Here is a 72,089-nt window from a genome sequence, read left to right as displayed (position 1 = left end):
TCATGCTGCTTCTTCTGCTTCCACAGTCTGGATAATTACATCCCAGAAGTGAATAATATGCATGCACACATGCACTCACACATGCAGACATACATGTTTGCTCACATGCTTTCACAGACAAAAGCATTTTCTCTCCTTTTTTATTTTTGTAAATTTGCATGACTTGTCTTCTTGTATCATGTTTTCCCAAAGAGCAAATGGAGAATTAGGAAAGTTAAACAGATGTTATGAAAGTCATCAGTTGCTTGTCATCAGAGATCTCTGATTGGGTGCTGCCAGCTGTCAATTAGCATTTCTGTGCTTTGTTGATAAAGAGGTATTTACTTTTGTGGACTGCCATTGGCTGAGATGTTTAGTGTAATGAATGCTAAACTGAGCCTTGATCATTCTTTAAATCATAGCTTGGGGCTTAACAGCCCTTTAAATGAATTGTATAAACAAGATAGTAGTTAATTCTCAATCAATGTGCCATTAATCATCAAGTAGCATTTAAAAAGGAACTGTCTTTTAAAAACTCAATAAGCCCTATTGAAGTTACTAAATTATCCTTCCAATGGGGCATTTTTCATCCTGAGACTATCATGATTTTAACAGAACTATAATTTGAAGACACATATTCCTTTGTCTAGCATGCATATGTATGTATACGTACATGCCTTCATAAATTAATGTGGCCTCCAGAGATTAGTAACTATGATGGCCTTAAATTGAGTCACTAGTAAGACTGGAAGTTGTATCCTGAAGCGAGTCCTATGCTACTTTAACAGAGCTCTACTCTTTTCTATTTTATATATTTTTACAACAACAGAGCTCACTAGCAAGCACGGCATTCCGATGAGATGGGTCACATTCAGGAATGGCAAAAACTGCAAAGTGTGTGCACATATTCCTCACCCCTTAGGGAATGCTCTTAAATTTGTCTCCTATTTTTTAGCATCAATACTTGGGGGACAATCAACTGAATTTGGCTAACCATCTCTTCTATGGGACTGACTATGCTTCTCTTGCTCAGGGAATGCTAACAACCTGTATGGAGTCTCGTACAGGGTAAGTGTTCAGTTTATAATGAATAAACACAAGGGGAAGAAGTGACGCTTATTACTCTTCCTTTCCCTTCAATATTGCCTTACGTTTCATAGTCATATGATCCTAACAACAACCTTTTCATGAAGGTAGTGTTATTCTCCTGCTATTCGGTTTAATATGTAGTTCTACGTAAACATACATACAGGCATTTATTTAATGCAATATAGTTCTGAGCATACGCCCACTGATTTGATGATATTCTAATATTTAATTAATAAGTTAATTGACATAATACGTTTTATTTAATCATTTTTGAAATACCGTGGTCATAGTTTTAAAAATAAAATACAGGCTGGTAAGATTTCTCAGTGAGGAAATGCTCTTAGTACCATGGCTGGTGACCTGAGTCATCATAGTCCACACGGTGGAGGGGGTGACCTGAGTCATCATAGTCCACACAGTGGAGGGGGTGAACCAACTCCTACAACTTGTCCTCTGATTTTCATAAGCGTGTTGCGTCGTCACGCCTTGTTACTTGCATGCCTGCATTTTTCACGTGTGTGCATACAAACAGCTAAATGAATAAATGAATAATATAAAAAATAAAATAATGATGTAACACTTAAAATGGGAGTATTTGCTTCTCCCTGATCTAGGGATATTATGATATTAGGATGCTATACAAAAAAAAATGAGTGGCACTTTTTGTCACGCAGATTCAGGAGGAAGATAATAGTATAGGTGCATAGAAGAACAGATAAGGTTTATCTTAGTACAAGGAACCTGAGAGCAGCTGGGGACAGGAGCCTTCCTGCCTCAATTTGTGCCCTAGAGCTAAGGCTGTCCCATACCGCTCCACACCCAAATTCTGCCCAGAGAGAGCTGGTCTCCCAGGAGAGCTGTCACTCCTAAGCTCACAGGTGAGAACACCACTTTCGCTCCAATAACTGGCCAGAGGGACTTACCAGGAGTGCACAGAGCACAAGAACCATGAAACAGCCAAGTACAGGATCCTTCCAGTTTCCATCACTGCCATGGAGCTAACACTGTAACATACCTTTCTACCCCTAAATCCCACCCAGAGAGAGCTGGTCTTCCAGGAGTGCTGACACACATAAGATTACAGGCTCACGGGCCCATAGGAGGAGCAAGCTCCAGTCAGAGACAGCAAGACCAATTAACACCAGAGATAACCAGATGGCAAAAGACAAGCTCAAGAACCTAAGAAACAGAAACCAAGGCTAGTTAGTATCATCAGAACCCAGTTATCCCATTATAGCAAGCCCTGCATACCCCAAGACACACACAGAAAGCAAGATTTGGATTCAAAATCACATCTCATGATGATGATAGAGAACTTTAAGAAAGAAAGAAATAACTTCCTTAAAGAAATACAGGACAACACAGGTGAACAGGTAAAAACCCCTAAAAAGGAAACACAAAAATCCATTAAAGAATTACAGGAAAACACAACCAAACAGGCAAAGAAATTGAAGAAAACCATCCAGGATCTAAAAGTGGAAATAGAAAGAATAAAGAAATCACAAAGGGAGACAACCCTGGAGATAGAAAACCTAGGAAAGAGATCAGGAGTCATAGATGAAAGCATCACCAGCAGAATACAAGAGATAGAAGAGAGAATCTCAGGAGCAGAAGACACCATAGAAAACATTGACACAACAGAAAATGCAAAAAACTCCAAAGCCAAATGTCAAGGAAATCTAGGACACAATGAGAAGACCAAACCTAAGGGGAATAGGTAAAGAAAAGAGTGAAGATTCCCCGATTAAAGGGCAGTAAATACCTTCAACACAATTATAGAAGAATATTTCCCTAACCTAAAGACAGAGATGCCCATGAACATACATGAAGCCTTAAAGAACTCCAAATAACTGGACCAGAAAAGAAATTTCTCCTCTCACATAATAATAAAAACACCAAATGGACACACACACAAAAAGAATCTTAAAAGCAGTATGAGAAAAAGGTCAAGTAACATATAAAAGAAGACATATCAGAATCACACCAGACTTTTTAACAGATATGATGAAAGCCAGAAGCCAAACAGACCCTAAGAGAACACAATTGCCAGCCCAGGCTACTATACCCAGCAAAACCCTCAACTACCATAGATGGAGAAACCAAGATATTCCATGACAAAATCAAATTTACACAATATCTTTCCACAAATCCAGCCCAAAGTGTAGAAGTTTCTGATAGGCTGAAAGCACAGAGCCCGTGTGTGCTGAGTAGATGAAAGGCTTTGGACAAAAAGGCTGAAAGATAATCTTGGACATTTCCAATTTCAAAATGATTTTAAATGCAGTTCTGAGGACTCTGGTCGCATATGTGGGGAGATGAGAAAGAGCTGAGTAAAGTCAAAGCAAGCATTTTAGGAAAATGGAGGAAGGTGGAGGTGGGATTGGGGAAAGGCAATCAGTTAAACCCACTGCTTAGAAGGATGCGTCATGATCTATTATTATTGTGTTGACATATCCAAGGGTCAGTGTGGTAATCGGTCCTCCACTTTGTGGATCGGGTCTGATTTAGCTTAGTGCAATTATTGAAATCAGTTATGTTGTTTAGCATTGATGTAGACCATGAATGTGACACAGTCTGGATTGATGGGATTAAAGGAAAGCATTGCTGAAATCTTGCAAAAAATTACATTGTTCTAGGCATATTCTGTCTCCTATTGGAAGTCTTCTCACTTAGGTGCAATGGTTTTGAGTGTGAAAAGGTCTCTGAACACATAAGTGTGCAAAAAGATGAAACTGACTTTAATCACATTATACAAATTACCTTATTGTACTGAGGACCTCTTTGACTTTGGAGAAAGGGGCTCAGACAGAGTTGGGTTGTAGCTGGCCTGTGTTAGCCAGACCCACAGCAATCCTCCTGTTTCAGCTTCCAAAGTTCTGCAAGTATACATATAAATTGCTATGCCTTTCCCCATTGTACAAGACACGTTTCCTTTATCTGCCTCCTCCTTTTGTCCTTTGTTACTGCCAACCCCCATCACCTGCCTTGTGTTCAAGGAATATACCATGCACTGTTTGCCTATCATCCTCTGAAAGACCTCCCCAAAGCAGATTCCGTGCATTCCTGTCTTACTGCGATAGAGCAAAGTTCAGCAAGGTTAAGTCATTTCTGAAGGTCACACAGCTGTTGGAGGGTCAAACTATTTGGAATTTAAATCCATGCTTATATTTAGGCTTCTAAATTTTAACTCCAAGGAGAAGGGGGCAGGACAGAATCTTCAATAAAGTATAAGGCATATTTGCTTCTTGCTACGTGACTGCTAATGCACATTAGATAACTCCCTGTAGCGTGATTTTTGTTAGCCAACGGCCATTGTGGTAATAGGTTGTAGGTACTGTCATGGTGCCTTTTGACTAACTTATTTACCTTTCATTTTCGTTGAATCTGTTTGGACTTTTAATAGAAATGAGATTTCTGTTGAATTGTTTTATGCCATAGTCTCCTAAAGTTGTTATTGATGCAAAAAAAATGTTTAGGAAGTGAATGGAGAGGAGGTGGCTCAATAGGTAATGTTTGCTTCAGAAGTCGGAGTATCTGGGTGACGTGCATCCATGATTCCAGTGCTGGGGAGCAGAGAGAAGGGGACCCTGGGGCTTTTTGGTATAGTCAATCAGTGAGTAAATAAGATAGAATGCAATTGGGAAGACAGTTGACATCCATCTGTGACTTCCACACATTCACGCACAAGCTTGTAACACACACACACACATACAGAGAGAGAGAGACAGAGAGAGAGAGACAGAGAGAGAGACAGAGAGAGAGACAGAGAGACAGAGACAGAGAGGAGGTATATACAAAGTGATATCAGTAAGTTCAGTGTAACAGACACATACCAAAAATAATTGTGAACATTAGATGAAGTGATACTGGCAAATAGATTATGTAAGAAGGCAAAGAGTGATAATTAGAAAGGCGGTGTAGTTGAGTTCGGAACCCTTAAAAGAGGAAGGTTCTAGCATGTTTGGTAGGTGATTGGTAATATTTCATCAAGGTTTTTGTTTGTTGTTGCCCTGTCTATAGTGGGTACGCATTAGTCGCTTGAATAGTAAAGCCAATTAATACATGTACCACCTATGAGTGTGCATACAAGCATTTTCTTTCCCACTTCAAATTTCCATCCTCTCATTCAGATGGATATGCAATCACATGTTAACATAAAAAGGAAATAAAGGTTATAAAATACGTCTTCTGGGGCAGGCTTAGACTTATGCATGTGTAGGCAATGAACGTCAATTTATTTTCAAAACACTCACTAGTTATAATGTTTACCTGCACATTTTTCAAATATGTATTCAAAGTCAAACGCGAATCATAAATATTTTCATTCCTTTCCAGGTATTTGCGGTTATCCAACTAACAATTAGATCATCCCTCAAAGTAGCTTTTCAAGTGCTTTTAGCATCTTTCCCCTGAAAGCATTAACACTAGGGGTCAGCAGCCTTTGTGATGCTTGTGGAGCACAACCAAGTAACAAAACACATCGCATCGATTCGGCTCTTGCTATCAGCATGTTTTGGGGTACGCGTGGCAGAGATGTCAATGTGACAACTCAGCAGTGTGCTCCTTGCCAGTGGAGTGTTTTCCTCAAGTCCGCTAACTTTCTGTAGTAATTGAGTCAAATGGAGGGGCGGTAGATTGTCTTAAAAGTGGGACATTTACCCAAGCGATGACAGAGTCACCGGATGGGATAATCAAAACAATCCAGCCAGCTGACTGCTTTGTCTGCGCCCGTTTGTTGTTTTCCGAGTCTCCCTTTACTCTTGCCGCCTTTATTGACTCTTTCCGAAGTGCTAAACACTCTACCAGGGCGTGCACGGTTACCAAGCTAAAAACGCTGAAGATAACGGACTGCCTCTTTGTTGATTTTTCTACCCACACCACAGCAGAGGCTAAGCCGCTTTTCCGGCTTTGTTGAATTACAGGAGTAGAAGTAGGGAAGAGAAGGCTAGCAGAAACAAACGTGGTCCACAGACTTTTCACTTCTGGTCACCTTCTGAGCGCAGAACTTCCTCCTTCGTAAGCTCTGGCATATTCTCTGCTTTCATGGATTTACTCACAGTCAAATCTTGTAGCGGTGCAGAATGGAGATGACCACTGCCATGACTGAGATGCTTATACGGAAACTGGTTTGACTGAAACATAACTCCACAATTCTAGAGCCTTACTCTTAAGGGAGGATTTTTGAGACTTGTGGCTTTTAGGTATCCCCGTCACTAAAAACTTCTTGACTATATTACACGGCAGCGTTGAAGGCAGATTGTATTTGATTTTTTTTTAGCAGCTAACATACTAAAGAGACCAGGGCAAGGGAAGATTATCTCTATCTCTTTTCTATAATGTTATTTGATGATTTGGCAACAACAGAACAATTACTTTCTCCACACCATCTCCTTCATGCATCCTTTTACCTATAAATCGAAAGGAAAAAAAATTTATTTATGGCGCCCAAGATTGTGTCAAACAGACTACTTCAATTCTAGTCCACCCTACCCCATGTTTATAAGACATTTTTTAGTGGCTGAGTAGGACAGGCCTCTGCTTCAGGGGAGACACGTTACCCCAGAACTGTGGCAGGATACACTCAGGACTGTAAATTCACCAATGCAGAACACAAAAGAATGATAAAGAGCTTTGGCTCTTAGGGGAGGCTTTGGGAATCTCGTCCTTATTTCTCTGGAAGCTGTGGACAGTGTTTGGACCATTCCCCTCTTTATCTCACAGTGGTTTTGCCAGTTTTGAAATGTTCTAAATGAAATGGTCCTTTACCTTCATCTCACAATGATGGCTTCTGTCGAGGGGAGGGACTAGAGACTTAGTGGAAGTTGTCACCAAGTAAAATGAGCTAGGATGACCAAGAGTTTTCATAGTGGATTCTTTTATCCCTTCATTTACCACAATGCAGTCTACCTCCAAGCCTAACCACCCGAAATTCTCCCACACTTCTTGCCATGGTTGACCTACTGATTCCCAATGGGACTAGCCTGATGACCAGCAATCTCACTTAGAATGAGCCTTGCCTCTTTCTACCTTTCTGATCTTCTCCTCCTATTCTGCGTTTGCTGGCGCGGGTATCAGTTGCCACCTTACAGAATCCAGTATAACTTATCATCATCCTTCTTGATTTACATATTTTCTCATTTATACTTCATGGGACTACATGTGTGCTGAAGCTGGGAATCTATATGCAGTGCCTGAAATATCCTGCCTATTTCTTTCTTCATATACACTGATTTCTGCATATGTCTGATGCTGGCCATATGGTAGGCTCTGTCCCAACATTAATTCATTTAATTCTAGTACTGAACCAGAGATTTCTCTTATATGTAGCTTATAGGTGAGGAAAACAAGATATGAGACTGTTAAATGATTATATTAACTAGTAAATAGTGCAATCAGGAGACAGACATAATGAATCTGGCTTTTGATTCTCATGCCTCACTGTTAGTCAATCTGTGCATTCTTCCTTGACATGTTATAAAAATGAATAAAAGAATTATTTCAGATTGCCTCATACTTTAATTTTAATGTAAATTTATATTAATGTGTACATATAATCATTGAATTATACACATGTGTGGGTCCCATGTGATACCATGACACACGAATATATTGTATTGAATCAAAGTCAATGTAAGCATCTCTACCTGCAGGAACATCCATCATTTCTTTAGCAAACACATCCAAATAAATTTCTTTCATTTTAAAAGTATACAGTACATTAATGTGACCTATAGCCATGCTACTTGTGGAAACACAAGATACTTTTCAAAGCATGTATTCCTGTCCACGCATTATGTGTAACATTGCATTGCTCCTCTTATACATGGTGACCTTGTTAATGGGCTGCCTGGCCAGAGAACACACATGGCCATCCTGGGGGACACAGAATAGAAGCAGAAAAGGATTGATTCTAACAAAAGCTGTAGACACCATGGAATCAAGTATACTACAAAAAAAAATATTAGCTATTCGGAATGGTGGAAGTGTCGACTCCTGGTAGTTTTGAAGAAAAGGTGTCTCCTTCCTTCTTTGGTGATCTTTTAAAGATCACTCATAAAACAAATACGTTAGCATGTGGATATAACAAATAATGGGATTATTACTGATTAAAAAGACAAAAATGGAAAGCAAAAGTAAATTTCTCTAACTGTAGGCAACTTTAACCATCTTTTAACCATCTTTTTCTTTTTAAAAAAACTAACAATATTAATCTACACGCCCTGACACACTTACACATCTACACTTTGAAAAATAGTACTACCTAATCAAGAGATTCATTGCATCTACTCACTGTTCTCATCCCATGTCTCCCAGCATTAGACCCTGTGCTAAGCTCTTTGACAGGTAATGATGGCTGTGACATATCAATGATGGCTGTGACATATCCTCTGGAAGCCAGTAAGGAAGACAGAGATAATAGACAATCTTGTGGCTGTAGAAAATGAGTCATAATATCAATGGCAACAACAGTTGGGTTACTGTAATTAGAACAGACTTATGGGGCATTGTGGTAAAGAGATAGTATACGTTTTATCACTAATTTTCATAGTAATTCAGGAAAGATCCTATTCATGTTCCCATCTTGTAAAGGAAAAGACTAAGAGCTTAGCACAGCATTTGCAATGCACCTCATCAAACAGAAGCAGATACGGACCCCAGATCTGTTGGACAGGAGGGTGTGTATTCTGGAGATCTTATGAGAAGTCTGGGTCCTAGGAGATGAAGGAGGCTAGCTAGCTCATGCAGTGTGTCTCAAGCCTTGACAGAAACAGTGGCCAGTAAGAAGGTAGGAATGGTTGGAATGTATTATTATTGTTAACTTCTGTTTCATGGAAATGGCGTCCTTGAGACAGGGAACAAGGATTTCTTCTACCTTTCCCTGAATGACAAGAGACTCTGTTACAGTTGAGATGACTCTTAGATCCCTTTTGTCCTTCCCCCTAAAGCTTTCTTCTTTCCTTGCCATTGCTCTCCCATATGATGGACCGCACTTCCATACCAGATCAAAAGCATATGGGATTTTGAACTTATTGACACTGTTCTGTTAAAAATTACATTTAGAAGCATGTTGAAAGGTCACCTCTCTGGTTACTTATTTCTTGACACTTTGCTAGCATGAACTGTCGCCTTGGTTCATTAGTCAAGGCTATTAACAGCCAGGGTTTGGCTTCCTGAGGTCACGTGGTACACCCTGGGCCCACACATATTTCTAAGGCTTGTTAGAGCCTTTATTCTTTAAGAATTTCCCATTAATCTCTGCTCAAGAAGTGCAGTAATAGGTTAGTTAGTCATCAGACACGAATCAGAATAATTCCTACAAGTGCCTTTAATAGCATCTGTGCTTATGTTTTAAGGGGTATGACGATGAGGGAGCAAAGTGCTCCCCACTCCCATCGCAGAACCTCTCCACTCTTCCAAAGCATCTCATATCGGAAGAATTAAAATTAAGACACAGAGAATGTGCCTGATCAAAAGCAAAGGGGGAAAAAGAAAAGGCTTTTTCTGTGGAAATGAGGCCTTTCTTCCACAATCCTCTCCCCTCCTGTCATACAGAGGCATCTTCTTTGATCATTATCAAATTCTACACTTCCTCATTCCCTTCCAGTCCACAAGGTGAGAGGACCATGTAAATGGAGATGCAAACACATGGATTATAGAAAGCACCTGATATTAATAACAGCAATAAAAAAATGTTTACCTAACTTGGAGCGTGCTCTTAGGTAGAATGTGTGTGTGTGTGTGTGTGTGTGTGTGTGTGTGTGTGTGTGTGTGTGCCTAGACACATGCACTCTCTCATTTCACACAGAAAGGCAATATCAGAAGATCAGGAAATGCATTATGCGATTTTTGTATGCAATATCAGTCCACTTCTTGGCTGACACCCAAATCTATTGTGGTGAGAAAGTAATAGATGAACTAACTAGGGATTCAGACTTACTGGCTAGTGTCCAAGAAACATTAAAAAATTGAGCACTGAACATAACAAGTAGGATGGTACATGCAAATTTAGATGTCTTATTGAAAACAGCACACTTATTAATATATTAGACTTGTAGACGTGAGGGTGTTTTAATACCTACTCAGAAATTACTCATGGGTCGGCTTCACAGAAATGTCACTTGTGTAAGTGCGAGCTGACAGAAATGGTGCCAGGCGTGGATGGCTGTGGTTGGACTATGCTAAATAAAACTGGGCTGCCTACCCTTAACAAAAATGTTAATTGGACACTTAAAAATTTTTTAAGAGATTAAATCTCTTATGAAGCATTTTAAACAAAATAAGTAAAATGTTTTAAAAAGAAAACAAATTAGGCAAAGTAGCTATTGGCATTCTCAAGACATCCTCTATTGAGTGTCTAATGATGAGTCGGGCTTTACTCAAAGGTAGTGGGAATACAGATTATGTAGCAAGCTTATAAATGCTCTTCCATGGGTATTATATTTTTTTACATTTATTAAAATATAATTTGTATATAGGAGGATTTTCTATTTTAGAGCATATAGTATGACAGGATTGAATAAATGCAAGAGCATACACAGACACCATCATATTCAAGACACAAGACCTTTCCATCCTGCCCCAAAGCCCTGCCTGGAGCCAATGCCATTCTCAGCCTTCCAGACTCTCCCAAACACTGATCACATATCTCTTCCAGTGCTGCTGACTTTATAAATGGAAGGAGGGAGAGCAGGATGGAGGGAGGCTGGGAGGCAAGGAAGGAGAAAGGAAGGAGGGGAGAAAAAGAAGGAAAGAACCGTTTAATGGAATCACACAATGTGTCATCTTAGCTGATCCCTTCCAGATGTGTCCTTGTAGTTTAATGTATCACTAGTGCATACTTTTGACTCTCTGATGACTATTCTTTTGTGTATACATTAACTATGTGATAATATTCTTGTTTCAGTGGTGATGAATAAGAATACTAGAGATATTAATTTATATTAATTTATAATATATTAATAAAAAGAAATTTTGAGATTTTTTATTTTTGGGGGGCTGGCAAATATTCAGGAGTAGAATTCACAGCAAGCAAATTTTTGAATTTATAAGAAATTGCCAAAGCATTTTGATACAATTATGCCATTTTGCTTTTCCAGCAGGGTATATGGGATTTTGCATTGATACACACAGTTTAGCACTTGTGACCATCAAGGGTTTTGGTTGTCTCTATCATGGCTTCTGCTTAGCTGAGGATCTTCATATGTGCTCACCAGTCAGTGACCCATATCCATTCTTCTGTCCACTGAAAACAAGTCAAGTTTTTGTCTCATTGACTTGTCCTTTTAATCTGAGCAGTCCATACTCATTGTCTGTTAAATGAAGAGCACCTCTCTGCAAATCGTGAAAGTAAATGAAATTGTATATGCAAAACCATGTGAGTAGTGCCGATTGCAGGTGTTAGGTGAGCAATGCAATCGTACTGATCTTACTGAAATGCACGTCCGAATTGGGCGCTTATGATCCACTTAAAAGATAACCTTCTTTCAGCTAATGTCTCAGGACATTCTAGTCGCCCTCTTACCTGATCCTCAAGTAACTTAAAATAAAGATCTAGCAAGCACATGACAATAGATAATCCAATAATATCCAGAGATTTCTTTATAATTTAAAGACAGAAATGTCATCTATAGACCCTGGTGGGATGGTGGGAGGTGGATGAAGCCATGATGGATGGGTAGAGTCTGATTATTGTCAGAAGACAGTTGTTCCCAATTGTCTGACTTGAAATTCTAAGAGAGAGACCATGATTTTGAGATGCATGTTCTCACCAGGAGGCCTAAGGGCTTCTCTGGGGTTCTAGAAGACAGCCTTAGAGAACCTAGGCAAAGGAACTGTATTTTTCTGAACCTTAAAAGAATATAATCAAGACAAAAAAAAAGAGGGAAGAAAAAGAAGGAAGGAACCATTTAATGGAATCACTCAATATGTGATCTTGCCTGATCCATTCCAGATCCATTCTTGTAGTTTTATGCATCACTAGTTCATACTTTTGACTTGATTGTTTATTAAAGGTCAATAAACAGGTGAAGGGAAGGGAAGGGAAGTGTTCTGCTCCACTAGTGACTAGGGAATGCAAATTGCAACTAATGCAATACCGTTTTTACAGCTCTCTGAAATGCAAACCTGAAATTTGCTAAAAAGTGGTTTCAACAATATATGAAAGTAGAAATTCTTACACTTCCTTCATGGAGGTTTTCGATTATTAAATCCCATTTCAGAGAGAATTTGTGTCAAGCATCACAGTTGGAGAACCTTCCCCATTCAGTAAAGAGACATATTCAAGAGTGAGAATGGCAGCCTTGTGGAAGTGCTTGTCCTCCCAGTTAATATATCTATTGCTTCTACTTCCTAATTAATCCTATGGCTTTTGGTTTTTCTAGTTGTTTATTTCTCTATTATGAGTTACCACAACCCTACCTGGTGTAAACTGGCTTTCTCTGTGTTATGTTGGGTGTATTTGAATCATGCAATGATCTTTAGCACCTGTGTAAATTCAGTGTCATGCACGAGACAGTCTGAACTCTTTAAGCAAAGCAGAAAGAGAGCCTGCGAGAAGTCTTTAAGGAGCAGTTTGGGAAATTTAGATAATTTCTTGCTGAAGTGCTTAATATCTGGTAATATGAGTACTTGAAATATCTTTGAAATGACAGTTGGGGAAGAAAAAATTGCATTTTCTGAATTATAACCTCGATTCAGTAGAGCCCTCAAATAGAGAGTATGCGTCCTCTGCTTCCCGTTCAGCAAGAGGGAAATAATCACACCTTAAGTTCATATTAAGTAGTGTTTAAAAAAATCAACACACCTTCAGAAGCATCTTCCTCGCCTGGCCCACTTCCACACAGAGTATTAGAGAATGCCTATTGCCATTTAACATTCATCTTAAGACCTGGAAATCACCTTAGCAATTAAAAATATTTGGTTTGACTCCATATGTTGATTAAGGAGAATGAAAAAATTAAATAATGCGATCTGATAATATATATCTTGCATTCAGGGAAGTCCAATATAGGCTATCAAGAGCAGATATGAGTTGATACATCTCCATTTACCATAATTTCAAAAATATAGATAATAGACATCAGTAGCAAAGCCGTCAGAACCCGTATATTGTTAGAAGCAAAATGTTAAGGAATGGTATTGCCAAGATGGAAAAAGTTATGTATGTTCTTCGATTCAACACTGAGAAGCAGACTAGTGTGTCTTTTAAAGGTGCTCACTGCCAATAACACCGCAAAACAGAGCGCCATCAGGAAACAACAATGCATACAATGGAAACGAGTAAACTATTAACCACATCTAATTAGTTAAACATAGTGTACATGCTTAGTATGTGTATAGAAGATGATCTATTGGGTTGGGGATTTAGCTCAGTGGTAGAGCGCTTGCCTAGCAAGCGGAAGGCCCTGGGTTCGGTCCCCAGCTCCAAAAAGAAAAAGAAAAAAAAAAGAAGATGATCTATTAATAAAATGAAGGTCATGATATAGGTGTGAATGCAGTTTCTGTCCAATGCTTGAGATTATGCCAATTTATGGATCCCTGGGGACGGGAATTTGAGGGGAGGTGAAAACAGTGGTTCACTTTTGTGGGTGATTTGGGCTCATGAATAAAGTTATATTTCTTTTATTTTTGATACTATTATTTTTTTAATCTGTGCTATTTTAACAGACATTAAGTCCACCATTCGTTAATCAAGGATAACGATGTAAATAATGTCTCAATATCTCTCTACTGTACCTTTTCTGACGCTACTTAGTGCAAGAGAATTTCTTGTCAAAGCAGGAAACCTCTTTCTTTCTGCTAGCCTCCAGCAGGTGTGATCACTGATACAAGATCTATCTCTGCCCGACCTTACTCCCTCTGTTTCAGCTAAGCTTTCCGAGTTTGGATAATCGGAGCAACTTCAAAACCTAGATAAACAAAACTCTAAAAGACGGCCTTCTGAGCAGGACGAGTTTTCGTAATCTCCTGTGGCTCTAATTGTTACATGCAAATTGTTCAATAAATAACGTTGGCCATAAAAAGAAAAGATATTAATTAAGGGAAGGATTTAGGCTGACTCAGTCTCATACATGAGACAAAAGGTTAAGTAAATGCCAAGACCGCTGTGCCTCTTCAAACAATGAATATTAGTTTTAGAATCATTAATGTCTGCTTAGAAAACAGAGTCATACTGCAGGCTTGTACGCCAAAATAGCCAAGGCCAAAGCTCCTTCTTTTCAATCCAAAGTGAAGTCATTGTCCAATCAAGGGGTAAGTGTGTGTAGTCCGGAGTGTTAGAGAGCACGGGGACTGCCCCATTCACATGCAGACCATGCTTTTCCTTGAGTGTAGTAATGTGCAGAGCTAATATCTCTCAGCATTGCACAATCAACCTGGGTGAAGAAAGGCAGGGACAACTGACTGCAAGCAGCCACTGTCATCTCGGATGCAGTAAGAGCAGAACCCCAAGAGTAGGTTAGGGAGTGGCCATGGGGATGGGAGAGAGCTGTGCCTATGGATGGGAAGTGTCTGCCAAGCACATGACTCTGTGGACTCTGCTGTCTCTGATTCGTTGAGCCAATGTCACTCTCTGTACCAATCCTGGGAACTTTGCCAGCTGAACACCATTTCAGGAGAGTCGTTCATCACTGCTTTTCTGCCTCCTTGTCAGAGAACTGCCTTGCCGAAATGGAGAGGGGCCAGTAGTAGAGGGTTAGTGGCACTCATACTTGTGTGAAGTCTATAAATCTAACTTTTACAGGCTCTACGCTAACAACTATGTGTAATCCCAAGGCCTCCCCCATGCCAAAACAAAAACGATTAACACGAAAGTTTCTCCATCCCAGATATTAAGAGTTTTCATTTGCATAACAGCATAAATGAGCTATACATTCAAATTTGAACATTTACATAAATAATTTTGATAACTTTTATAACTCATATTAATCTGTGTAGAAAATATATTTCATATATTATTTTTAAACATCCTTAAGTCTTTGCCATGAAAAATAAGTGTGTTATTAAAAACTATAGGGAGGCTGGGAAAATGACCAGGTCAGTAAAGTACTTGCTGCACAAAACATGAGCTCCGGAGCTCTGATCTTTACCCACAGCAAACCTATGCTGGCCACAGCAGTCTGTAAGTCCAGTGCAAAGGCAAATCCCTGGGACCCATCCACCAGCTTCTCTTCCACCAGTCAATGAACTGCAGGTCAGTAAGAGATCCTGTCTCAAACACAGGTACTCACTGGGGAAGTACCCAATGTACATACAGCACATACAGATGTACAGCCACACAGAAACATGTACACACAGCTCACACTTAACAGAGGCACACATATACATATTCACACATACACACACACACATACATACATCCATACACACAAACACTCACATGCTTTCACACACCTACACCCACACATGCTCATGCACCACCCACACACACACACACTCACACATGCACATATACACCGACACATATATACACACATCCACATATGCACACACATACACTCACACACATAGTCACACATGCAAACACACGCATACACGCAAACACACACACACAGACAATAACCATTAGAATTCAGCAAATATTTCTTGCCTCAACTCCTATTTCACTGACTAAATGCTTGTGTTCATTTAAGACAAGTTAATGCATTGGATCTAATAATTTGACCTATGGTGTTGACTTCTGAAATCAGGTGCTTATTTAGCTAAATATAAAATAAATGAAGACCTTTAGTTGCAGCTTGAATATGTTCGAGTGAATCTGAACTTTTTCCTTCCTTTCTTTTAATTTGAAGGACTCCTAAGGTGGGCTACATATAAAGAATGACTGAGGAGAGATAAAGTAGGTACAGTTTAGGTGTCAGTTCCTTAGCGACCCGTGGGAGATCTCATTAGGTTCTGTCCCACTTTCCTACTTTGAAAATTAAATGACTCAACCTGCCTCCCTCCATCCCAGTGACAATAATCTGACTATGCAGGAGTATTTTGAGATTTTAAAAATGTGAAAAGAAAAAAGTCAACAAGAAAAGGAGTCAATTGATGGAAATAAAATAACTTATCATGTGATGATGTCAATGTTTTTAAAATATGGTGAATTTTCAACACATTTTAATTTTTGTCTATAAAATGTGTTGCCACTAATTGGATAGACACCATTTCTTTTCCTTCCTAAAAGGCCCTTATCAAATTTTCAGCTCAATTGCCATGATTTCAACTACTAAATGTATATGTAGGTATGTGTGCTATTTAAATAATGTACATTTATTATAATTGTATATTATGCACACATACATAAATACTACAGATATATAAAGCATGTATATTTCAGATGCGTTTCATTTGCATACGCATGATTCTCAGTATATGTCTATGCTTGTGTGTGTAAATATCTGCATGTGAACTCCAAACACATATGGATAGAGAATGATGTCCCACTTGTACATGTGTTCATATGTACATGTGTGTACACATTTCAGACAATATAAAACTGAAGAAAATAATTTTCCTCTGGAAAAATTTTCTGCGATAGCTGTCAGGCTATGAAACTGCACTATAGAGGACTGCTTCAAAATGATCTCTTTTGGTTAAAAACTTTTAGACTGAATCTAATACAAGTTGTTTCTATAATAACTTACTTCATATGAAGAAAACCTCAACAAAGATGTAGCTAGAAGCAGAGAGGCAACCATGAGAAGTTTGGATCTGACCAAAGGTAATGAGACTTTTAAAGGGACAAAGGGGTAAAACGGGAAGCCTCCCTTTTGTTTTCCTCTGTACTTGAAGAGGATGGGAACCTCAAAATAAACCAGAGAAATATGTTAGGATGAGTGGAAGAAGTGCATTATGGGAAACACTAGGCAGACTGAGAGAGGACTAATGAGGGTATCATGTGTATGCAGTGAAATAGAAGCAGAAAGCTTAGAAAATGATAGATGCAGAGGCAGAAAGGAACAAACAAACACAATCCCAGCAGGACCCTGTCCCAGAGACCCATGGAATAAAGGACAAAAATACAGAAGGGATTGGAACATTGCCAAAAGAAAAGAATAGGAAGCAGGGGTGGGAGAGGGTAACAGAGAAAGCAAGGAGCAAAAGGCGTGAGGTAAAGGTGACAGAGGGATGCACACTAACTGAGACAGCAAGGAGAGTGTGACCAGAAAGCATAATAATATGAGAAAAGAAAAAAAGGAAAGGAAAAAATGTAAAAAAAATACTAGAAGAGAAAAGAGAAGAAGTGAGAGAAACAAGAAATTCTACGTTCAAGGCATGTGCAAAAATCATTGTATAAATGTTCCCCTTCCTGGGGCTCGAGAGATGGCTGTTGAGTTAAGAGCACATACTGCTCTTGCAGAGGACCTGAGTTCAGTTCCCAGCACTACCTCCAGTGGCACACAACTGCCTATAACTCCATCTCCAGGGGATCTGAACTTCTCTGCCCTCAGTGGACACTAGCACTCATGTGTAAGGTGTAAGTACATGCGTGCACACACACACACACACACACACACACACACACACACACACACACAAATCTGCAATGGAGTAGGGGCAAGGGAAACAAAGAATGGAAGACTTCATCCTTCTTCTTGTGTCTTGATCACAAAGGCACCAGCCTGAGATGTAAGCACTGCCTACTGAGCACAGTAAGGACGACTCACTTCAGTGCTTGGCAGGGTTATTAATTCTACAAGCATGGATTAGAATGAAAGGGGAGGCTTGACAAGAGACAGCAATAATTTCTTGTTGCTGTTGTTGTTTTTGTTGTTGTTGCTATTATTATTATTATTATTATTATTATTATTATTATTATTATTATTATTATGAGGCTGTAATGTCTCTTCCTCCTCCTTCTATTTCTCTAGTTACTCTAGGGAAGTCCTCTCCAGAGCAATGCTGAGAAGGGAATTGAGCGGGAGAATGTGGCAGAGCTGACCTTACGATGTAAATCTTCCACCTTGACCCCTAGTACTCATGCACTGTTCTTCTTCACAGGGTCCTTACAATAGCTGTCACTATATCAGTGAATCCTTTCTTTGTGTGTCCTGTATTTAGAGTCACCATCAATGTCTACCATTTTTTCTAATAGTTTTCTGTCCCCAATCTTTTTCATCCCCAAATTATCCACCCTTCCTTCTAGGTCTAACCCAAACAACACCTCTAACTAAGTGAAATTAATTGGTTGTTACAGTTAAAATTTCTGGTAAGTTGTCAAGAATGGCTTACTGGACCTTCATTTCATTTTTCTACTCTTTGAAGAAAGTAAAAAATTATACCCCAGTTTCCTTTGTAGTTAAAGAGTGTTGTAAATTCAGTCACATCCATGTCTATAAGGTTAGAAGAAACCAGAAGGAGACATTTTCTTGTCTCTCTGCCTGTTTCCCTGGGAGTCAAGGCAGTAAAGTCCCTGGGTTTTTCTGGGATATAATTTTTGTGGTTTCTGTAATGCACTAGCAGCTGCTCGATGATTATATAAGCACCAGGTCCTTCTGTCCAGTCCCTTTTGGTGTCCTGGAAGCACAAGTGGGTGGCTCTGGGAAAACCCAAAGGTCACTATTAGCAATTCAGCCCAGAGTTCAGACTTCTGAATAGAATACCTAAGTGATTGACTCAGGCCCGGTTCAGAGTGCTCCTTCCTCCTGGCTGAAACCCAAGTGATATTCATTTTGCCATCATCATTTTTTTTCCTTTTCTTTTTCTTCGGAGCTGGGGACCGAACCCAGGGCCTTGCCCTTGCTAGGCAAGCGCTCTACCACTGAGCTAAATCTTCAACCTCGCCATCATCATTTTTTATCCTTTTATGCAGTAAGTTTCTCGTTACCCCAAACATGCAATGGTGGTCAGCGGGTAGGGAGGCCCAGATTCCACGACTACACTCAGTTTTCACCCTAGGACCCCCAGAGGCAAGAAATGACCCACACTAGTCTGGTGGACAGTTTGTTCTCCATTACTCAGCCAGTAATTTGAAAGCAGAAAATGTTTCTAAAATCTCTTCCTTTCCCAATATGTTCCCATTACCATGATTTACCATGGTAAGGATGGGGCAGGTGGTGCTCCAGGATGCTTGTTCTCAGCTTTCTCTGATAGCTTCAGATTTCCTGACCACAGGCACCTAGGATTTTATGTATAATTTTGCTAGGGCTGAATTATCAATGTTGATGAAGAACATCTATAGATGAACAAAAAGTCAGAGTTGAATTTTTCCTACAAAGTGAGTGTAAAAGAATTAAAACAAAACCAAAATTATTTTATTCCTCTTGGCCACTGCTGCAAGTCTCACAGTAATTTCTATAATTGTTATTTTTTATTTGTAGTTAAAACACAAACCAGAACTAATAAGAGAGCTCACGCATGAGTATTGTGAGCTATTCTCCCTCTACCTTGGGAATCTCATGATGTTTTAATTATTTTACGATGTGGTTATTATCCTCTTTAAGCTTCAACTCACAAATATTGAATTTATTTTTAACATAATTTGTAAATTATCCTGGTCTCAAGAATCATCAATTAGGAAAGAAAACAGTGCTTTTGTCATTATTTTCTTTCTACTACATTATAAAATCTCTAGTTGATTCTAAGTCCTTACTGAAGAAATTTAAAGAAAAAAGAAGAAGTGGTAAACAGTGAAAGTATACATGGTCTGTCTATGCTGCCACTGGAGACCATATTGAGAGCCATGGTCCATGCTCCCATCTAAAGCCTTGTGTGATGTTGATGTCCTATAGTGCTGTTAACGGCCATGATGGTCTCTATGCTCTGTGCTCCTATAGAAGGCCATGTGCATGTCCGTGTTTCATGCTGTTGTCACAAACCATGTGTAAGTCCATGGTCCATGCCTCTGCTGACTGAGCATGGCAAGGAGGCTTGCTTTGCAGTGGCATTGATAACCACAGACTCCTAGTTAAGAATGAAAGACATAGCAGGCCTCTGTGGTAGCTTCCCCCAACCATACTGCCCCAAAAGAAACAGCCTACACAGGAAGCCACTGAAGAGAATTGTAAAAATTGTGATGTTGATCCTAAAGTGTAACTCTTAACACTGGACAGTTTCTGATGGAGATATGGGTAGGGGAGGACTCAGTGTTCTTTAAGTGGATGGCCGCTAGGACTTTGACCATGCTCCAGTAAAAATATGGGCAGCATAAATTAGATGCTTTGTTTTCTTTGAGGAAGGTCACGAGAACGGGGAACATGGGCCTAGGAAGACTGATAAATTAATGTGATGGGGATACATTATGGAAACCTCCCAAGTAACCAATAAAAATATTGTGTTGGAAAAATAAAGTAGTAAGAGTGAAGAACAATCGCCACATTGCTGATTCATTGCTGAAAATAAGTACTAGACCTGTTGCTACCCTCATATCTCAATGGCTGCTCAGCCATCACTGGAGAAGCTTTCTCCTGAAGCAGGGGGAACAAACAATGCTGTCCACTACCAAGCATTACATAGAGAGTGACAGAGCTTCAAACCTGTAGCCCTAAATGGGAGGTCCCCGTCGAATCCCCCCTTCGTTGCAGAACAGGAGGCAGAGAAAGTGTAAGAGCCATGTGGGATGGAGGACGCCAGGAGAACAAGGCCCTCTAAGTTAACTGAGCAAAGTTCATATGAACTCACAGAGCCTGAGGACAACATGGGGCTGCATCAGGTCCGGAGCGCAGATGTTATGGCCGCAGTTCAGTGGTTTTATGGGATTTCTGAGCATGCAAATAAGTAGGCTTCTGTTTCTTCTGCCTTCTCCTGGGTTCCTTTCCTTCTGTCTGTCTTGTCCAATTCAGTGTGTTAGTCTTTCTTATCTTATTACACTTTATTTTATTATATCTTGCTTTCTTATTATCCTTTAGAAGCTTGTTTGTTTTCTAACAAGAGACAGGAAGGGTATGGATCCGGATGGGAAGTGAGGAGGAACCTGGATGAGGAGAGGGGGGAGAAACTGTAAGCCAGATCTACTTTTAATTAATAGAAAAAAAGTGAACAAAAATAAAAAGCATCACTAATCTAACAAAAAGAGGAATGAAGGAAGGAGAGAAGGAAGGAGGGGAGAAGGGAAGACAGGAAGGAAGGAAGGTAGGAAGGGAGGAAGGGAGGGAGGGAGGGAGGGAGGGAAGAAGGAAGGGGTTGCTATTTTGCTTTTTACTCTTGTTGCTGAGACGAAGTAGAGTCTTAGTCCTCAAGAGTTTATGGTTACTTGGCAGATGAAGGCACACTAATAAAAACTACCCTGATTAATGTGTGATGATTGTGCCTTCCAGAGCGCTGGGACAGAGCCAGTCATACCGGACAGTACCTGACTGAGTGTTCAGTGAGAAGATCTTTCTCCAACTGTGTGGCGGTGGTAATGGAGGACAAGTCGATGTCATTACATTCCTTTTAGAGCGTAAAAAAAAATTCAATGAAAGAAAATAGTAAAAGGAAGTAAGCTTTCTCCAGCCATCAGGCAAGGCTGAGATTAGAACTGTTGAAAAGACACAGTGATTCAGCCCAGTGAAACAGATGTGCTGTTCCAGCATCCCGTGGCTAAAAGGCCATTCTTCCATAGACAGAAAAGAAACTTCATTTACTCTATATTCAAATATGTTAGAGAATCCAGTCTGAATTCACTGAAACTATGTCCATCACTTCATGTTTGAGCTATAAGGGACAATTGGAAAACCGTAATTGAAGTAACACTTGCTGTGTGGTTACCATTGCGTTACAGAGCTCTCTCTCTCTCTCTCTCTCTCTCTCTCTCTCTCTCTCTCAATGTTTCTATCTATACTCAGATGGATACTATCTTTCTGCTATGCAAACAAAGAAAAACCAAGGGTTAGACCCATTTTATACCTCACTCCTGTTTGATTTGAGCCAAGGGTTACACATTCTTTCTGAATGACATGACATCACATGTCCACATCCTTCATTCCACTACTCCTGTCCTGGAACCCTGACAAGTTCTAGACTTGACCTCTGAGTCTCCTTGATCACCAACCCAGGAAAGCCAGTTGCCCATTCTTCCCCAAGGTAAGCTGGAGTTCCCATGTTTTCAGTTTTGGAGGGGTAACCATGTTTTGCAAGACTATTTTCCCTACATTTGGTTCTAGATAACACTTTAAACCAAGTTCTACAACAACTCTCAAAAAATCTTTCTTGATCACTAATATGAATCAAATCAAATTTCCCTTATAGTCTGTTCTCTCAAAGGCCGTATAAGCCATGCTCCAAATTTTGCCCTCTCTGAAATAGCAAGTCTGGGTCAGTTCTTGCCAAATGTCTATGTTAAGCTCTATACACCAAAAATTATGAGAAATTATTTTAGTTGTGTCACACTAATAAAGTCTCAAAGCAACCTCAAGTGCTCAAGGGCTAGTGTCCTTTTTTAGTGAGAAAACTGACCTACGGAGACGATAAAGCTGAAGAAGCTTAGCCCATGCAGTTGTGATCTGTCAGTGTGGACAAGGGTTTACCGTAAGTCGCATAGGAGATCCACACCCTTTCCACTGTGATATCCTGTAATGCCTTGACAAAAAAGAGTATGTCTTTTGACTCTATCGATTCTACCAGTGCCAACATGGTATGAATCCTCAATGTATAGATTTATTAATAGATTTGTTGCAACTTATATTTTATAACAAAGTTCTGCCAACTATAGAACCCAAGTACATTTAAATTCTTCGGAAAAAATAAACATTCTCAGACATGTAGGAAAATAGATTTGTCCGTGAGTGGAGAGAGAGGAGGAGGTCTCAGAGATGGCATGTGATCAAGGATGCTTCAGTATGCATGGTCACCTTTTCTCTCCTCACCACTGAGTTGGGGGTTAGGGTCTGACCACAGACTATATTTATACTCAAAGAAGGGAGCCACAGCAAGCCTGAAGACTCACATGGGTCTGCTCTTTGGGATTCAGTCCTCCACCAAAGCCTTCTGTCACTCTGCTCCAATATAATTAGCTGTTCCCAAGTGGCCCCTGGTGCCAAGCGGTGACCTGGTAGGCAACTGCTGTGCCAGAGGGAAGGGAAGGCAGATTCTGCTTCACACAGGCTTCTGTGGAGGTAGAAAAGTCTTCATTATAGGTTAGGAACAGGGGAATCGAGTGTCTGAGATTCCTCAGAACACTGAAGACAGTTATGGCTTGCTGTAAAGTTCAAGAAGTTCATATCTGCACAGCCAGTGATTAAGGGAAATTTTCATAAACCTCAGAGGGTCTGTGAAGATTCTGGCTACTAAGAATGTCAGTCTCCGTGATGAAAGATAACTGAAGTCAGGTTAAAGAATAATGTTTGCATCTTAACTGTGTGGGTTCAAGAAGCTGTACCCCACCAGAGTTAGCTAATATTATGCAAGCTTTGAAAAAGAGAGATGTTTTTGTGACTAGGATAACCTAGCAAGAATAAAAAGTCTGATTTGATGAAAAGCCTCTGGTAAAATTAGAACCTGCTTCTGTGCTTGTTCAAGGAAAATGGAAAGTAATGAAAGAGAAAAGAGTAGCAAAGGAATCTTGCAAAAACCCTGACGAGATGGCAATCTAGAATTCAATGGGGTTGATTTTGTCTTTCTCTGTGATTTCATCAGCTTTTTTCTCTTTCCTCCTACGTCTTTTTCTTTCTGTCTCTCTCAAATAAAGATGCTGCCTTCTTTCTCAGTAAATTCATGAGAGTCATTTTAGAGACTGTGCTTATAAGCATTCAAAGAAGAGACTCTGGCTTTGCACAATGGGGTTGCATCTGTGACCTGTCACCAAACAGGTATGTGGGGCACCTAATTCAAAAGGCAGGCTAAGCTGTGGAGAAGGATAGCTTCTGACTTTAGAGAGATTTCAAGAATCTAGACAGACAGATGGCATTGTCCTGGGATACCATGATTTTTTAACTGTTTATTAAATCGAGAATCGGGACTAAAACTCAGAAGGGGGATGATAGACACTGGCAAGTTTAAGGTAGAACAGAAAGGGGCTGCCAACCAAAGAAGACTGCTGAGATATACAAAGGACATAGGTGCTATCAAGGTCAACTAAGAGATAATGAAATTGAATTAGTACACCCATCCCCTTGTTCACTAACTCTAAGGTGTGCCCTGCCCTGCGATCTTCAGGCTTTGGAATATAAGTACAGGCAAAATGAGCTGAGGACCAAACAAGACTGTAAAGTCAGAACCGAGTACACAAGCATCAGAATCAAGATACTGTGACCTGTTGAGGTACGAAATATAGACGCTTAGAAGATAATGTTAGATTACCACTGAACCACCCAGGATTCACTACACTACAATCTGCCTACCTCCGAGGTTTCATGTCTGATCCCTATGTAAGTCTGGAATAAGCCAGGGATTCAAGAATTATGCTCAAAAGTCAACAGCCTTCTAGGTCTCTGAGGACCATTCTTCTTTCTGCTCGGGCATTTAAACCTTGGGAAAGGTGTAGACTATTGAAAGTTCCTCCATGGTACTTGTATGAGCTTGTGATAACTATAGGTCAGAAACATTGAACACAACACTTAGCCTTTAGTAGAGTGAAATTTCCATTTTGTAGGTACTAATCAAATGGCCTAGAATCAATCATAGCCCCTTGGAGTCTTGATTTCTGTGCATGTGAAAAGGGCATCACATCCCTAGGCACTAGATTCCCTGTGCTAGTCCCTCATTCATGCTCTCAGAGCCATTTCCTGCATGTTCCTTATCTTGTTCAACATTGCAGGGTCTCAGCCAGTTAACTGCTGACTCTGCTGTCTACCAGAGGAAATGCTGGTGTAAAAGTGGGAGACACGGGGTGAAATTTCTGCTCTAGTGCATTAGTCATTTTTCTGCTGCTGTGGTGAAATACCATGACCAAAGTGACTTATGAAAGGGTTTATTTTTGGCTTACAACTCCAGAGGAATGAGGGAACATTATGGCAGGAGAGTATGGCAGCAGGCAAGTATGGTGGCCAGGGGTAGAGGTCACAACTTACCACAAGCCTAGACTCTGGGAGACATATGCAGTTCTAACTACCACACTCACAGCAGTTTCCTTGGGTGCTGTTCTTAGAACTGACTAGACTTTCTCTTGTTCTGGTTCCCCCCGGGCTCTTGGAATCTACCCTATTACTTTTCCTGATGCCACGATGGTGTCTCATCACTGCCTGTTTATTTACCCAACTCTTGCCTTGCCAAGGTTAAGATTCCCTGTCCTCAGTGCTCTGATTCCTCAGATCCTCACTGTGAAGACTGGGGTTGCCCTTCCCTGCTTGGTTCCAAACCAACCTTAGAATTGTCATAGGGAAAAGTGATTGTCACATCAGATAGAACCCCAGACAAATGTGAATTTGACAAATGTATATGGATACAAAAGCAATAGCAGCCTTTCCTTAGATGCCCCAGTCCCAGCCCAGTTTATTGTTCACTTACTCTGCATGTGTGTGTGTGTGTGTGTGTGTGTGTGTGGGTGTGTGTGTTTGTGTGTGAATATATATTAAATAATGTTTTCAAAGTAATATTTATCTTTCTGATGTGCACAAATCTGCTGGGACAAGCTGGTCCTGACTAATGCTTATGGATGAACGAAAGCCTGATGTACCTTGTGTATGTGGAGGGTGGTTTGCAGAGCACCCTGCATCCAGGTCCCAGGGAGAGCATTCTATCCTTGTACCCTCTGGTGCTTCTTTCCACATCTCTGAGCCCATGGCAGCTATGACAGTTTCCAGCTAGGGTTTCTTGACCATAGTGCAAGCATCAAGCATCTACACGTTCACCTAGAGAGTTAAGAGCATTGTACTACCTACCCTGTTACTGTATGTGTGACTTTGTGTCCCCTTTAACTAGATGTACAGCTGACATACTCCTTGTTATTAGTGCTCATAGCCTCTCAACTATGCTTCATCCTCAGGATAGACATCCTTTTCTTCCTTCCCTTCCTCTCTTTCCCTCTCTTCTTCTTCCTCTTAATATTTTTTTTCAAATGGACTACTCCACTGTCATCCAGGCTAGCTAGAACTGCAACGATCCACCTGCCTCTGCTACCCAATTATTACAATTATAAGCATCCAAGGCTATACCCACTTATAGTACTCATCTTGAGAGAAGATCTGGCCTACTGCTGCAAATCTCCTTTGTGAAACCATTAGCATGATGTCCAGCCTTATTAGAGCATAGTGTCCCCATGTAAGAGCTCTTGTCAGCAGAAGAGGGCACATGCATTTAAGAGTGATGGGCAGCATGAGACAAACACTTCGACCATCCATACTTCCGGGCTAACCCGAACGATATAAGCAGCAGAGGGAGGACGAGGTTTGAGTCCACACAGGTCACCCAGAGCCTCTGGAGTATTCAAGGTACCCAAGTTACCCTTGTCCTGCTTCTGATGCCAGTCAAAACCCCGAGGCTTGCAAGATTTTAGCTTCCATGGAAACTATAGTTAGACTAAAGCGTACCTGTTACAGTTCATTTGAAAATGAAAAGGGATGACAATTTTTCTTTTGTCCTCTTTACCTGACTTAATGAAGGCCTCTGGCCTGGCCACGTTTGACCAGTTTTATACAGTGAGGCCTGAACATCAGTGATAGCAACTGTCACTGCTGCCACAGTGTAGAGAGTCGGTGGCACACTTAAATTTGACAGTCAAATCAAATCTGAAGCTAAGTGGGAACCGCCAAGCCAGAACACTTTAGTAGCTCTCACCCCTTAAGATACTGTTTCTGATTCTCCAGTAAGGGGGTTCGTAGGAAAGTGAAGACTTCACGCTTTTAGTAGTTAACTTTTCTAAATCTTTTATATTTTTCCTTTATGTTATTTTTCTTATGTATAGTCCTGATCTTCAAAGCTTGGTTAAAACATATGTAACTATATATGCTTATAATATATATATGTATATTATATATATGTATATTATATATGTGTATATTATATATGTATATATATATATTCCCCCCCTTGGTAAGTACAGTCAGTTATTTGTGGACCCAATACCTAGCATCCTCGTCTCCATCCTCTGACTCCCTCCTTCCTCAGTGGGAAAATAGTAAGCACTTGTACTAAAGTCAGTGGCCCAAACTTGGATATTCCTGTTGGCCTTCCCTGAAAAGATTTCAAAAATCTTACATCATACCTAACAGAAACCAAAGCCAGAGAGCTGGTGGGTGTTCAACCCAGAGTTCTGTATTTGCCCAGATGAACGAAACCTGAGAGCATCTGCAGACTCATCAGGCAGACTGCGCAGGAATGGGCCAGAGCAGGTGTGAGGGGGTGGAACTGTTTCCTTTCTCGGTTCAGCCCTGTTTTCTTATTTGATGATCTGTGGCATAACTTCCTACAGTCTTCTCTTCCCAACATACCATTTCTTTTCCTATTTCCTCTTCTCCCTTCTTCCTTTCTCTTAGGGTTGGTTGCTTCTGTTTGTGACATCTGTGATAATCACGGTGGTATTGTTGCTTTGGCAATTTTGGGAGTCAGAAGTGGGCTATAATTGAAGAGTTCATTACCAGGATCACTTGGTTCCCTGATTACAGGGGCAAGGTGAAATATTTATCCTCACCGAAAAGCTCCCGCACAACCATTTTCGAAGTTACCCACTTTCCACTCCTTTTTCATTCGAACCCCGATGAGCTTGTCAGCAAAATTAAAGGGATGTCACTCACATCCTGCCTGCATTGCAAAGACTATAAACCTGCCAACCTCTTTGATGAAATAAAAGGGTTTTATTTATGATTCATGTAGGAATATGAGGTTATTTTTATTCCGTCAGTACACTAATAATCAGACGAGGGCTCGGGAAATGAGGAGCCCACTGACAGGGAAGGCTCTGATAAAGGGGAACCCTCTGGGGTGTTTGCCCCTCTTTGTAATCTCTTTTCCTAGTGTGAGGTTATGAGCGTGGCAGAGAGTGAGCCAAGTCTAAGGCTTGGCTGCAGGAACAAAGACCGTTGCAATCCGGCAGCACTTGGGATGCCTTCCGACGAAGGGGGCTGGGGAGCAGTCCCTTCCTTCTACAGGAAAAAAAAAAGTTTTCGCTCGGCCTCAGGTTAGCAATTTGGAGTCTCCCAGCTTCCTGTGATGTCTTCAGTTCAAAGATACCCTATCCTCCAGCCTGCGCTCCTACTGGGCATTCCAGCCAAAGTTAAATAAAATAATAATAATGTAAAAAGGTAAGTAAAAGAAAAGAAAGAAAGAAAAGCCAATTGGCCAGGTTCCTTCCACAAGCATTAACCATTTGTTCCTCTCGCCCAGTGTCCTTGGTTAAGGTGATTTGACTAAAGGCAAACAAATGTGGCTGAGTACATTTCAAAGAACAACCTTGCCTTGTTATTTCAAATGCTCCCATAATTTGGGGGCTCCTTTCATCTTCGTTCCTGCTCTAGGAAGTACTTGGAAGTTATTTTAATTCAAGTTGGGGGTAAATTCTCATTCTTACCCATTACTCCCATTGAGATGACCTCAAGCGATTCTGAATACAAAGTCATCGCAGCGTGAACTGGGCAGCAGTAAGGCCTGTGATTTGTTCAGCGGTGACATCTTGGCAGAGAATCACAAAGCCAGACAATTTACTGAGGATGAAGGGCAGGGGAGTTCACTGGAGGAAGGAAAAATAATACTAATCCTTTATTCCGGAAGCACAGAGTAAAAGGAGGCGCTTTTTTCTCTCTCCCAAAGTAAGGAAGTGAGAAGTGCCTTCCTTGCAGCTCCACCAGTTCAGAAGGCCCGCTGGGGGAGGGGCTCTGGTGATAGAGGCCTTGCCACAGCCCAGTGGCTCACTGGGAAGTGCCCACGTGCACTTTCACTTGCTATCTCTACCTGGAGACAGGGCTGGCTGGAGAAGCAGATGTCCCTTCTGGTCCTTTAGAATTCAACCTTCAGTCCCCAGAACCTGCCTTTTTCACCCTACACAACTGTCTCCCTCTCCCCCTCCCCCTCCCCCTCCCCCTCCCCCTCCCTCTCTCCCTCCCTCTCTCCCTCCCCTCTCCCTCTCCCCCTCCCCCTCCCCCTCCCCCTCTCCCTCTCCCTCTCCCTCCCCCTCCCCCTCTCCCTCTCTCCCTCTCCCCCTCCCTCTCCCCCTCCCTCTCTCCCTCTCCCCCTCCCCCTCCCTCTCCCCATCTCCCTTTCCCTCTCCCTGTCTCCCTTTCCCTCTCCCTCTGCATGTGTGTGTTAAAGATTATTTTGCACCATGGACTGAATCCTGCTTTCAGTTGCATCAGAAGATTCTTACAGGTTAATCTAATCCCTGCAGAAGGGAAAACCCCAGCTGCACCCTAAAGAAGGGGCTAGGGCACCTTATCCTGAGAGGCACAAACATTGGCTTCACCTAGGAAAGGTCTGCTCAAGCATACAGTCCGATTTCCCCTTTCGCCATTTAGTACTGAAAAATATGAGAATAAAATATCTGCCTCTTTAACTAGCCAATCAAAATCATCCCTTTGGGAGTTCTCTCTCCCTCAAACCTCACCCACCCCTATTTTCAGTCCATAATCTGATAAGGTGGCCACTGGTTTGAAAGAAGTGATGTTTGGAAGTGCCCTTGACTGAAAGCCTGCATTTTAGCTCCTGTGAACAGCCACACTTAGCAGTGTTAGCTAAGCTTGCTAATAACCTAAAAAGGTAAGTAAAAGAAAAGAAAGAAAAGCCAAATGGCCAGGTTAGCAAGCAGCCTCCTCTCTGGAGGCCCCAGTATCATCTGTCTAGAATAAGACCTTGTGGCCCCTTGCTTGGCTGTTGCAGCTACAGGTGAGACCTACATTGTGAGTGTTTGAGAACGAACAAAGCTTGATGCTAGGCAAGCCCCTTTGAATGTGAAATTCTACGTTTGTAAACACTCTTTGTAGCAACATGTGCCAAACAGAGAACACGGTTCTAGAAAGGACTTTTTCATATTACCGAGAGTGGGGAGGTCAAACACCATCACCATGCTGTGCTTAGTGCCACAGCAGATGTCCAGCAACAAAATGCACGGCCAAGATGGCACTGTCAGTCAAAGCAAGAGAGGTAAGGCACAGCCATGTTCCAGAACGCTCAAGATAGGCCATGTGTCTTTTTAAAGTTCTTATGGCGTGCGTTTCCTTAGTCATGTGTTTAGTGTATGTGCATATGAATGGTGTGTGAGTGTGAAGTGTGCGACAGTGTGTAGGGAGGAGTAAGCTCTCTCCTTGTAGCACATGAGACCATTGGATGAAACTCAGGTTGTTAAACTCAGGGAGGGCCACCTTTACATGGTGGGTTTTTTCACTGAGTCACAGGGACCTATAACGAACTTACACAGCAAAGAAGAGTCTTTCTGTTAGTAGCTAAGAACTAAACAAACAAACAAGCAAACAAACAATAAACTCCAAATGTTTCTTTCACGGAGGCTGGAGCGATGAATCGGTTGTTGAGAGTTCTGGTGCTCTAACGCAGGGCCCAAAGTCAGTTCCCAGCACCCACATTTGTTGCATCACAACCACCTGAGCCTCCAGCTACAGGTCGATCTGGAGTATGGCCTCTGGGGCAGCTACCCTCACACACATATACATATCCACTGCACACAATCCACATAATTACAAGATAATAAGATTAGATCTTTGAAAAATTTGGGGGGGGGTGTAATTATTTGCTAAAGTAAGCATATGACCAGTTTCAAATAATGGTCTTCGCGTGCCCTCCTGCCGGGGCAAAGCCTGGGCTACAAAAAGTAACCCCGAACCTTCATTTCCTGCAGCTGCGGAGCACATCTCTCGCCACCGCCTCTGTGCCTGGAGATAGAGCGGGTAACTGCTCCTCCAGCCCAGATTTCCTTCTCATGGAGCGGCAAGGTTCATTATACCCTCTTTATCAGCAGTGAGGTTTACAGCTGGAGCCATAAGAGCGATCCGTGTGAAACATGAGCCAAGAGAGAGGTACTGAGTCTCGCCATTAATAAGCCCTCTTCAGGGATCCGGCATTAGCGAGATTCAGCGGATCATGGAGCACAGGGGGATCATTTTTACATGATTACTCTAAATTCTTAAACCAGAGGCTTAAGAGAGCGGCTTCTCACAAAGGCAGCGGTGGGAATTGTTGAATGATCGCTACAACACATGCAGTGGGTTTTAGCCACTCCAGGTAGCTCCAAGTGGGGTTCCCCAGCAGGTATTCAGCTACCTGCTTTCCAGCAGGGGAGGAAGGGCTATTCCGAGGAAGGGCTTCTCACTCTGTCAGCCTTGGGCACTCCTCATTAGCAGAGTTGCCAGCTCCTGTTCGCCCCTCCTTCCTCCACCGTGAGATTTGCTTGGCTTCTCACCAGTCTGGTGTTTTGCATTCTCTGCCTGTTGGACCTTAAGACCGCCACTTACCCTTAAAAAGGACTGAACTTACTGCGTGTGTTCTCCTGGACAGACAGTGGAGGAGGGCTTAAAATGACTTGCCAGATAAACAGGTTCCTGTTCCCAGCACTCATCTTTCCAGTTCCAGAAATAATGCTTACTTTTAGAGAGAGGAAAAAAATGCTGCTTCTATTTCCTGCCTTTCTTTGACCCAAACTTCTGAACCCTCTTGTGTTCTATTCAGAAGGGGGCTTTAGCATTTATCCATGATTTCCTCATCCAGTCAAGGAGGAGTCCAGTGGGTCTGAGCCGCAGCTGTCAGCGTTCATTCAGAAAAAGCCAACAGTAAAGCAAGGACCTTTGGTAGGGGAAACCAGATGTTTCCCCTTTTCTATCTTTCAATGTAGTAAAGACCTAGAAAATGGTCTCTGTATTCCTTCAATATCTGAACTTCAGAATGTTTCTCATCTGATTTTAAGTGTGAAGGGTATTAATGAAACTCGTGGTACAGTCCCTAATGCTACTGTTTGAATTAGTCACTTGTGTCATCCCCTCCCATTGAGAGACTGAGAAGTAGAATCTGGCTGCAATCATTTCTACTCCAACAGCCAGGACTCTGGGCACAGCCTGGGCTAAACTACACTACAGGACAAATGACTGCAAGGCAATTTGGACATTTTCAAATACTTCTGTTCTCACAGACATTTATTTGAAAAGTTTTCAAAGTGTTTGGATTATATTATATATAAATATTTAAACTGCCTTGTATAGAATCCTCTTCCACATCCACGGGTTGAAGAAGTAACTGCGAATATAGTCATATTAAAGAAGGTAAGGTAAAATGAGGTCAGAGGGTGGGGCCTGGTGTTCTTACACAAACGCAAGGAGACTAGAGTTCTTTTTCTCTGCACATTATCAAACAAAGGCCAAGAAAAGTGCATCACTAGAGACCATCTCAGCTTCTCAAACATGGACATCCTCCAGACTTGTGGGACATTACATTTGTTACCAGACTCTCTTCTATTGTAAAGGCAAATACCTAAAGGTTCTGTTAGATAAGTGTCAAAGCAGTGCCAGGGCCAGGAGTCAAATGCATATGTGCGCATGTGCGACTCCCTTTGCTGGTGTCCTGTGCGCATGTGCATCTCCTTGTGTTGTTGTCATGCTACAGTTTGGTGTATGGGAAATATTGGAGGAAAATTGTGAAGAACAAACAAAGCCTTGATGCTCAAAATTGTGTACCCTGCTGCTTGTAAATCTATCCAAGGTAAAATGTCCACGGGTAATGGGAAGAGAAGGGAAGCCAGTGGCTTCCTCTGGAAGATGCAAAAAATTAGAAAATCTCAAACCACAAGGGGAAGTCTTCTGTGGATCTATCCACATGAAGGGATGGTATGCTTTTTTTCCCCTCACACATCCTGTATATACGTATAGCATGAGAGCGATTCAGACCTATTCTTTCAAAAAACAAACAAACAAACAAAAAACCCAAGGGCAATGATAACTATTAAAATAGATTGGTGGTATGGAAAATAAAGATAACATTCTACATAAAAATTCAGATGAGGGTTGGGGATTTAGCTCAGCGGTAAAGCGCTTGCCTAGCGAGCACAAGGCCCTGGGTTCGGTCCCCAGCTCCGAAAAAAAGAAAAAAGAAAAAAAGAAAAAAAAATTCAGATGAATCTAAGATTTAAGTGTAAGAACAAACTATAAAACACTATAAGAAAACTTTAGTATCTATTCATATACGTTTGTAGTAGGTAAAATATTTTCAATGTGAACTTGAAATTGGTTTTTAATTTTTTTTTAATTTTCTTTTATGTGTGTGGTTGTTCTGCCTGTATGTATGTCTGCACTGCTTGTATGCCTGTTGCTGTCCAATGCTAGAAGAAGGCATTAGATCGCCTGAAACTGAAATTTCACATGGTTGTGAGCCGCCATGGTGGTACTAAGAATTGAACCTATATTCTCTAGAACAGTGTGTGTGTTCTTAACTGCTGAGGTATCTCCGATTTCGAAAACAAAAATTCTAAAATCTCATTTTGCTATATTGTATCTCCTTAAAAGTTAGTAATACCTTCATCATAATAAAATTAGGCCATTAAAATAACTATGATAGTTTTAATTGTCTGGAAACACATTGACAAGTTGGTAGTCAATAGAGTATCATTATTTAACATGTCTACTTACATTTCAAAGTATTAATATTTAATGTAGTCCACAAAATGCTAAGTATCGTGAAGAGTTCAGTTACTACAGAGAAATAAACGATGGTGTAATATAATGATAAAATGTGAATATGTAGCTGAAATCAGAATCTTAAGTGGAAAACATACAGTAAAAACAGAAGAAAGTTTCGTTCTTTCTACAAGTCAGATAACCACTCACAAAAACAATAAAAATAGTCTCCTAGATCAGAGCATATGGGAATAGGTTATTTTAAAATTAAAATATCCATATTGGCAGGGGTGTGTTTTCCTCACTTTTCTAAAGAGATGCTGAGAAGAGTACATGAAGAGTTATTCCTTGGACATATAGGACAACTTATCCGAACCTTAAAATGCATTACCTTGTGACTTTGGGATTTCACAGTGAAGAGTTTGTCCTTTGGAAATAATTGAGCACAGAGGCACAGGTACAGAAACATTCAAAAGTGTTAGAACCATTCGGGAGAAAAGAATCACACAACACAAGGTCATCAGTGGAATAGCCACACATCTGCTGAATTAGTCGTTAAGCCTAGCAGTGACAGTGATGTGTGTTAGCTAACAAAAAAAAGAAAAAAAAAAAAAGAAGACATTCGTGACATGTTGATAAGTTAAAAAAAGCTTATAGAGAATTCTGCATATATGTTTATATATTGTGTTCATATGCTTGTGGTGTGTGTGTGTGTGTGTGTGTGTGTGTGTGTGTGTGTGTAAATTATTGAAGCACATAACTCAAAATTTCAGGGTAATGTAGGTCATCCTGGATCCTGACGTTTAGTGTGAAATTTATCTGCATTTCTGAATTTTTGGACAACGATCTATTTGCCATGTAAAATAGCGACGACGAAGAGAGTCGGATGAAAGGACCGAGAACTTACCCGAGGAGATAATGTTGAAACTGGAGCAAGGACTGTGTGACTCAATCCATCCCTTGCTCAGGACACCATCTGCTCCGGACATCATCTGTAGCGCGTCTGTTTAGAGATTGTGTCACAAGCACAAATTCCAGAGAACTTCTCACAACCTTCAAATCGGAATCTGTGGGCCCCAGCCCAGAATTCACCCATTGATCATGTTCCTAGGTGCCTTTTCCTTGTTATGCTGGCAGACATTGTGTGGCTGTCAGTATAAATTGAACCCCCTCAATCCCAGTGAGGCTGAACGATGCCGGGTTGCAATGAGAGACAATTACAAAGTAAGTAGCTTCCTATCAATGCAGTGGATAGCAGGGACTCCCTAAGGTACCCTGTGGGATACAGCGCAGAACATCCGGTTCTCAAGAAGGAAAGCCCTTTATAACCTACCTTACCTTTTTCCCCTTCTACCACTTGTAGATTGTAGAATTTACCCTTAACTCCGAATCTTAAGTGAATGACCCCCAAGCACTTTCAAAGGACAAGCCAGGCATTTTGCATAGGAAATAAACTCTAAAGGATGAAGAAAAAGCTTCTTCAGTCTAGAAGAGAAAACAACAGCATCAAAACACTAAAGCTCTTTCAAGTCTGAGGATGGATTGGAACGGACGGAGGGGAAGAAAGAAAGGGTTCCGGTTTTCTAGGGATGTAGGAAGCCAAAAGTAAGTTTTCCATACTTCTAAGAACAAGTTTTGCATCTGCTCGCCCTCTATAGACTTTGATGATTAAATGATAGTCAAAAAATTATGGTTGCCCCCCCAGACACCTCAGAGTAGGTCTGTGCTGGCTAGCATTGAATTGCTTTGGTAAGTTACCAGCAGGTGGCGCAAGAGTCTCCGAGTCAGTGAACTTCCTCTTCACGTGGCTTCTGCTCTGGGGAGTTTGTCAATAGCCTTCACTCCTTGCAAGCGCCTCTCATAATCCTTACATGGCTTCTCTGTTCTCCGAATAATCACAAGGGAACAGGAAGAGTCTTTAAAACGCGTTTTGTACCTTTTAAAATGTGTTAAATATAAATGTAGAATCAAAGAAACATGCATTAATTATAGAACTGTGTTAAGGAAAAAAAGGGGGGGGGGATCCCATCGCTAGCTCACACAGCGGAAACACAAGCATTCCTTGTTAGTAAAGGAGAAATAGAGAAAAATGATCAGACACCATTAGGGGTTACTGGCCTTAACCTTCCACCAAAAAGATGATGGAGATGGACTTGGGAAGAAGGCTATTTTGGGAGAAGGGTTTAAATAAGCACAGACTGAAACCCAAAAGGAATGAGGGGTTTGTGCTTGGCCAGTGTCAGAGCTGAGCTGAGAGAAGAATGCTTACATAAGAAGAACCTGCAAATGCAAATTCCCAGGATGCTGTCTGGGACTGTTTTCTGAGATGGATAGGTAGAAGAAGTGGCTTGAGAAGGCTTCATCAAGCCCAAGAGAAGCTGAGCAGATGCTGAGTCAAGCAAGACTTGGGAGCAGAAAAGACTAAAGCCCTATTTGCTTGAAGCAGGATGAAAACGTTAAGTGGCTTTGTAGGTCCGAGGCAGAAAACGGAAGTAAGAGAAACCTGAGATTCTGAATATCCATCTTCTATGCGAGAACACAGATGTTAACAGGAACTTCAGCACCCAAGGACTGCAGTCATGGGCTCAAGTTTTGATCTAAAGAACGCTCGTATTGTCATACAGATAAGAAGCTAGCCTTGCTTGGCACATGTGCACATGCCTGATTAAAAACTTGAAAAGGATTCTACAGTCTTATGTAACAGAGATCTGAAGGAAACCAATAGAACTAACTCATCAGACAGAATGTAGACCTGGGAAGAATAAATGTGCTTTTTTTTCTTGAGATCTCCCCATTTGGGGACCTTTTACACACCACACCACACACACACACACACACACACACACACACACACAATGATATGACGGTAACTTTGAGAACTTAGAGAAACTTACTCAAACACTGTCGTCGATAATGCCAAAGCCACAATGTAGAGGTCCCGTTCCTGTTCACAGTGAAAAGCCAGGTGTTCTTAAAGCAATGGTGAAAGAGTTTATATATATATATATATATCTCCAAAGCAGGTGGGTGGAATTGTAAATTTTAATCCACTCACATTATAGAAACCAAATCTTACAGATGGAGTTGCTGGAAATGAGATAAAGCTTGGCTCGCTGCTTGAAGTGAAGGCTTGTGTGGGTAATGCATGCTGGTGGTCTCAGTGGTGATGGGCCACACAACCTAGCAGGACAATGTAGTCTAGGATGTAGTAGCTTGGCTTCTGTGGATTATATTGGCTTGTAGAGTGGAGGACCAAGAGAACTTCAGCACTAGTGCTCCAGCATGCATCACTTCCCTGTTTTCGGTGGGGGAGCCGTAGTCCAGCAATGCACAGGCAGATACTGGCAGAGAGAAGGACGACACACACAGAGGCAGCGAGACAGTGCATGCCATAAAACTTCAATTTTCCTAAACTCTTTTCTGATTGATTCTCTCTCTAATTTCACATGACAGCAATCACACCCCTTTTGTTTTGATATGTCATATATCATAGTACATACAATTCTCAGCAATACCCCTAAATGTACTTATTAATGTTCTTCCTAGAATGTAAATTATATGATCATTTCCTATGTTTTGGCCTGTATGTGCTGTCTCAGGGAGGGTTTTATTGGTACGTAGAGACATCATATCCAAGGCAACTCTTATAAAGGAAAACACTTAATTGGGGCTGACATACTTTGAGAGGTTCAGTCCATTATCATCGTGTGGGAAGCATAGCAGTGTGCCGGCAGACATGGTGCTGGAGGAGTTGAGAGTTCTGCATCTTGATCTGAAGGCAAACAACAGAGACTGTTCTCCAAAGGCAGCCAAGAGGAAGGTTTCTTCAGCACTGGGTGAAACTTGAGCACTAGGAGCCCTCAGAGCTCACCTACACACCAGCATACTTCCTCTGACAAGTCCACACCAATCCTAACCAAGCCGCAGCTCCTAGTAGTGCCACTTCCCATGGGCCAAGCATACTCAAACAACCAAGGGAGCTGAAAACAATATAGGCACACATTAGGAAGGAGTTCAGTAGAAAGATTTCCACCTCTGCATGTCTCATCTTGATATATAGACCTTCTTTTTCTGCAGATTTCTCTCCAGAAATGTAGGACTTTTTTCTCAAAAAGATGAAAGTTCTCTCTAAATGGTTCTCTCTTCATTTTCTCCTCCTCCTTCTCCTCTTCCTTCTCCTCCTCCTCTTCGTCTTCTTCTTTTTCTTCTACTCCTCCTCCTTCTGCTCTTTCCCCTCCTCCTCCTACCTTCCTCTTCTTTTCCTAAGTGAGTAGTATGCACTTGACAAGCATCCTCATGATCAATCTTTAAAACCGCTTCTATACACTCTACTTTACCAAGGGAGCTTTCTCAACAGCCAAGTTCATGGTAGTGAATAGGAAATGGGGCTGCTCATCCACGTCTAACCCAAGGACACACCCTTCCTCTTAATGTCTCCTTTCTACCCAGTCTTCTAGGATGCTGCACTATCTTATTTCCAGCTACGTTTCTTCAAAGGATCCTTGTTTATTGGATATTTATTGTTCTGCAACAAGTTACGGTTAAGTCCAACAAGTTAAAACAACAACGTCTGCTACCTCTCAGGGTCTGACATGAGCAGTTGAGAAATGATTTAGCTGGGTGCTGTGGGGCCTGGCATCTTCAAGGCTGTTATTAAGATGAGGGCCTAGGATCAGTGGTATCACAGTTCACTGTGGACAGAGATGCTCCTGAGTTCACTAATGTGCTGTTTACAGGATGTCCTCCTGCAGTGACTCCTATTAATGGCCTCTGTTTTCCTCTGGCTATTCTCACTAGGTTGCTTGTTTTTCCTGGGTATGTTCTCCATCAACACCATGTGAGAGCAGAAAATTTCAAAACCATAGAAATCACAATCTCTTGGGATAGCTCTACATTTCCCTGTATTTTATTATTTAGAAGCAAGCCATTATGTGAAAGAGATGACAGGAGTGTGATGATAGGGAACTGGGGTCATCAGGGACCCTTTTCAGATCTGGTCACCAAACTTACTTTCTTCGACACTTCTTTTTTCTACCTCATAGAATGGACACCTTCAAGGTTCACTTCTGAGTGCTCTCTTCTCTCTAAAGCATCCCTTTGTGCCTGCAGCTTGCCTGGGTTTCATTAGCTCTTTTATATAATAGTTCTTCAAATCACAGACCTGTGTTGCAACTGCATCCCACTACTCTATGTGCAATCTCACTCAACTTAGATGCTCCGTAGCTGCCCCCTTCACGTAAGGTGGAAGACAAAACTTTGCTCTTTACAATAGTACAATACTTTAATATCACAAGAGAGAGAGAGAGAGAGACAGAGAGACAGAGAGACAGAGAGACAGAGACAGAGAGACAGAGAGACAGAGAGAGAGACAGACAGAGACAGGCAGAGACAGACAGAGAGAGACAGAGACAGAGACACACACAGAAACAGATACAGAGAGACAGAGAGAGACAGAGACAGGCAGAGACAGACAGAGAGAGACAGAGCGAGATATTTACTTAAGTACCATGGGGCTGCAGGAGTACCTCAGTGGTAGAGCCCTCACCTAGCAGATTTTATTCTCATTTCTGTAAAAGAAAACAAAGAAGGCTCTTCTTTTTTTGTATATATGATTGACATATAAACTATGTAGTTATTTAGTGTATACGACTGGCCAAACTGAGAATAAGTATAAATCAATGAAGACATCAGCACTCTGAAGATCATACACATATGTACCCATAATTCTTAAAAACTATTTATCTTTTACATTTCCCACCTTCACGTTTCATGTCTAATCAGTCCTTCTTTCTCCCTGTTAGTTCTGGGTTAAGTTCCTCATCCTTGTAGCTGAGCTCAGGCTGTAATGACTGTATTATGGATTTTCGTGAAGGTGGTGTGATATTTTCCAAACTTCTTTCAATAAAATGCTTGCTAGGAATATTGTTCTCACAGCTCCTGTGTTTCTTAGTTTTGTTTTATTTTATGTTTTAATGACAGTGCCTTTCAAGCATATTCTGACATAACTTGGGCCTTATAGAATACTTCTGTGAATTTCACCAAGATTCCTGCGTAACCTTTATCAAATTCCATAATCAATATATTGTTAGTTTATTTTCTTGATTCTATCTGCTCAACTTTCTTCAATATTAAATGTCCATTTATTTACTTCAAAATAGAAAGAAACATCTCAATCTGGGTATTTAAAGACTTAATGCATTTGGAAATGAGATTTAATATCAAGAAATGCACTGTGTCCAATGATGTGGCTTCTGCCCTTACAATAATCCTGTAACAATGCTTCCTCTTCTGCTACTTTTGTGACCCTTACTTTGTAGGGAATGTCCCACCCATAACCACTTATGCATAAGAAAATCTCCCTTACTCCATGCATCTAATTCAGAATGCTTCTATTCTATCAAATATGAAGGCCAGGCTGTTAGCAACCCTTTGGTAACCTCCATAGCACTTTGTATCTATTAACCCTGTTTATGGGTATTTACACACACAGTGTCTTCTGTTGGCTCTATTTTTCATCCTTGTCATGCATACCTTCATAGTCCTGGGATTTTCTTAACTTTAATACTTTTATTACCTAGACCTGGTTTAAGGTGGAAAAAGGAAAGGTGTGGGGGCTATTTTCTCAGATATAGAATTGGTATCAGCTCAGGATAAGGTTGTATGAAATCACCCTAAAGGAACAGGAGGTCTCCAGGACTAAATTACACTCTGACCAAAACCACTAAAAATTTAAAAAAAAAAAAAAAGTCACTCAGCAAGGAAGCTAGACTTGCTGGGCCATGGAACATGCAAGTCTTTGGAAGAACTATTGTCAGTATTTAACAAGTTCTATTAGGGTAACTGGGCCTAAGTCATCAAGACCAAAGACTATTAGAATAGCTAATGACAGCAGCATTTTGCAAGGACTTTGTGCTTGGCCCTAAGTGACTCATGATTTTAAATTCATAAAAGAGATTTTAATGTAACACCATTGGATAAGCAAGATGCTTAAAGAAGTATCCCATTTGTTAGGGGTCCTCCACTGCACATAGGCACAGCCATGAACTCATTTAAATTTCCAAACACCTTTCCCAGATAATAGACACTTTTATGATATATTAATGAGACCCAAAAGTTCCATTCGGCTTTTAGCTATTAAAATAGTCCTGTTCAATCTGAAATATCAGAGTCACATCAAATTCATGATGTTCTCCTTTCTACTGTAAGCCAAACTGTGCAAACTGGCTTGTAGCTCTGTGGTTTTGGTGGACATGAAAAGTGAGAAGAAGGGGACACACCAGATAAACAGTTCTCTGCACCCAAATCCCGTGGGAGGGAGAGCTAAACCTTCAGAGAGGCAGACACACCTGGGAAACCAGAAGAGACTGCACTCTGCACACATCTCTGATGCCAGAGGAAAACACCAAATGCCATCAGGAACCCTGGTGCATGGAGGCTCCCGGAGGGGTGGCACAGATCTTCCTGGTTGCTGCAGCCGCAGAGAGCTCGTAGGCAGCACCCCAAGAGCAAACTTGAGCCTCGGGACCACAGGTAAGACCAACTTTTCTGCTGCAAGAGACCTGCCTGGTGAACTCAGGACACACAGAGCCAAAATTCCTCTAGGACCGCGCACATCCTGTGTTTACCGGGAGTCCCAAACCCGCGGATCCCGGCCCGCAGCAGCTCTCTGCTCCCAAACCCCATGGGAGAGAGACCTCACCGCCTGGTCAGGTGGGCACTCCTGAGGCTGCAGAGCGGAAGAGACCACCAACACTGCCCACCCCTGCCCACATCCCTGGCCCAAGAGGAAACTGTGTACAGCCTCTGGGTTCCCGTGGGGGAGGGCCAAGGAGCGGCAAGACCCCTGCGCCTGAGACACCGCCAGAACCTGAAGGGACAGACCGGAAAAACAGTTCTCTGCACCCAAATCATGTGGGAGGGAGAGCTAAACCTACAGAGAGGCAGGCACGCCTGGGAAACCAGAAGAGACTACACTCTGCACACATCTCTGATGCCAGAGGAAAACACCAAACGCCATCAGGAACCCTGGTGCATGGAGGCTCCCGGAGGGGTGGCACAGATCTTCCTGGTTGCTGCAGCCGCAGAGAGCTTGTAGGCAGCACCCCAAGAGCAAACTTGAGCCTCGGGACCACAGGTAAGACCAACTTTTCTGCTGCAAGTGACCTGCCTGGTGAACAACAGAAACAGGCCCACAGGAACAGCTGAAGGCCTGTAGATAGGAAAAACTACACGCCCGAAAGCAGACCACTCTGTCCCCATAACTGGCTGAAAGAAAACAGGAAAACAGGTCTACAGCACTCCTGACACACAGGCTTATAGGACAGTCTAGCCACTGTCAGAAATAGCAGAACAAAGTAACACTAGAGATAATATGATGGTGAGAGGCAAGCGCAGGAACCCAAGCAACAGAAACCAAGACTACATGGCATCATCGGAGCCCAATTCTCCCACCAAAGCAAACACGGAATATCCAAACACACCAGAAAAGCAAGATCTAGTATAAAAATCATATTTGATCAGGATGCTGGAGGACTTCAAGAAAGATGTGAAGAACTCCCTTAGAGAACAAGTAGAAGCCTACAGAGAGGAATCGCAAAAATCCCTGAAAGAATTTCAGGAAATCATAAATAAACAAGTAGAAGCCCATAGAGAGGAGTCACAAAAATCCCTGAAAGAATTCCAGGAAATCATAAATAAACCAGTAGAAGCCCATAGAGAGGAGTCACAAAAATCCCTGAAAGAATTCCAGGAAAACACAATCAAACAGTTGAAGGAATTAAAAATGGAAATAGAAGCAATCAAGAAAGAACACATGGAAACAACCCTGGATATAGAAAACCAAAAGAAGAGACAAGGAGCTGTAGATACGAGCTTCACCAACAGAATACAAGAGATGGAAGAGAGAATCTCAGGAGCAGAAGATTCCATAGAAATCATTGACTCAACTGTCAAAGAAAATGTAAAGCGGAAAAAGCTACTGGTCCAAAACATACAGGAAATCCAGGACTCAATGAGAAGATCAAACCTAAGGATAATAGGTATAGAAGAGAGTGAAGACTCCCAGCTCAAAGGACCAGTAAATATCTTCAACAAAATCATAGGAGAAAACTTCCCTAACCTAAAAAAAGAGATACCCATAGGCATACAAGAAGCCTACAGAACTCCAAATAGATTGGACCAGAAAAGAAACACCTCCCGTCACATAATAGTCAAAACACCAAACGCACAAAATAAAGAATATTAAAAGCAGTAAGAGAAAAAGGTCGAGTAACATATAAACGCAGACCTATCAGAATTACACCAGACTTTTCGCCAGAAACTATGGAAGCCAGAAGATCCTGGACAGATGTCATACAGACGCTAAGAGAACACAAATGCCAGCCCAGGTTACTGTATCCTGCAAAACTCTCAATTAACATAGATGGAGAAACCAAGATATTCCATGACAAAACCAAATTTACACAATATCTTTCTACAAATCCAGCAGTACAAAGGATAATAAAGGGTAAAGCCCAACATAAGGAGGCAAGCTATACCCTAGAAGAAGCAAGAAATTAATCATCTTGGGAACAAAACAAAGAGAAGAAAAGCACACAAACATAACCTCACATCCAAATATGAATATAACAGGAAGCAATAATCACTATTCCTTAATATCTCTCAACATCAATGGCCTCAACTCCCCAATAAAAAGACATAGATTAACAAACTGGATTCGCAATGAGGACCCTGCATTCTGCTGCCTACAGGAAACACACCTCAGTGACAAAGACAGACACTACCTCAGAGTGAAAGGCTGGAAAACAAATTTCCAAGCAAATGGTCGGAAGAAGCAAGCTGGAGTATCCATTCTAATATCAAATAAAATCAATTTTCAACTAAAATTCATCAAAAAAGATAAGGAAGGACACTTCATATTCATCAAAGGAAAAATCCACCAAGATGAACTCTCAATCCTAAATATCTATGCCCCAAATAGAAGGGCAACTACATACGTAAAAGAAACCTTACTAAAGCTCAAAACACACATTGTACCTCACACAATAATAGTAGGAGACTTCAACACCCCACTCTCACCAATAGACAGATCATGGAAACAGAAATTAAACAGAGACGTAAACAGACTAAGAGAAGTCATGAGCCAAATGGACTTAACAGATATTTATAGAACATTCTACCCTAAAGCAAAAGGATATACCTTCTTCTCAGCTCCTCATGGTACTTTCTCCAAAATTGACCATATAATTGGTCAAAAAACGGGCCTCAACAGGTACAGAAAGATAGAAATAATCCCATGCGTGCTATCGGACCACCACGGCCTAAAACTGGTCTTCGATAACAATAAGGGAAGAATGCCCACATATACGTGGAAATTGAACAATGCTCTACTCAATGGTAACCTGGTCAAGGAAGAAATAAAGAAAGAAATTAAAGACTTTTTAGAATGTAATGAAAATGAAGGTACAACAGACCCAAACTTATGGGACACAATGAAAGCTGTGCTAAGAGGAAAACTCATAGCGCTGAGTGCCTGCAGAAAGAAACAGGAGAGAGCATATGTCAGCAGCTTGACAGCACACCTAAAAGCTCTAGAACAAAAAGAAGCAAATACACCCAGGAGGAGTAGAAGGCAGGAAATAATCAAACTCAGAGCTGAAATCAACCAAGTAGAAACAAAAAGGACCATAGAAAGAATCAACAGAACCAAAAGTTGGTTCTTTGAGAAAATCAACAGGATAGATAAACCCTTAGCCAGACTAAGGAGAGGACCCACAGAGTGTGTCCAAATTAACAAAATCAGGAATGAAAAGGGAGACATAACTACAGATTCAGAGGAAATTCAAAAAATCATCAGATCTTACTATAAAAGCGTATATTCAACAAAACTTGAAAATCTGCAGGAAATGGACAATTTCCTAGACAGAAACCAGGTACGGATGTTAAATCAGGAACAGATAATCCAGTTAAACAACCCCATAACTCCTAAGGAAATAGAAGCAGTCATTAAAGGTCTCCCAACCAAAAAGAGTCCAGGTCCAGATGGGTTTAGTGCAGAATTCTATCAGACCTTCATAGAAGACCTCATACCAATATTATCCAAACTATTCCACAAAATTCAAACAGATGGGTCACTCCCGAATTCCTTCTATGAAGCCACAATTACTCTTATACCTAAACCACACAAAGACCCAACAAAGAAAGAGAACTTCAGACCAATTTCCCTTATGAATATCGACATAAAAATACTCAATACAATTCTGGCAAACCGAATCCAAGAGCACATCGAAACAATTATCCACCATGATCAAGTAGGCTTCATCCCAGGCATGCAGGGATGGTTTAATATAAGGAAAACCATCAATGTGATCCATTATATAAACAAACTGAAAGAACAAAACCAGATGATCATTTCATTAGATGCTGAGAAAGCATTTGACAAAACTCAACACCCCTTCATGATAAATGTTCTGGAAAGAATAGGAATTCAAGGCCCATACCTAAACATAGTAAAAGCCATATACAGCAAACCAGTTGCTAACATTAAACTAAATGGAGAGAAACTTGAACTTGAAGCAATCCCACTAAAATCAGGGACTAGACAAGGCTGCCCACTCTCTCCCTACTTATTCAATATAGTTCTTGAAGTTCTAGCCAGAGCAATCAGACAACAAAAGGAGGTCAAGGGGATACATATCGGAAAAGAAGAAGTCAAAATATCACTATTTGCAGATGATATGATAGTGTAATTAAGTGATCCCAAAAGTTCCAACAGAGAACTACTAAAGCTGATAAACAACTTCAGCAAAGTGGCTGGGTATAAAATTAACTCAAAGAAATCAGTAGCCTTCCTCTACACAAAAGAGAAACAAGCCGAGAAAGAAATTAGGGAAATGACACCCTTCATAATAGACCCAAATAATATAAAGTACCTCGGTGTGACTTTAACCAAGCAAGTAAAAGATCTGTACAATAAGAACTTCAAGACACTGAAGAAAGAAATTGAAGAAGACCTCAGAAGATGGAAAGATCTCCCATGCTCATGGATTGGCAGGATTAATATAGTAAAAATGGCCATTTTACCAAAAGCGATCTACAGATTCAATTCAATCCCCATCAAAATACCAATCCAATTCTTCAAAGAACTAGACAGAACAATTTGCAAATTCATCTGGAATAACAAAAACCCAGGATAGCTAAAACTACCCTCAACAATAAAAGGACTTCAGGGGGAATCACTATCCCTGAACTCAAGCAGTATTACAGAGCAATAGTGATAAAAACTGCATGATATTGGTACAGAAACAGACAGATAGACCAATGGAACAGAATTGAAGACCCAGAAATGAACCCACACACCTATGGGCACTTGATTTTTGACAAAGGAGCCAAGACCATCAAATGGAAAAAAGACAGCATTTTCAGTAAATGGTGCTGGTTCAACTGGAGGTCAACATGTAGAAGAATGCAGATCGATCCATGCTTATCACCCTGTACAAAGCTTAGGTCCAAGTGGATCAAGGACCTCCACATCAAACCAGATACACTCAAACTTATAGAAGAAAAACTAGGGAAGCATCTGGAACACATGGGCACTGGAAAAAATTCCCTGAACAAAACACCAATGGCTTACGCTCTAAGATCAAGAATCGACAAATGGGATCTCATAAAACTGTAAAGCTTCTGTAAGGCAAAGGACACTGTGGTTAGGACAAAACAGCAACCAACAGATTGGGAAAAGATCTTTACCAATCCTACAACAGATAGAGGCCTTATATCCAAAATATACAAAGAACTCAAGAAGTTAGACCGCAGGGAGACAAATAACCCTATTAAAAAATGGGGTTCAGAGCTAAACAAAGAATTCACAGCTGAGGAATGCCGAATGGCTGAGAAACACCTAAAGAAATGTTCAACATCTTTAGTCATAAGGGAAATGCAAATCAAAACAAGCCTGAGATTTCACCTCACACCAGTGAGAATGGCTAAGATCAAAAACTCAGGTGACAGCAGATGCTGGCAAGGATGCAGAGAAAGAGGAACACTCCTCCATTGTTGGTGGAATTGCAGACTGCTACAACCATTCTGGAAATCAGTCTGGAGGTTCCTCAGAAAATTTGACATTGAACTGCCTGAGGATCCAGCTATACCTCTCTTGGGCATATACCCACAAGATGCCCCAACATATAAAAAAAGACACGTGCTCCACTATGTTCATCGCAGCCTTATTTATAATAGCCAGAAGCTGGAAAGAACCCAGATGCCCTTCAACAGAGGAATGGATACAGAAAATGTGGTACATCTACACAATGGAATATTACTCTGCTCTCAAAAACAATGACTTTATGAAATTCGTAGGCAAATGGTTGGAACTGGAAAATATCATCCTAAGTGAGGTAACCCAATCACAGAAAAACACACATGGTATGCACTCACTGATAAGTGGCTATTAGCCCAAATGCTTGAATTACCCTAGATGCCTAGAAGAAATGAAACTCAAGACAGATGATCAAAATGTGAATGCTTCACTCCTTCTCTAAAAGGGGAACAAGAATACCCTTGGCAGGGAAGGGAGAGGCAAAGATTAAACAGACACAGAAGGAACACCCATTCAGAGCCAGCCCCACATGTGGCCCATACATATACAGCCATCCAATTAGACAAGATGGATGAAGCAAAGAAGTGCAGGCTGACAGGAGTCGGATGTAGATCGCTCCTGAGAGACACAGCCAGAATACAGCAAACACAGAGGCGAATGCCAGCAGCAAACCACTGAACTGAGAATAGGACCCCCGTTGAAGGAATCATAGAAAGAACTGGAAGAGCTTGAAGGGGCTCGAGACCCCATATGTACAACAATGCCAAGCAACCAGAGCTTCCAGGGACTAAGCCACTACCTAAAGACTATACATGGACTGACCCTGGACTCTGACCTCATAGGTAGCAATGAATATCCTAGTAAGAGCACCAGTGGAAGGGGAAGCCCTGGGTCCTGCTAAGACTGAACCCCCAGTGAACTAGATTGTTGGGGGGAGGGCAGCAATGGAGGGAGGATGGGGAAGGGAACACCCATAGCGAAGGGGAGGGGAGGGATTAGGGGGATGTTTGCCCGGAAACTGGGAAAGGGAATAACACTCGAAATGTATATAAGAAATACTCAAGTTAATAATAAGAAAAAAAAAAAGAAAAGTGAGAAGAAGAGAGTAGCTTTCATTTGTTTCTTTCTTTGTTTGTTTATCAAAGACACATCTATGTACACATTCACAGTCCCCTGCTGAGGCCTACTGAGGGCTGGGACTAAAGTATGTACCAAGCCTGCTTGCTTGTACACCCCATTTTTGTGTCTCCCGCATTTCCTTCTAAGTTCTCACTCCTCTGCTATTAGAGATACTGAAGAAGGGTAGGTTTTTAATGAGAGAGAGAGAGAGAGAGAGAGAGAGAGACTGTGTGTGTGTGTGTGTGTGCGTGCACATGCATGTGCAGTTGTCTGCATATGAGAATGTGAACCTCCATGCTGTGCCTATTGTGGCCCAAAGAAGGTCTCCAGTTCCCTGGGGTTGGAGGTACAGGCAGTTGTGAGGCCCACACGTGTGCTTATAACGAAACTTGGAACTTCTAGAAATGCATTAAAAGCTCTTAAAAAACAAACAAACAAAAAACCTATCTCATCATTTGAACACACTCTTGTATATGAACTGACATCTTGAGTTCCCCTGTAAATGTCCCTGAGTGCAGTAGATATAAACAGAGACAAAGGATGTAAAAACTACCACCATGTCTCTGAATGACCTTTAAGAGGTGCCTGTGTAGGATGTACACACACCTGGACAAAAACAAACAAGCAAACACAGAAACAAACAACCTGGTGAAGTTAGTAAAAGGATCACATTTTTTCCAACAAAGAATGCTAAAAGAATTGGATGCCAATATGAAATAAATAAAATGAAACTTAATTAAAGACCAGACATGCTTCTTACAAAAACTTACTCAAAATGCATCATGGCCCCCAATACAGTAGCACAATGCTATATAGTTTCTACAGGAAAGTGGAGACTGTAGAGGGTTTAGATAAAATACCATAAGCGTAATCCATGTAGAATTTGATAAAGAGCTGCCATTAAAATTGTAATATCTGTGAACACCACTACTAAGAGAGTAAGGAAGTTCCAACTGGTGTAAGATATTTGCAAACCATACATCCAGTAAAATGGCTGCATGCATGGTACACAGACCACTCTTGATTCCCAACAATAAGAAAATAAATAAACTAATAAAGAGATATGCGAAATCTGAAATGCTGTAGCTGTAGATGACAAAAAGTCATGGGAAAAATTGCCCAGTGCCCTGTTCATCATCCAGTTCAGTGCTGAAGGCTGAGGAGATTGCTTTGTTGGGTAAGATCAGTGTCCCGAGTTCAAATCCGAAGCAGGCATTAAAAAATAAAATAAAGCTGAGCGTGAGTGTGGGTGTGGGTGTGGGTGCCCACAACCCTAGAACTGAGAGAAGAAGAGGAGGCCAGGGATACGGGTACAGAGTCCCAGAAGCTTCCTTGTCAATCACCCCAGTCAAACAGTGAGCTACTGCTTCAGGAAGAGACCTCATCTCAAGGGAGGTTGATAGTAACAGAACAAGACATTCAAAGGATTCAAAGCCCTTTAAAAAAATTGAACGCCCTTTTTGATTAATTGCCAAAGGCTTGTAGACTGCATTTGTGCTAGTGGGTTTCCAGTCTGTTTATTATCTTTGTCTATTATCTTGCTAAGGCAGGATGTCTTGAATACTTTAAATTGATAGTGAGTTTCAAGTTGGGTGGCGATTATCATTTACCATTTTCTGTAGTGTTGTCTGTTACACTGTTGTATTGTTCTACACAAGTTTGAGAAAACGTGTGTTGCTATCCATAAACTAACTTCCTGGGACTTTTATTGAGATTACATGGAATCAACACAGAGCTTCCCAACAAGAGGTTGACAGGAATAGCCGTCCTAGTAAGACTGAACCTTCCAATCTACGACAGTCCTGAGATCTGGAGTCGTTTAGATTTTAACTTCTTAATTATAGTTTTATATTTTCCTTCGCATACATAGAGGTGAATGTAAACCAATAAATAACGATATCGTTTTAAACGAGTAATTAACAATTTATGTGTGGTTTGTTAAAAATGTGCTGCATTTCATTACAGCATGGCAATAATCCCCTATGGCTCCTTCATCCTGAAGAAGTCACAAAGTTATGGGAAATGATACAAGATTTGTGAAGCACGTGCAGGTAAGAGCACATTAGCAAGCAGACATCTCAGATCTGGGTTCCTACTCCTGGGAGTCTGAGGCAGGGAATGCCACAGTTTCTACTACGTGGTTGAAATGACTCTGTGAACTGAGGGAAGCCATGTCTTTAAAAGCCCAGGATGCTTGGATGTTCAGCCGGTTGGAGAACTATCCTCAGAACGCCATGATAGGAAACCTGCATTTTCTTCTAGAAGATGAGACAGAATCAACATCAATATTTGAGCAAAGTCTTTTAGAGAGCTCAGTCTAGCCAGCCTTCTAGAAACGTCCAGTCACTCGAACATCTTGAGGATCCACCAAGCTAATCCAGCGATCGTGAGAAATAGAAAATTGCCATTATTTCAAGGCACTAAGTTTAGGATTGCTTGTTATGCAGCAAAAGAGCTGACAGAACATCATAAAGCAGAAATATTTATGGTTTGAGGTTCAACAAGCAATGTAAGAGGCCACTTGTAAGCTCTGAAGCCCTGATGCTGAAGCTCTGGGAGCTTAGGATTGAATACGATTTGAATAATGGCATAAAGGAAAGGAAGGTGCAGCGGATGTGTAGGTAGGTCTAGGCGGCAGACAGGAAGCAGTAAACAATGGCAAACCATGAGTCCGCCTTTCTTAGTTTCCTTTCCAACAAAGCAGCCTGTGTTTTTTTTTTCTCTAAGTCTTCTACAATCTCCCTCTACTGGAAATATATTTAGTGTGTTTCTCTGGAATGGTAAAAGTAAGATAGATTGTAAATTTTGTCGGGTTGGGGAAATAAGGAGGAGACTAGCATTCTGGGAAGTCTCTGTGTCCTAGGAACTCAGCAATGGCTGTGCTCCCTTGATCATCAGAGCAGGCCTGGGTCAGTCATCTCCCAACATGTCACAAAGAAAGCAACTGAAGGCAGGACATTAAAGCACGCCTGGGTTCATGAAGCTGCCTAGTAGGACTACTTCCTTTGCTCCTCTTTCAGGATCCACGTTTTCGCAATCATATAAACCTGGCTATAATGGTATCAATTTACCTCTTGAAAGAGATACCCAAAAACTCTCTGTGATGAACTTGGGAGATTTTTGTGACAGAAATTTTACCCATTTTTTTTATCCTAGTTATATTAGTATGTAAATAGTTATCTTTGAGCAGACCATTTTCTGTATCTGTTCACATGAGAAGTGTGGAAAACTGCGGATGAGAAAAGACCTGAGTAGATAGATGTGTGCTGTTCACACAGGTACAGCCAGGTCAGGACCTCATAGCCGAGGGCTCAGAGCATTGCAAAGTCTTCCTCGGGGAACTGAGGAAGGTATTATTAAAAGGCATGCTGAAATGGCCACCGAAGCTTTATCCCCAGCCTACACCTAGTATTTCTGACCCAAAGGCTGCTGACATACACATCAGAGCCTGCACCTACCGAGGGTAGTCACCAAACCCAGCTATACACCGTAGACTGGGCCCGCTTGGTTGTCTGAGTGTAATCATCCCGCCTCCTTGTCCAGCTGTATGCAGTTTAGTCAACTCAATGGAGTAAACACTCTGAGCTTCCAGCGTGCTATGGCTTCTTCATCTACCCTCCCAATTCATCCAATCCCAACTTCTCCCTGTGTCCATATACTTATCTGACTGTCTCTCTCCGTCCCCTTGCTTTCTCAGCCATTCCAAGTCCCTGGAGGCTGAGTCAAGGACTCATCACATCTACTAGCTCGAAAGTCCGTCATTCACTGATTAATTTAACAAATAACGCTAGGCACCTGGTTAAGAAGCCGCTTCAAGGCATGGAGAGCACAGTGGTAAGGGACACCTAACTCACACAGACTCCGTCACCAACTTCTGCTATTCAATGTATCACTGTAATGTCTTCAGAAACGTCACGGGGCTTGTGAGAACCTTCATGTCATCAGTGAGCTGGCTTCTCACTCATTCGTTCCAGCACTGTCTGGTCTTCTGACAAAACAATAGGGTAAGTAAGAAATCCTGTCTTTCCCAGAAAGGGGAACAGAATCCACGAAGGAACATTCACTTATCTTTAGAAGTTACAATAGTTAAAACAAGTATATACTTTGTAAGGAAGTTACACACACTCTAGTTAGAACAACTGAAACTTACATTAAAAAAAAAATCAATATTTTTTTAAGCACATAACAAAGCCTAGATTGTAACCCGAGCTGAAACGTGTGTCTAAATCCAGATATAGTCTCTTGAAGTTTCTGTGGCAAGACTGTCCAAAGTTAGAGAGTGTCATTTAATTCCAGCTGTTCCCTGGGTTCACAACTTCCCTCCCCCCACCCCCATACGTTGTCTGTGATTCTTGGCTGGGAGAGCTGTTTGTTTCTTTATTTAGCAAAACCGCACAGCTCTGCTGAGCAGGGGGACAAGCTGGAGTTTGCAAGCCTCCACATTATCACCCAGGCAATTGCCAACCGGTCGCAGGTGTACAGACACGATCAGTGCGTAGGAGGAAGCGTGGACTAACTTGTATCTGGTTACCAGGGCTCCATCCATGAGACCCACATCTTTCTGCATCTGTTAGGGAAACCTGCTTTTCACGGTGGGCAGGGGTGGGGGTGCAGGTCGTACTTGCAGCTTCGAGGAGTCAGCAATTGCAAGTAGAGCTGTTGACAGGAAGCTGTTTGACTATTAAGTTGCAAAGGAAAGAGAAGGCAAGGGAAACTTGAAAAGGAAATAAATCAAAAGTGACGTGCTTTCTGAGGAGCAGAGAACGAAACTGAGAGATTCGCGTTATTTTTAAAAGCTGCTGAGTTGGTCTCGCTTCTTTGCTAAGTCTTGATTCCCCCCCCCCCACCTCGGAAGCCCTGAATACCTGACCTGCACTGAAGGGGAAAGGAAGAGGCTCAGGTAACGTGGGCAGGTGGGCAGGCGGACAGGTGGCCTAGCCAGCACGGCCAGCTCTCTTCGGGTCAGCTTTCCGTGGAACTTAATTGAATCCTATCACCTCTCACTTTCTCCTTCTTCCCCCTCATTGATCAAACTGCTTTTGAGAAAAGTGATACTTTGCATATCTGGCTAAGTACTGTTAACAGCCCCTGCCTGCGGTTTGTTAAAATTAAAAAAAAAAAAAAAAGTGTGATCTTGCCGGAGAAGTAATTTGCTTCTCTCCAACCAATGATGGCTTGTACTTTATGCAAATTGGTATCTAGGGACAACAAATCCCATTTAATACATATGCATAGTTCATAAAAAAAAACGACGTGAGAGAAAGAGGGAAAAAAAAGAATAAAGCATCGAGTCAGCAAAACAACAGGTTCTGAGGAAATTTATTGTCCCAAATTGGACATTTGTAACAGATGATGTGGGCAAGTGTTAACTTTGTTTTCAGCAGCTCTTCACGTACACTCACTAGACATCACACAGATTATGTTTTAAGGATCTGAACTGTAATAAAAAAAAAGTGTCTATGGGCTTTAGAGTGCTGTGCTCCATATGGTTAGGGAGGTACGGAGTTATTGCGACAAGCATCTTGTGAAGCTCATTACGGTGGTGGTGTTAGATGCGAATTGCTGCGCATAGCTATAGGGTACGCACATGACATCCCACAGTCAGCAGATAGCAACTGGAAATGAAAGATATGAAGGCACAGAGTACAGCTTCAGGGAACATGTTAGACATAACATCTGCTGGTATCAGGAACACCGCATTATCAGATCATTGTGGCCATGAATTTTTTATAAAGACACTTTTTCCCCCCAAACCACAACTTTGAAAGTGACATTTTCGTACAAAAAGTTTTTGATTGAAGTGTGATGCCAGGACAAAGTCCGGTACAGTGGTTCCTTGTGGACAACTATAGTCTGGAAAAATCTTTTTTTTTTTTTCATACTGAGCCAGTGTCCACTGTTTAAAAACTCCATGGCCCGTGATGTATGTTGTGGGGATACAGGAGCACCAGAGTGATCTAACAGAAGACTTAGCCTATCTTGTGTGTGGAGTGCTTTGATTCCACAGTCACTTAACTTTCCTTTCAGAATGGTGAACGGGAGAGTCAGTGGCCAGCACTCATTAAGCTGGGGGGGCCATATCCAGTGACTCACCTCCTTAGCACTGCTGTCTAACTGCACGTTTTTCTTCCTGTGCCATTTCTATGTAAGTTCTCCTGTAAGAAGCTCCTCCCCCAAAGGAAGCATCAGCCGTGGTTCCCCAGAATGTGCAGTGTGTTCACGTGTGCCCCACAGTCCATGGGAGACAGGGAGAAGGCAGCCCAAGGTGAGAAGGAGGCCACAAGGCACTCACTGTAAGTACTGCTAACGGTGTTGATGTCCAAGACCCATTAGGACTTGGCACAAAACTCACCCGGCACGGTGATAAAGGGCTTCGAAGAATATGATGACTTCTGGAGGAATCGGGGGTCTCTGTAGCCATATTCCTGTTAATATGGTTCTAAGAAATGCAATAATGTCACCTCTTCTGTCCATCCAGGTCATGCAGCAGATGCAAAAACACTTGATAGAAAGGAGGAGTTGATGGAAAAGAAAAGAAGACGGGGGCCAAAATGAATCCAAAACATAAAGAGATTTCCCCCTTTAGTAGGCAGCCATCATCCAACTGGACTCTGTGCATACCTAACGAGGAGGGAGTGATGTTCTGCCAAACTCCAAAGAGTTAGAAAGGACTGGCCACTGGCAGAGGATGCTCAGGGAGCGAGAGTGGCAGGTTTGAGGGCAGCATGAGCAGGACCAGGTGAGCAGAGTATGCTCTACCATGAGGCCACATTTCAGAGCTGTAGGCTAGTTGCAGCTTTCTCTGCAACTTCCTGCCATTTCTCTTCCTCTTTTTTCCTTCTTTCCTCTCTTCTTTTTACCAAAGTTGAGGCAAAACAGGGATTTTTGCTAAACGATTCCTGTTTTCTCCTGCTGCTTTAGAAGATATAGAGAATATAGAAGATACAGAGATATAGTACCCGAGGAAAGGCCCAGACTACGCATTCTGTGAGCTCTTGGATGAATCTTCCTAAGAGCACCGAAGACATGAAAAATCATTCATTTGATGAGCATCTGTGGGGAGCTGTGGGCAACAACTACTGTGATTGATACCTTTGACAAAAGTGAATAGAGCTTGTGTGTATATGTGTATGTGTGTATATATACATATGTGTATGTGTGTATGTATGTATATGTGTATGTGTGTATATATACATATGTGTATGTGTGTATGTATGTATATGTGTATGTGTGTATATATACATATGTGTATGTGTGTATGTATGTATATGTGTATGTATATGTATGTGTATTGTGTATGTAAATATATGTGTGTATATGTGTGTTTGTATGTATACATATGTATATGTGTATATGTGTAAATATATGTGTGTGTAAATGTGTGTGTATGTGTGTGTAAATGTGTGTATGTATGTGTATGTGTGTTTGTATGTATACGTGTGTATATGTGTATATGTGTAAATATATGTGTGTAAATGTGTGTGTATGTGTGTGTAAATGTGTGTGTATGTGTGTATGTATGTGTATGTGTGTATGTATGTGTATGTGTGTATGTAAGTATATATGTGTATCTGTGTCTATGTGTATATATGTGTGTGTATATGTGTAATATATGTGTGTATATGTGTGTTTGTATGTATATATATGTGTATGTGTGTATGTGTAAATATGTGTGTGTAAATATGTGTGTGTAAATGTGTGTGTATATGTGTATATATGTGTATGTGTGTATGTAAGTATATATATATCTGTGTGTATGTTTGTGTATGTGTGTATGTAAGTATATATATATATCTATATCTATATCTATATCTGTGTGTATATGTGTAAGTATATATGTGTGTGTGTATATGTGTGTTTGTATGTATAGGTATGTGTTTATGTATAAGTATACATATATATATGTGTGTGTTTGTATGTGTATATGTATGTGTATGTATACATATATGTGTGTGTGCATGTACATATGTGTATGTGTATGTATATATGTGTATATGTGTGTATGTATATGTATATATAGATATAAATATTCATCTTTTAACAACATGTTAAGTTACAAGTTAATCAGCAAAGCTCCAAACCTTAAGTAAAAAAGAAAGAAAGAAAAATGAGTCAGATCCTGACTCTGACTTTGTCTTGATGGCATTTTCTGTTCCAAATAATTCTGTTTCTGCTCTCTAGTTAGTGGCTATGAAGTTATTGGAAGGATAAAATTTAGTGAGCACTTTAGGTGGAGAATAACCAGCCCCTCCATGGCTCACATACTCAGAGTAATGTAACATACAAGTAAATGCATCCCAGTCACCAGCAAAATTCACAGTTCTATCATGACATGTGTAAGTCAGCCATAATTTCACCATGACTTGAACAAGTGAGCCATAGTCCCTAGAAGACTGTGTGCTCAAACACAAATATACACACATTACACAGCACACACAGAATATACATAGGTGGGGGAACAAAAAGGGAGGGGGAGCGAATTGGTAAGCATCTCACACTAATACTAAACACACAAGGCTGTGAATTTTTTTCTGGCAGAACACATCTTTAGATACAGGCTTTGAAAATCCCCACCACTGAAGTTATAAAGACATATGTGCAAAATAGACAAAGAAATGGGACACCATAAGTGACAACCATTAAACTTCATGGGCAAGACAATCTGTCAAAAATATCACAAATAGCATGTATCAGAAATACATTTTACAAAGTATAAAATAAATCTGTTTATTACTAAGAAAGCCAATGAGAGACTGAAATTGTGAAAAGGTTAGAGATTGCAAAATGTAAATTGTATTTCAGAAAGAAACAAATAAAAGTTCTAAAAACAGTAAGTAACCCGATGGATAGGCTTAACAGTTGAACAAATAAAAAGACATGGATTTTCTGAATGTTAGGATACATCTGAAGAGAGAGCAAAGAAATATGACACCCAAGGAGTCAAGTCAAAATGGAAAGTGAAAAGTTCTAATATTGTGCCTAATTTTGTTTCAAAAAACTAAGTTGAAAATTCCTTTCCAAAGAAAAAAAGGCACTAAATTAATATTGTAACTTTTAATAATCAGGAATTTTCCAGAATTTATTTTTTGGAAAGCTACAATTCTCAGACTCATTAAGCTCCATGAATCTTAACTGAGGAGATAATATTAAAACATGCAAAATTGCACCCCATCAACCACGTAAGCATGTTAAATACCAATAGAAAATGGAAACGTCCAGTGGCTCTATGAGCTAACGGGTAACTTCCCAAGAGCAGTACTGAAAGACATAGTGTGCTTGGAGAAAATGCCTGTGGTCCAGGAGCGTGTGTGGATCAAGGCGTCTTCAGAAACAAAGTTAAATCATGATAATTGGGGAAAACAAAACTAATAGTTCACTATCAACAGATCTCCTTTTTAGAAACTTTTAAAAGGATTCACAGAGGTGGAAAGTGATCCCAGATGTTCTCTTTAGAAACAAGAATAAATCATGAGCAAGGAAAGTGGCCATACATGGAAAATGTGAAGAGACCTTGGCTACACAAATTCCCGGTGACAAATGCTCTGAGAGGTGAAAAACCAATAGATAAAACCAATAAAATAAACAACGTAAATGGAGGGAAGTTTTACATATTAAAATAACTAGAAGCCCAGGGACATTGAGAATGAAGGTAAAATTACTGACGTAGGTTCCTAGATTACACTTGCATGCTAAACTATATAATGTAACCATTAAACCTATGTGAGTCAGTCATCAAATTTTCCATAAGTAGAAAGTGAAGAAAGTAAAGTAAAAATAATTAAGTATTTTACAAAAATACTTATAATAGAAAAATAAAGCAAAGCTTGAGGGGAAAACAGCTAGAAATGGGGGTAAATGATAGAAGTCCTCATAACCAGTTACCGGGAGCTAAAACACTCTCCATGATCTAGTGAGAAAGCCAAAGTTGCCAAATTAACCAAAAGAGTCACAGAAATAAAGACTGAGAGTGAGCAGAGAGGAGAGAAAAGAGAAAGGAGGGAGAAGAGAAAGAGGGGAGAGGAACTGGGAATGAAACCAAAATAGAAGAGGGAAGAAAAAACGGTAAAACATTTAAAAAATACTAGCAAATAAAAGGACAGAAAAAAAAGCCACACGGAAATAATAATCAAAGAAAGACGAGACAATTTTACCAATGTAAGACACAGAGGTCATCATTGCCCTGACAGAATGTCAGCGCTGAGCTAGTAGGTGGGTATTTCTGAGCTCGTACTCTCATAATGAGCAAGTATTAACTAATGAACCATGTTTTCAACATTCACTCAACAAAACGCAATTTCTGGAGGTATCAATTGTTTATTAACTTCTTTCAAACATATTGGTATATGTTTTTTTACATTAAACCATGGCTAAGATAGAAATAATTATTCGTTCATTTATTTATTATTTCTATTTTGAGACAGGATTTTGCCATATAGCACAGGCTGGCCATTTACTTACTTTTTAGATTTGGTCAGCCTCAAAATTGCTACAATCTTCTTGGCTTGGTCGTCATTGTTCTGAGATTATGGGCTTATTCACTATACCCAGATTTAGAAATCATTATTTTTTATAAAAGCAGGAAGAATATATATTTGAGACTGAAAAATACTGTTGTAAGTATCTTCTTCAGTTGAAAGAAGAAAACCTGGACGAGTGAGTATACTGAGGTATCAGTGTTAGGGTAAATCAAGCAAATCAATAGTCTACTGGCCGTGAGTTTTAGCTACACGAACTTTATTACAAGAGTATGAATTTCAAAAAGTTATAAGTTGCAAGTTCAAAAGTTGGAAGTCTGACTACACTGATTAGCTGAATTGATCTATTTCACAATCTACAGTATCATGGTGTCATGTTACATCACAGGCAGACACAATATTAAAATATTCATACAAGGAAGAAGAGGATCATAACTAATAATTATGTAAGTACTGACTAAGCAAGGCATTGAGTGAACAGCACCTGAAATTTTTGAAAAAAGAAAATAAGAAAACACACACACACATACACACATATACACACAGACACACACACAGACACACAAACATACATACAGGCATACACACACATATACAGATACATACACACATACACCCACACACACAGACACACACATACACACACACAGACACACACACTACACATACACACACACATACACCCACACATACATCCACAGACACACACACATACACACATGCATACACACACATACAGACACACACACATACACACACATACACCCACACATACATACACAGACACACACACATACACACATGCATACACACATACACATACACACACACACACACACTCACACACACACCTAAGAAAGATTTTTCCAACAATACATAGAACACCAGATCTGCTGGGAAAATCCTTCCTGAAAAGAGAAGTGTACAAATTCTCTGGAGAATTTGTTCTAAGTCAGAGGGTATAGATAAATTGTATAAAAATCCTAATGAGTCATAATTACATTGATTATTGCATAGTTATTTTATGTCAATACATTTACAAATAATATCACAGCCTTCCAGAATAACATGTGGAAATTTCTGGATAGTGAAGAAAAAGAAAATCTGAATAACCTCATAACATTTATAACAGAAAGTTTAGATGTCATTGGCCTTAAGAAAGCCACCTGGGGACATCTAACATAATATTACGAAGTAAATCATACTCCATGCTCAGAAGAGACCAAAGCATTTGTAAATAAATCTACAGATTATAACATTGATAATTTTATTTTTTTACTTTAGGAAGACACCTTTAATGTAAGTTAGGGGATGAGTTTTACATACAATCTGTGTTTTCATATTGTCTTGTAGTTCTTATAGGATCTGTGGTTGTTTAACTGAAAATGAACCACCACAGGTTCATGGGGAGTCCACTGCTCGGAGGTATAGCCTTGTTGGAGGAAGTGTGTCACTGGGGGTGGGCTTTGAGATCTCAGATGAGAAAGCCAGGCCCAGTATCTCTCCTTCTTCCCGATGTCTGCCAATCTGAATGTGGAACCTCTCCGGCACCTTGGCTGCTGACATGCTGCCAAAATTACCACCATGATGACGGTGAACTAAACTTTTGAACTGTAAGCCAACCCCAATTAAATGTTTCTCGTTATAAGAGTGGCCATGGACATGGTGTCTCTTCATAGCAGTAGAAACCCTAACAAAGAAAATACTAAAGATATTTTCTCATATATGCCAAACATGAATAAGTCTAATGTCATGTACACAGATTATTTTGGAGTTCATCTGAAGTGGGGGAATGCCACCGTTTTGAGAAAGAGGTTAATCTTAAAACCATAATCTTACCAAGACACGATGAACACACAGATTATATCCAAAACTCACTAATTTATATTAAAAATCTCTTCCTGGGTTGGGGATTTAGCTCAGCGGTAGAGCGCTTGCCTAGCGAGCGCAAGGCCCTGGGTTCAGTCCCCAGCTCTGAAAAAAAGAAAAAAGAAAAAAAATTTTCTTCCTAAAGTAAAAAATAAATTATCAATGTTATCAATGTTATAATCTATAGATTTATTTACAAATGCTTCTCTTCTGAGGATGGAGTATGATTTTACTTTGTAATATTATGTTAGATGTCCACGTGTGTCTTTTTTAAGTCCAATGAAATCTAAATTGAATTATTTGTGTGCCAATTCAGATTAGGTGGCGTTAGAGATGGGATCTTATACAACATGCTATTCCCATTCTCTTCCTTTGATTAGAATGCAATAACGGAGAGATTACCAACTTATTTTCCTTCAGACTACATACAAAGAACCTTATGCAATGCTGATAAATAAACTTTAGTTGTTGAAGTTACTGAATCTTGAGAGTTTCTGCTGGGTTACAATAGTAAATCTATACAATTCCACTTGATAAACACATTGTATATGAATGCTTCTATTTTGTGATGAAGATTAATCTATTGAGGGAACATTTATTCATTGGAACATTGGAAGATAATCGTCCGTGTTACTACGTTAATAGATAAGAGATAATAAATATACAATAATATGTATAGAGAAACTAATTTAACCAAATCGAAATTAACAAATGTAAAACTCCTTACAAAGCTGTTGCTGACAATTTTCCGTATGAAAAACAAACACCTACAGAAGGCTAAAGGACGCCTCGTGTGTCATAGTAAGCACTCCTAGCACGTGCTATAAGGTCATTGACATGGGAGCATGGACTCCAGGGAACTGATGTTTGCAATTACTTGGGGGAACGTTGGCAGAGTGATAGGGAAAGAGAAGGGAATAAAGAACAGGCGGGAAAGGAAAAAAAAATGTAAGTACAAATGAAGATTGTATGCCTGCCTTGGTGGGAAACCAAAAACAATCCACAAATGGAGGGCAAAAAAAAGAGTCTTTGTAAGTCTTCTGGATAGAAATTAATTAAAATACATTATACGGAGTACAATCTTACTTTTGATAAGCTACTTTTAAAACCACCAAATGTATGACAGAAACTCGTCCAGCAACGTGTTAATTTGGTCATTCCTATGACCAAATGCCAGACAATGAATGGTTGAAGAGACAGAGGGTTTCGCTGAGTTTCCCGTTTCTGCAGTTTGTCAGGTCTGGGGAAGCATGGGGACAGGAGCAGGAGATGGCTGGTCACATTGTGTGCACAGACAGAAAGAAAAGGTGAGTGTTGGTGCTCTGCCCATGCTCTCCCTTTTATTAGCTCTGGACCTCATACTTAGAATGGTGCTGTTCAAGTTTAGGATGGGCCTTCCTACCTCAGTTTACCCAACCTAGAGAGTTTCATAGATATATCCAGAGGCATGCCCTAAATCCACAGTATACCCTCACACGCCTATTCCTGTCAACTTGACACTGGACCGTACGGTTTTTATGTTGTTAACCACATAGTTCAAACCATTTTATAATACAAAATGATTTCCATTCCTCTCTAAAAACCCCTGCAGTCTTTAGCAGTCCCAGGACTGCTCAGTAGTCCTGTCTCTTCAAAGGCTCAAGGAAACCTCTTAACTGTGATTCCCCTATGGAAAAAAAAGGAGCAAAAGGTTACATTCTTTCAATATTTAATGGCAGAGGGTAAGCAACCAAAGGGACGAATGGATGCATATCAGGAAAAGGTTAAACTGAAGTAAGATGACAACCCAGGATTGGGACAACACCAAATTCAGGCTGGCCTTGGGTGGAGTGATGGAGTCACATGGATTGGAGATTCCCACCAGTCCACTTCTGTCTGTCACCTGCAGCACACATGGCTATTATGGGCTAGCTGCATTCTACGTCCAGCTTTCCTCAGCCGACACCCTAAGGTCCAGTCCTTTCCCACTCCCTGAGATCCTCATTGCACTGTCGGCTTCTCCTTCAGTGCTTCACGCAGTGTTCTCTCAGGCCTCATTACAAGGACTCCAGCCTCGTCACTCCAGCATTGCATCTGTCGTCCTCTGTGCCCCCAGTCAAGCTTCCACAGCTTTTTCATCCCTGCATCTTTCACGTCTATAATATCAACACAACAGGAATGGCACAACCAGGTTTCACCAGTTCAGCTTGAACTCTAGCCATCTTCCAGCAGAGCTGACCCTGTCTGTTGACCCAGGGGAACAAGGTTCCTAGGCACTTTGACTTTAGTCTCAGTCAGTTCTCAGTATATGAGCAGAATACAGAAGGTTTTTTGCAAGAAAGAATACTCTCTCTCTCTCTCTCTCTCTCTCTCTCTCTCTCTCTCTCTCTCTCTCTCTCTCTCCAATAACTGGGCCTCCAAGAAATACACTTGTACACTTGTCTTGGCAGTCTCAAATTTCAAACGTCTACCATGCTGGTGGTTAAACTCTACACCATCCTGGACTGTTTCAGCAGCACAGCTCCAAAGTTGTATACATTCTTCTCACATACCAGCCCCAAAGGCATAGGCAAAACACCATGGTCAGATCTATCAGATGAACAGCTCCACTTCTTGGGTCTAATTCTCTGTGCCATCTATTTTTCTGGTTATTGTAACAAATTATCTGACACGAAGCAACTCCAAAGAGAAGAAGCCTCTGCATTGACTTGCTTCTAGTTCAAGAGAATATAATCTGCTATAGCGGTGTGAAGAGGGTGACACGAGCAGAGGTTGGCTAGTCACTATTGTTGGGGGACAGGACAATTGCTGGTACATGGCTTAGTGTGTCCTTGGTCCTGTCCCACGAGATGATACCACCCACATTTGTTTGCAGTGGGTCTTCCCAGCCCATGGTGGGTCTTCCAAGCTCGCCATAGCTCTTCCCAGCTCAGTTACTCCAGTTTGTAAACTCCCCCACGGATATGCCCTAAGGTTTGTTTCCTAGATGATTCTAGATCCTGTCAAACTGACAATCAATATTAGCCATCACACAGTGTTATAAACAATGATAAAGTAATAAAAAAGAATAAAAGAAGAGCTCAATAAATGGAGTGTTATTTCATGCTCAAATATTGGCAAGATGTCAATTCAGTACAAATTGATTTATGGATTTGAGGAAATTGAAGTGAAGCTGACCTCGGAGTGTATGCCAATGAGCAAGCTGGTCCCCAGATACATAAGAAAAGCAAAATCCCATAGAGAATCAAGGTAATGCCAGCTATCAAGAATCGTGATGTACCTGAAGATGCGTGTGACTTATTTTCTGCTATAATTCAGTAGAGGAAATGAAAAACTTTTAAATAAATAATGCTTAAATAATTGTGTTTAATTATTTTAATGCCACTTGCAAATATTTACTCCAGCATTTTCTCCTTATAATGTCATAGACTGGGCTCTATGAACCTCCTTGCATTTGTTTCTGTTTATGGATAGTCACTTGTTTTAAGTTAAATTTTACTTAAATCTTCATATTTGAATCATTTTGTTGTATTTATTTATTTTTTAAAACTTGGAAATATGAGGAAAAATAGAACCGAACATCCCATTCACAAAACAAAATTCATGGAACAAATTCCTAATCCTATAGAGAGTATGGGATAGTAGATGTACCCTGATAATCTAGAGGCTGTTGCAACAGATCTATTTTTATATTCTTTCACAGTTCTCAAGCTACTAAATGGAGAAAGAAATATCTGATAATGCAATTTGGAGATCAGCTCACACTATGTTTGTATAATGGGCTATAGTATAGCCATTAAAAAAGAAAAGTGTCTTTACATACACAAATAAGGCTCTAGAGTATTTTTAGCAACAACAAAAAAAAATGTTACAGGAAAGTATTCGTATGGGACAAATAGGTGTGTGAAAATAAGCATAATGCATATGTGTGCGAAAGTATAGAAAATTCCCTGAAGTTCCAGAATGACAACCCAAAGCTTGGCCAGAGTTTGCCAGAAATAAAATAGTGGATGGTTAAGGAATAAAGTAAGAGGTGGGAACTGACTGTTCAGTTCTACCTTGTGAATTTTGAAGAATGTGTATGCCTTTTATGTTTAATCCTTAAACGTAAGAGCAATGGCTTAGAAACGTGCAGCTGTATCACCACGAGGTCTGTGGAGACAGGTGTAGGAGGAGGTAGACCATGAAGCCAGCCTGAATTATGTTGCAGAGGCTCTGCCCTGCAAAGCGAAGGGAAAGGACACAGAGAAAGAGAGAACTGTACTAAAGCTTTATTAAACCCTAGTAAAAGATGACTTCCACAGTTTTCCTTAGAGAGGATTTTTTTTCCACTTTTTTATTGGATATTTTCTTTACCTACACTTCAAATATCATCCCCTTTACCGGTTTCCCCTCCAGGAACCCTTTATCCCATCCCCCTCACCCCCTGCCTCCATGAGGGTGCTGCCCCAGCCATCCACCCACTTCCTCCTGCCTCCCCACCCTAGCATTCCCCTCTGAGGCATCAACCCTTCACAGAACCAAGAGCTTCTCTTCCCACTGATGCCTGACAAGGACATCCTCTGCTACATATGCGGCTGGAGCCATGGTTGGCTCCATGTGTACTCTTTGGTTGGTGGTTTCGTCCTTAGGAGCTCTGGGGCATCTGGTAGGTTGATATTGTTCTTCTTCCTGTGAGGTTGCAAACCCCCTCAACTACCTCAGTCCTTTCTCTAACTCCTTCATTGGGGACCCTGTTATCAATCTAATGCCTCTGTATTTGTTGTGCTCTGGCAAAGCCTCTCAGGAGACAGCTATATCAGGCTCCTGTCAGCCTGCACCTCCTGGCATCCCCAGTAGTGACTGGGTTTCATGTCTGCATGTGGGATGGATCCCATGTGTGGCAGTCCTCTACTAAAGCCATTTCTGTTGACTGATGTGAGGATATACATGCCTCAGAGAAAGTTGTTCATTCAGATTCCCGAGTCTCTGAGACTGCAGTCAGAGCCTGTTTGTACTGCCCAGCATTCACAGCACACCCTGAAGAAACACTGTCTTCTTAAAAGGAATTTGGAGTGGTAATGAGCAATTGTTCACATATCTTGGAATATTCAAGCAGACACTCTCATGGATTTTTAAGCAAACGATCAGACTTGATGAATAGCAAGGCCCCAAATCATGTTTTATGCTAGGAAGACAGGAAGTGCGGCTTATACCGGAAGTATGGGTTATACCGGAAGGAACCGTAGTAGTTTGAATGCGCACGGCATCATTTGTAAGAGGCAAATGCTGAAAGCTAATCATTTATTCCTAACACCATGTTGTTCATATATTTCTATTCATTTGGGCCCGCTGGTCTATTAACTCAGAGGTCTGACCCAACTCAGTATCCCCTCATGCTCTTAACTTACGTTAGGGATGGTACTCTTTCAAATAACTTCATTCTTACGCTTCTGAAAAAAAGAAATCACAAACCTACAAGTGTTCATTGCAGTCCGTTGACCCTACAGGTGCTAAAAATCTCTCTGGACTCTTATACGTTGGAAACCACCACTCAATTATTTCCTTCTCTTTGTTTAATTTTAAGATTTATAACAAATAAAGGAACAAAGACTGATGTGAACACAGTATACTTGGCTATAAAAGGCTTTCTCTCCTTGTATTAGACACTTCTGGGTGTAATTGTCAATCTGCCCATGTTCTGATTTATCTCAGCAAAGAACTAACAACAAATGACTGGTTCTTTCCAACTGGCAGCCCAACCTCTTTGGCAGGTTGTGGGATGGTTGCTTTTCTGGTATTAAAGAAGCAAAGAAATGTATAAACAAATTTACCTGTTGGTAAGTTCATGATGGGAACAAAGAGCTTCTTTCCCTATCACTGACATATAACCCCACTGCTGGGTCAGTCCATCAAGGACCATGACAGATGATGTCACAGAAACAAAGGAGTGCATTTAGTCTAATAAGCCAACATGGAGAGACACTGAAAGGTTGGAATTATGTATGGCAGAAGACAATTATGCAAGCTAAATGATTCTTTAATTAATAATGAGATCCATCACAGGCTAGAGAGAAAGAATCACAGGGTGGTGAACTTTGTAATTTGCCCTGCGTGTGTCCATAGGTGCCTGCAGTGTATATATCTTGGGATGTAACTGATACATAGACAGTGCTTCTTCCCAGGCATCTGTATCTACCTTCTTGTTTTCTATGCTCATCAGTCATACACACACTGTGTAGATGGATGTCTAGATGGTACGGGTCACTTCTTAAGAGATGGAATGTTTTCCTGGACCTGGAAGCCATTTTGTTTTATTACTAGAAAAAAATTTATTGGTTTGTAATTACATTCCTCTATTTTCACAATAAGCATATTTACTTTAAACCAACTGCATTAAGTTTTTTGAATGTTAATTCAAATCATAAGGAACAAAATGTCTTTAAAAGGCCATATCCATATGCCAATAACAATGTAAATAAATATTAACTGCATCTCAGTATACTTTTAAATGTGTCCCCATCTCTGTATGAATAATTGCATACAACTAGTCATATTTACTCTACATTTTACCTAACTTAATTATTTGTAGTTTTTCAAACTGTTTCATGGACCCCTATTTTCAAAATAACTCCAGGTTTTTTTCCCTTCCCCACCCTAATCAAGAGTGAGAAATATGAAAACAAGAATCAGAGAGCTGTAATTTTATGGGTTGGTCATGCATGGCTTAGTTCTATGGGTAAGAATAGTATTAAAACTTCCCTTTCAAAATACCTGGAAAGGTGGCCTTTATACATAGAATCATACCATCTTCAAATACAGGTTCTCTGACTCTATGTTTTTCTGCTTGTACCCTTTTTATCATCTTCCTGTGCTTATTGCTCTAAGACTTCAAGGACTATGTTGAACAGCAGTGGGACATATGCATACTTGTCTTGTTCCCAATTTTGGTGGAAATGCTTTGAGTTTTTCTCCATTTAGGATGATGTCAGTTGTGGGTTTGCTTCTTGATTATAGCCTTTATTGTACTGTGATAGGTCCCCTATATTCCCATTTTCTTTAGAAATATTTTTTATCATGAATGGATATTAGATTTTTTTGTCAAAGGCCTTTTCTGCTTCTACTGAAGTGGCATGTGGTGTCTGTTCTGTAGTCTATTTGTGTGAGGGATTACATTCACTGACTTGCAAGTATTTTTTGAAACATCTCTGCCTGTCTTGAATGAAGCCTATCTTATCATGGTGGATAATCTTTTCCATATGTTTTTGAATTTCACTGAGAATCTTTGCATCTGTGCTCATCAAAGATACCTGACTATATTTTTTGGGGTTTTTGTCTGGTTTTGGTATTAGAGTCTTAGCTTAGACCACTAGCTTCTTTTCCACACAGTGTTGAGAAACTGAGGCAAAACCAACAGTTCAACAACTCTGGGCTTCTGGTCAGCACAGGTTGAGATGAGGATTTCCTATTTGAGGCCATCTTAAGGTTTATCATGCCTGACTAGAAGGCTAATGCACAAGATTTTATTGTAGTCTTACATCAAATGCTGAAAAATAGAAATCATTTAATATTTCTATTAAATATGTGTAAATAAATTTCAGTTTATCCCTATTGAGCAACTTTTAATGCAGTGATTAAATGAGTAAAGTAGATCTTTGCACAATAAAGTGGAAAACATAGGGGAAATATTAAAAAAGTAATAAATACTGTGAGGTAGTTTTTTTTTATATTATAGTATACTGGTTCATATAACTTGCATACACATGCCTGTATTTGGTGTACATATGTGTTTAGGAAGTTTGGAACGGCGTGTAAGACTAAAGGCTTTCACTTTTTGCCCTTCTGTCCATTTGGGAATCTTTTACTACGGAGACATTTTATACATCCATGATTATTTTTATAATTTTACTTCTAAAATATTGAACTAGTAAAAATCAAAGTAGAATTCTCATAAATACTTACATCCATTGCTGATATTAGTAAAATGCCAAGAACTACAAAGGGTAAAAATGTAATAAAATTTAAAATCCACTAAATTAATGTCTTTGTGGCCACAATATGTTCTTGTTATAGTTTTGTTTCATAGGCATGGAGTTTTTTGTCACTCTAGGTCACAGCTTACCTGTCTAACTGTTGTATAACAGTTTTCCCCCATATAAAACATCCATTTTGAACTGAAGTTGCTTAGTTCTCAGTATAATCTAAGGGCTAAAGGGAGATTACACATTCCATTCCATATTGCTGTAAAGCTTTTTAAACTAAGGAAATAAACAACTGAGTAGCTTCAGGAAGTTCCTGAAACTGAGCAGATTCACTAAATCTCATCTCTTCCCAAGTTTATATAAGCAGTAAGCCCTTCTGAGAGATACTCTCAAAACCTGAGGTGCCAGATAGAGATATTCTCCAACCTGTCAAACTGCAAGCAAGTTATATAGTGAGCTACAGGTTTCCCATTTTCACGTACTGGCATTAGAGATATCATGTTCTCAGATCGTTTTTCTTTGGTCTGCCATTGGTTTGTTTTTTATCGTCCCAAGTGTCTGAGAACACTTTCAGATGATTCAGTCGAATTGCAAAGGTGGTCTTAAGAAGAAATGAGGATAGGTTGTCCACACAAACTTGTATTATAAGTCTAGACCTGACACTAAGTGCTAAGTAGGTAGGCTGTGGGTCAATAATGACATCTTCAGGGACAAAGAGAGCACACTTAACAGGGAAGTGGGATACATACATACACATGGAAGTTATTGACAGAATTTTATGCTAGAGCTTTATCTGGTTACATAGCAAGTAACATGCTGAAATTTTTAGAAAAGTAATACATGGAATGTCCCAAGAAGGAGAGGTCAAAAAACAATGAATATCACAATTTAAATGATAACAGAGAAACTGACTAGCTGATAGTGGTCTCTAGGCCTTCTTACAAGCAAGAGAGTATTCTAGAGGGGTCTCCATCCTTAGTAGCAAACCATCTAATCAACCTCAAGAATAAAGGAGACATAGGTGACAGTGGCAATTGTTAATCGGTATTATTGAGGTTAACTGACAAAATAGCTAAAAAACCTTCTGAAGAATATTTATGCAAACTTTTACTTTCAAAGGTTTTGTAAGAGAAGGTTTCAAAAGTTTTAACTTCAGTTTAAAAATTTTTCCTCTTTAAATGTTTTTGTCTTCTGTATGGCATGTTATAAATTATATTAATTATATTACTAATGTTTTTAATATCATTTTACTTGAATCTGTGGCTGATGACTGGGAACCAGCATAAGTATCATTAAAAAAACACAAATATATATACTATATATATGCTAAGTTACTTCTCTAAACACATTTACCCATGTGTTTTATTGATTTTTAAACTATATACATTTATTGAATTTATGTGTAAGTATATGGACTGGCATGTACACCATGGCAAAACTTACATAGTTAAAAGTTCAATCCACAGGAATCAGTTCTCTCTTCCATGGTTTGAAGATTAAACTAAAGGAAGCTAGCTTGGTAGTAAGCGTCTTTACCCTTTCCCAGATGAGCCATCCCACTTTAACCACTGATATGGTTAAAGCATAGCTTGATTGTAGGTCTTTAATAATAAGCCCACTGTGATCGGGTAGTTCAGATCCTGAAAGTGGGAGTTCATATCTGAGTGACTAGGAAGAGCAATATTCCTTCATTTGTAACTTCTGTATTACAGGTCTGGACATAGATATTTGTGAGGCTCTGCACACGTTTTGTTTGAGTATTCTTATGTGTGAAATAGAGGACAGTGCCTTTAGATTACCAGTGTCAGTTGCTGAGAAGTGAACTTGATTGCTGCATAGTTTTTCTGACTTGGGTATAGGGACAAATCAACATTATAACCATGATGAGGCCACACTTTTGGACCTGGTGACACGTAAGTAGAGAGATGCTAGAAAGGAATGACTGAGAGCCTTTTAAGAATTACTGAAAGGGTCCACAGGATTAGGGCCTGACCTTCAAGTCCTGTGCACTCTAATTTCAATGTGTGCATGCTGTCATCTAAGTTACCTGCCATGTCACTCAGTCGTCAACTCACCACCAATGACTGCTTCTTCTTCCTGTTGTTATATCTACAAAGCCTTTTGCTGACATTCACTGGTGACTTTGCTGCAGTTTGGACACCTAGCTTGGCATACCCCATACAAGAACCTTGGTGACCTTTGGCCTGATGATTACAGTTACTTTCAGATTTGGAATAGCTCTTTTCTTAGCCGTCACTTGACTTGGTATTTTGAATTATCATTTAAAGCATTAACTTAAACATTTAGCTTTTTATATCATTTATTTCTCCTAGGTACTTAAAAACGTTTAGACTCTTTTATTTTTATCTTGCAACACTTTTCTTTTCCCTAATCTTCCAGGTCTGTTATATTAGCTTTGTTATAGGAGACCCCTTATGTATTAATTGTTTCTCAATTTGAAATTCATGTTGCCATTGGAAAGGTCAGAACCAAATTCAAACAGTACAATAGATATCCCAGGCACGAGACAAAAGGAAAACATACCTAATTAAGAATATTTCCTTAATGTAGTTTATTCTCCCCAGTATCTTTACAATGAGGTGGGCACTGCTGAGATTTCTAAGTTACAGAGAGAAGTCATGCTAGTGGAAGCCAGGTGCCCTGGCCCAGCGAAAAAATAAACAGTGTTGAATCAACTACATTCCTAGCCACATAACAGTATCCAGACTGAAGAAGATTGGCCTGGTGCCTTGGCACTGATTCCAAAATTAAGGAAGGCTTTCTAGATAGAGAACAAAGAAGGAGACAGTGCCCTGAGAAACAGGATGAAGAAAGCTGCACACCAAAATAAAGAAAAGCCAAAGCCTTTGCTGTTAAGGCAATAGAAATATTTACAGTTGGTTTCCAATCTCCTCATATTTTCTATGTAGCCAAACAGCAATAAAGGTATGTGGAAAGAACATATATATTAAATTACTGGGTGTCAGATTTCTGATTTGATAACACTTGGTGTAAAAATAACGGTTATTATTACTCTTCATTTATCTAGCTCTGAGAGTGAACACCACACAGTATAATAAGTAGAATTTATCAGAGGAGGGACAAGATTGGTGCCCCGAGGGCTTTGCCATATAGAGCTCAAGTGGAAACGGTGACTTCTGAGAATCAGGGCACAGCAATCAGAAGCTGTGGATGTGCTTCTCACTGGCTGCAGCTCGGGATGTGCTATCCTATGGCAAAGCAATTTCTTGTCATGGGAGGCCATGGAAAAGCTTGGCGTCTGTCTTCCACAGAGAGTGACTGAAATATTTTCCTGTCTGTGCTTCCTGTCTGGACACACGATAAGAGAAAACAATTCTCTGATTGACCCTATTGGGTGTCTTTTGAGTAGTGGGTGTGGTTCAGTCACGAGCTAGGAGGACCCGCCGCGTGGGAGTAAGGGCAGGCTCCAGAAAGTGAGTCTAAGTGAGAGAATTTGGAATATGCACCTGAGCAAGGAAACAGGTGAGCAAGGGGTGGCAGGTCAGTAGCAGAAAGGCTGCTACCTGAGAGTCCCTTACTGCCCATCACGGAAAAGCTGTTCCGTCAAAGGGAATTAAGTTTTACTCTGGACAGTTTAGAAATCATGTGTGTAGTTGGCTAAGCTCACTATTTTAGCAGCAACGAATGAAAAGAGAACAGATAGAAAAAGAGATGCACCTAGAAATGGGTCGAACGCACAACCCTGGAACTGCGGTGGTGCGTGAAGACACTGAGGTTCCGGCTCGTTACCCAGAACCCACCGAGTGTTCACTGCAGCGCCTGCATACAGGATGTTCCTGGAGCAAATTTATATGTTTTCATTATAAGCAGAATTGCGGTATTCTGCAAATAAAGAACCAAATACTGAAATAATTACTGCCAGGGGAAGACAAAGCACAAATAATTGGAAAGAAAAGTTTGGGGCTAGAGATGTAGAGAGTAAAGCGATAGGAGAAAGTCAAAGTAAGATTTGTGTTCAATTAGGGAAATTTAAGGAGAGCATTCAAAGGAACATCTGAAATTAATAGGTGATCCAAAATATTAAGGATCAATTACAAGAACAACCAAGGAATTGCAACGATAGTATAAAGTAATAGAGGCCAGAGAAAAACAAACTCTT

The sequence above is a fragment of the Rattus norvegicus genome, chromosome 14 (assembly GCF_021556685.1).
Source record: "Rattus norvegicus strain SHRSP/BbbUtx chromosome 14, alternate assembly SHRSP_T2T, whole genome shotgun sequence".
NCBI classification, from domain to species: domain Eukaryota; kingdom Metazoa; phylum Chordata; class Mammalia; order Rodentia; family Muridae; genus Rattus; species Rattus norvegicus.
Note: the sequence above shows the minus strand (reverse complement) of the source record.